Here is a 72089-nt window from a genome sequence, read left to right as displayed (position 1 = left end):
TCACTATCCTTCACTGGTGAAGGATGTCACTCATTCTGTTATCTTCTGCTACCTTGATAGCTGAGGGGAAGGTTTTGATTAAATTTAGATTAGTCACGGGGTTTGTTACTACCACTATACTCATTTCTACCTTACCAGGAAAAAATTCTGATGTATTTAGATATCTAGGGGCAAGGACTGAACAGATTATATGCTGACTTTAATGGATGAGCATCAGTTTCAATCTAATATATGATAGACAGCTCTGTTACTATAAATACAAAGTGTCCCCCTTTGCTACCAGTTAGTCAGCTGGCTATTTTAAGCTTGAACATTGCAAGCCATTCCTTCTGTGGTAGATGCTGTTTAACTGAGCCTGTCTCAATATTGTAGATGTATGAAACTGTTATTCAGCTATTTTTATACAGAAGATTTTGAGGGAGGAGGAGGAGATGAGGAAGGACTCAGAGTTTTCAGGAAAAACAGGTGAGTGTTCTGTAAAACAAGTTACTACTGAAATACTCCCTAAATGAAAAATTCACTCTTCCCCTCCTGAGCAATTTTCACAGGAGAAAAGCAAAGCACTTGAAATGGCACATTTAAATTCTGTAATCAAATGGGTAGAAATCCAATCAGATGCTTCATTGGAAGTGTGTTGTAACCTACTGTTTACATAAAAGCTGGGGATGGAGCAGCCCTGCCTGTTAAGTCATGTCACATTGTTCTGCAAAGACTTCATGAAACCATAGCTCTCAAAACAAAATTCTTTTGAAGAAATTGATCAGATTTTGCATCCTACTTGAGGATTGTTGTCTTGTTTTTTAAAATCTTATACTGTGCTAATGTTCCCTCTATTTTTTCTCTACAAAGTCTTTGTCTCAGCCCTCAGTGCATTTTTAATTGTTAACAGGATGATAAGTTACTTGTGTTCTTGGACATATAATCAGGAACCACAGAGTTATACATCAATCAAATATGCCAATTACACATGTATTTGCCTGGAGACATTTCATCCTTGCTGATAGTTGGGAAAGAAAGGAAGAGGATAAGAATAGTTCATTTGGCCCTTAGTTCTTCTCCAACAGAAATTGGATAGTAATAGATCTGAAAAGCTTTTGTTGACAACTATTGCCAGCTGCTCAGTGAGGAAAATAATAAGAATTTTGAAATATTTTCTTTAATTATCAAAGCCCTTTGTTGATTAGATTCTACACCTGGTTTATAGAGATTTACCAAGGCGACATCTCTGAGCTCTTTGGCTCTGGCTTTCTTGCTTCAAACTTGAACACTTTAGCCTCCAGAGTCTGGTGTCTCCCTCCTTCTGTTTCTGGGTGGTGTATTTAACTTGCCTCCTTATAATTCCTGTTCAGTTCCTATTGTAGGTCTCAATTCCTCTGCATGTCTTTGCTATCTCCTTTATTCCAGTGATCACAGTCAACAGACACCTTCACTTTATTACAGTGATTCAGAAGTTTCATACTTGTATGACTTTGCTAGATTAGATGGCCTGTGGGACAAAGTTCCTGATCTGAGGAGTTTAGATATGAAGATGATGGGTGTGTTATGAATACCTGGGCTAGAGAGGAGGAAAGATCTAAACTGGATAGATGCAGTACAAACAAAAGATAAAAGGAGGCAAGTTGTAGTGGAAGAATGTACTACCAGGGCACGCTCTCATCTGCCAAGCCATTTCTTTTCTAGCTGTAAATTGGCAACATATCTCTCGGCTTCTTGATTCAAATCAAACTTAAACCCACACCTGCATCTTTTGTATTTAGGCATTACATTGAAGAAATAAGATATTACGCACTACAATTCAGTAATTTATTTATAGCTCATCTGATTAGAGGATTATTAGGTCTTTGTTATATCAAAGTTATAAGAAATAATTAAGGAAAAAAGTCTAAAATAAGATTTTAAGCCAATTTAGGTAAAAAAAGTTATTGCTGGTTTTTGTTTTTAGATTAAAATGTTTGAGTGTTTTTGGTAGGAATGGTTTTTGTGTGAAAGTATCAAACTTTTATTCAGAAATGGATTTTTTTTCCCCTCTAAGGAGTTAAAACCATTAAAATCTATTATTCATATGCACTGACATTCAGTATTAATTTTATGTCCCACTGTATTGCTTTCTTCAGGGAAAAACTAGCATTCATTTGTTGATCAGTGATATACAGTCAGCACAAGGTGCATGGCTGCTGATTAAATAACAAGCACATTAGGATTTTTTAATGGGTGCTGACAGTAGCTGCTGCTGCCTGACAGTCACTTAAGGGCAGTTTGCTTGCTGCACTGGTAGACCATCATTGCTCAGTGTGTACTTTCAGCCAACAGCCCAGAAGTATTTGAGAATTAGGAAGAATCACCTCCTTCCTCCATGACTGAAAGTAAAGCATATGGAGGCTTTCTCCCCAGATTTGATATTAAAATCTAAGTTGCATATTTATCCCATCTTGGCTAGACATCTTTGTTAGATAGTCTGAGGAGGAGGAAGGGAGGAAGTGAACCAGAGACAGAGCTTCAGACGGCATTCAGCTCTTATGTGTGAGGGAGTTGTTTCCTGGAGATGCTTTGTGTCCTCCGTGGGTCAAAGATGTTGTGTCCAAGTTAGCTAGAATGGTTACAGCTCTTACTTGATATGCTTCATGAAATGAAGTGGGCTAAAGGGTGTTTCTGAGCTTCTGAACCAAAAGGCTCAGGACACAGGTGTGTGACAGCGTGTCTGCACTGTGGCATTGCGTATGACACTTGCATGGGCCAAGGCAGCTCTGAGTGCAGGTTAAGACAACTCACCTTCTGTCTGGGCTGCTAGTTCAGCCACAGCCCTGCACTGCTCTGCTTTTCCATCTTCCAGTTCATGGACAGCTTTACTAGGAGCCTGGTGCTCCTGTTGGCATATAGTCCATGCTGCCATATGACCTTATAGAGGATTTTCTCTCCCCACCAGAAAGTCAGCTGTGAAAGGTGACATGGACTCCTTTTTCTCCTTGACCAAACTCATCTATACTTTAACACTGTATGGCAGTTTGCATTGCTGCCTCAATGGCAGCTTGACCTCTCCAAGACAACATCCATTTGTCTTAATGCTCTCTTGTGATACTAAACCTTCATAAAAAATTTCAAAACGCTCATTATGTGCTTAGCCAAAACTCACACGCAAGGATTTTTTTCACTGTTTTTGGTTGGTTGCATTTTATTCCTTAAATCTTGATGAAGTGGTCAAAAGCAGAGAACAGAATAGTTAGTACAGTTTCAAAAATCTACGCAAATTCTGGGTAATTGGTTTGCACAAATCCTTGTTTTATGCTTGTAGTGCTCAAATGCAGCTATAAGCCTTTGGAGATAAGGCTGATGCAGTGCAAATTATTCTTCTGAGGCTTAGGAAGGGAATAGCTCTAGGATACTTCCATTAGTGTCACTCTGAATGGCTGTTTTATACCAGAGATTGATGTTTAGTCCAACTTCATACAAGTTAAGTGAAATACCATATATACAGGCCTCCTTGGCAGATCTAGACTCTCTTTTGGTAGCCCAAAAGACCTGTTTAGATGAGGCTTCCTCTCCCAATGTAAAAGACACAATTTTCTTTAAATGGAGTCACTACAGTGAATGGATTTACTTCTGATCCTTCATTTTTTAAATGGGGACTTCTTTTTTCAGGAGGCATATTTATGCTCTCAAAGAGTACTATTTCAATGTTTACACCTATCTGTTGTGTATTTCACTGCTTCTGTTGGTCAACAGGAATGATAAACTATGCATCTCTCATAATATGTATTGATCTTCCTGGAGATGATTTAAACACCTATCGATACTCTTCTGGACTCCATATAAACTAAAATGCTGTATCTTCTCTCCATTTGCAATTCTTATTGTGGCATGAAATCCTACCACAATTATTTTCATTCTATTTAGCAACATTTCAAAAATATCTATTTATTTTAACAGTTAATCAATTAATAGAAAATTACTGCACTGGATTTAGGTTGTTTTTGTGGTGTTAACTTCATTATTAATGTCCAAGTTCTCTTTTGTTTTGAGTAGTTTTCCTACAGCTTATGGGCTTTCCAACAGTAGAACTCAGTGTGTCTCTCTGCTACTGTTAGTCCAATGAAGAGACCACAATAAATTGTTGATAAAATTTACTTTTCTGTGACCAGAGTGTCAGTTATGATGTATTGACTGTGATCTAGATTTTCAATGTAATGATGATCCCTTTTACTGTTTTAAACACCTAACCTTTAATTAGCCCCCAGTTTTCTCTGCTATTTATTTGAAAATCATGTCTGGATCACTGCATTCATAACTGCATTATGTAAATAGTGTAAACAGCCACAGAAGCAAAGGAGTCCTGACCTTCATCTCTGCCCCAGCAGCTCCATGGATACTTAGTTTCCTTCATTGTTCTCTTCAGGATATTGTTCACTTGGATAGGTTTTCACTGTTTTGGAATTTTTTTTAACATAATTGATTAAAGTGCCTCTATAAATTGAATTTACCATGTGGACTTTTTAAAGCCTCTGGAACTTGATAAGCTATTGTAACAAAAGAAGAAATGTTTAATGTGGCTTGAAATCCTCCTTGCATAAAGGAGCATTTCATCAGCCACAGTCTGCTCTGCTAAGCTCTGCTGGCACAGTGACACCTGAAACCCATAGTATAACTAGCTTTTTTTTGCCCTTGCCTCAGGGTAAGAGATTCAAGAAAGTTGTTTTGTTGTGTTCAGCAAGGAAGATACTGCTGAGCCAATGAACTAAAATAACATAAAAGTCCCTCTCTTCTTGGAGAGAACTTTGCATAAACTCTAAAGGGTTTGCCACTCTCTGTGGGGCTCTTTGGAAATAGTTGTTTAAGAAAATTTAGAATAACTAGGAAACCTTCAAGAGTCTAAGTTTATATAAAAAAGTCCGGGGAGACAAAGGAGTGTTAAATACATCTGAAGTTTAATTGAAAGCAAAACTTAGAACAGAAAATAAGCTTCAGCTTCAATCTTCAGGGCAAAAAAAGCTGCAGTCTTCTGGGGTTTAGTGTTTCCAGCAACAGTGACAAGCAACAGTTAAAGATGAAGGCAAAATGTATGGAGTGAGAGCATTTTCCATTACTCTCACTCTGAAATGTGCCCATTTCTGTGTCTGATCTGCAGCCATGAAGTGGAAGGTGCACATATTTTAAGGCAGCAGGAAGGAATTGTAATTATGTCCTTGCAAGGTCCGTGAACATTATGTTTTTATCTCCCTGGGAGTTAGATTTTCTTAAATGCTCTCAACTGCTATAGCAAAACTCAATCAAAGAAAAGTCTCCCCTCTCCTTTCTTTAAGACCTGAGACAACAGTGGAAAAGGAATTGAAAAGTCATAGCTGCAGGTTTATCTCATGTTTCTTTTATTTCAGGACTGTAAGACACACCTGGTGATTCTCTAAAATCAGGCTTGTCGTTCAAAGACTAAGAAGCAATGACAGAGCTGTGTGATGTACAAGTGTCACTGACAGATTAACTGGGATCTGAACATATTGTGACCAGTATCAGAAGAGAAACTGTAGCTTAGTACATAATGGTAACAGTTTAAGACTTCTGAAAATTTTCTTAATGTTCTTCCACATCTCATACACTAGACTTGAATCAGTTCAATACACGATGGGCAGTCACATGGCTACATGTAGGTTATCATTGCTTGCTAAGAAACACAGCTCTGTCAGTATTAGCTAGTGTTCAGTGCTTGGAGTGTCATGAATAGAGTCACCCATCCGTGGAGGACCTGGGGGTGCTGATCAACAGCCAGGTGAACGTAATCCAGTGTGTGTCCAAGAAGGCCAATGGCATCCTGGCCTGTGTCAGCAATACTGTGGCCAGCAGGAGCAGGACAGCAATATTCTCATCCCTCTGTACTGTGAAGCATTCCCCCACCCTGTGTGGCACTGCTGAGCCTACACCTCAAGTTCTCTGTTCAGTTTTTGGCCCCTCACTACCAGAAATGCATTGAGATGCTGGAGTGTGTTCAGAGAAGGGCAACAAAGCTGGTGAAGGGTCTGGAGCACAAATCCCATGAGGAGCTGCTAAGGGAGCTGGGGTTTTCTAGCCCAGAGAAAGGAGGCTCAGGAGAGCCTCTATACAAAGTACTAGGTCTCTTTTTCCAACAAGTGACAGGATGAGTCTTCACTGTGAGGATTATGAGACACTGAAACAGGTTACCTGAGAAGTTGTGGATCCCTAGAAGTGTCCAAGGCCAGCTGGAGGGGGGCTTTGAACCAAGGGGAAGGTGTCCCTACCATGGCAGCGGGGTTAGAAATAGATGATCTTTAATGTGCTTTCCAGCCCAAGTCATTCTATGTGTCTATGATTGTATGACAAGAAGAAATGTGGTCAGGCTGTGCCAGAGGAGATTTAGATCAGATATTAGAAAAAATTTCTTCACCAAAAATGTTATTAAACATTTGGACAGGCTGCCCAGTAGAGTGGTTGAGTCACCATCTCTGGTGGTATTAAAAAGTTTTGTAGACATGGCACTAAGAGGTATGGTTTAGTGATGAACTTGACAGTAGTAGGTTTACATTTGAACCAAATGATTTTAAGGGTCTTTTCTATATAAATGATTCTATGTTTCTTTATGAATCATGAATTTATTCAGATTTATTGCATACCTGAGATGTCAGGAAAAGTTGGAGTGAGTTTTTATTGTTAATATTTTTCCACCTGCAATCATGAATAGAGCTTGGGTTTATTGTCAAGAAGAAAGGAAGCAATATTCCAGTGGTGGATTGTGGAAAAGGACAACAATACATGTGCAGGTACTCTTCTGTTCAATTAATTGAAAGAATGCCAAAGGCTTGGGAAAGGCACTTATTTAAGCTGTCAGCAGAGAGTTTTAAAAGGTTTGTCTGCTTTAGAAGGATGCCTGCCTCCCCACAAACAAGGGAGAGGGAAAGATCCAGACCAAATATTCAGACGAGTATCTGTCTCACCCATTTTAAGATAGAGCTCTTCAAGCTGGTGGCTAAGTTGATTCAAATTCTTCATCATGTCAGCTTGAGTCTTCATCCGGCTGCATAGTCTTTGCTGTAATGTTTCCTTGTGATGCTGAGAAGCAGGCAAGCATGTTTCCTTTGGGCAACTGGCTTCAATTTGTTGTTTCATTTGTATATTTTACAAAAAGGGGGAAAAAAAACCACAACAAGAACAAACCCAAAAAATTTCAGGGCATAAGTTCAACTTGTTTAGGTAACCCATCCTTCCCTGACCCTGAAAAACCGCACAAAACACAATCCAAAACAAAAGCAAGTAGGGTAAAGGTTCAGGGTAGGGAAGGCCTTTTTCAGGGCAGATGGTGTTCAGAGGCATTATGTGTGTTAAAAAGAGGAGAGGATTCAGAGGATGATTTCCCACCATGCAGCAGGCACCCTCAAAACACAGCAGCACTCACCTTTTCCTGTTTTACCACAAAGGAAAAAAGCAATTCTTCAATTTATAGGCCTCACCCTATTGATAATAATTTTAACTGAAACAGACAAAAATGTCTATTCTGAAAATCCGAGTGGATGCTTCAGGATACTCTTTAGTTTCTGTTGCTATGATTTAAATGCATTCTTCATGCCATGAGTCCTTGCTATTGCTTTTAACCACTCAGTACAAATTCTTGTGCAGCAAGAGTAGTCAATGATATCCTTGTCATGAAGCTTCAAAAAGTAAAATCTATTTTTTCTCGAGCTGTTTGTATAGGGAGATGAGGAAAAAAAAAAACAACAAACCATGCACAATATTTTTGTACCCATAACAAATATAAACTAAGAGAAAAATGCACATAAGCCAAAAGAAAAACAACATCAACTATGTCCATGGGGTGTCTAAATACAGTGCAGGATGATAAGAATATTCTCTGCCTGGTCATGCAAGCAGTATGACATTATATGATGTTCATTCTCCTGGTCTTGTCACTGTTCAGCAGCAGTGTATTGCTCCATTGATTCCTTGGGTTACTCATCTTGTGGGGTAAGTAGTCTTTCATGCAAGAAATTGATTTCATATTTTGTGCATGTTTTATATATTGCCTTATATAGCCTTCAGTTTGTTTTTGTAAAACTGAATTGTTGCGCATTTAAATTCACATGCCTATTCTATTCTGATGGCAGTGAGTTGCTACTTTACCAGACTTTGTCTCACAGCATGACTTAACTTGCACCAAAACCATAATTCCCCTGGTGAGAGGCATCCCGAGGTGTGAATCAGGACAGTGCTTGCACATTTCCAGCCAACTGATCAACTGAATACCTTCTGGTACCTATTAATTTCACTCCATTGAAAGCACCACTTTTGAAACTATTATCTCTTGTCTTTTTTTTTTTTTCCCCAGAGAGGGAAAGAATAATCCTGTGTATGCCTGGCAGCTTGAAGCCTGAGGGGAATTGTTGATTTTTTCCTGACCTCCAGTGAGTTGGAAGCCTGTAAGGGCTTTTAAGTTCTGCTAGGAGGACAGGCCAGAATGGTCCTATGGGCACACTGAAAAAGGTTGATTTATGGGTCTTGAAACATCTGCCGGTGTTTTTCTTAAAGCCAATTAGTTTAAAAGTTGGAGAAAATGTGAGATTTATAATTATGCTGGAGAAATACAAGCCAATTGCTACCCATGTGTAATGATAGAAAACCGATAACTTGATGGCACAGTTTTTTGGTCCATATATCAGAAATTTTAGGCAAGGAAAGCTTGGTGTTTTTTTTTTTTTTTTCTGAAAGGAGAGGACAGTTTGCTTGTGGCCTCCCTTCACTCCTGTCCTGCCGTTAAAATATAAAAATTATGAAGGTGGGCAACTAATTTGGTTCATTAGGCATACTCACAGCTGGTGGGTCATGAGGAGGAGGAGCAGAGAAAGCAATTTGTGTCAGGGCTGGCAACAAGCCTGGACAGTGAGGGGTTTCCCTGCTAATCACACATACAGGTGATGTATGACACCCTGGCCAGTGGGCAATGACAGGCAGCACAACACATGATTGAATTGAGCAGACCTGAGCAGGACCCCTTAACCTGACAGCATGAGCCCAGGGAAATATTATTTTTCATGTCATTGACACAGTGTCAGTTCCTGCTCTCAGGAGAGCAGGAGATTCATCAGTGGTTCATGGTTCATTACTAGGGCAGTTACGCACAGCTAAAGGAGAAGGGCTCATTTGGGAGTATTCCCCCTGTGTTCTGGAAAGTAATTTGCTTTTCAGATAATATTCATATTGTCCTGAAGGTAACATCATCATGCTTTCTCTTTTCCCCCTCCAAAAAAATCTATTTATTTAAATCTTTTGTTTGTTAGTTTTAGATTATTTTTTGTAAAGATACTGTTTAATGGGTGGTCAGACAGTGTAGTTGCTGTCTTTAGCTTCTTGTGCAGGGATTAGGGCACTAGTTCTAGAAAACCTGGAAAACTATTGTCTGTAAGTGCCTGGCAGAAAAGTTGTACTTCTAAGATATATTTACTTTGTGAAAGAATAAAGAAAAACAAAAGAATAGGCATAGTAATATGGGGTTCATCTCATCTAGTGGACAGTAATAATTTCTTGAGTGTCATGTATCTTTTAAAATTAAAATAACTGATAGATTCTTGCCAGTAGGTGAAAAATTCAGTTGCTGCAGATAAGAAGTTGACAATATGCACATTTCAATTCAATTCAGTTCAATTTTAGTATATTGATGGCCAAGTTGCACTTCATTATGAGGAGGTAAAATATGCTGCATTACAAGATGATTTTCTTTCAGATCTCTTAGAGAAGTGTTCATGTATCCTGAGGAGTTTTCAGTGATATTTTCAAAATTGCTGATACAAAATATAATCAACATTTCTAGGAGAAGAAGAATGAAATAAAAGTTGTACTACCCTCTTTTTCAAATAGAAAAAATCTGTCATGCATATATTTTCTTTTTGTTTAGCTGATGGTTTTTAAGATCTGTTTTCTACAATTTTATTGTAAGTTCCTGCTTTATTATTAAATAGGAATGATATTTCAATATTATTCTCTTCAAAGAATAATTATGTAAACACTTTGCTAAAACTGTTCACATACTGTGAAAGTAAGTGCAAACATGAATAAATAAGCATTCTTTGTCTGTGCTGATTAACTTAATAGTTCTTTAATCATTCTTGTTTTAGGAATGTGTGGCTTTCTTCCCCTTTCCCCAGTGAATCTTCACATATCCTTTAAATTGCAAGTCATCATGAAAATCAATTCACATTTCTCTACCATTGTCCCCTCTGTATTGTGTACCACCAATCTAATCACCAGGAATATGTTGCATGAGAACTTACAGTATTTTCACTGGAAGGTGCTATTTTGGGTTTCCATTTTTTTTATTACTAAACTTTCTAAGAAATAAAGCTCACTCTTGAGGTAGGCATGCATGTTAATTATGGGATTCTGCTGACTGATTCATTGGTTCATCTTAAAAAAAGTATATATATATATTTTTTTTTTAATTTCAATCCTGAAATATTTGATGCTCTCAATATCTTCTATGGTCATAAGTAGTAACCGGGGTTCATTATTTTAGTTCTCACAGAATTACTTGTTTTAAAACTACTCTAAATTTAAACTTTATTACCAAGGTTGGTCCTCCAGAAACTATGTTAACAGCTTTCAACTAGCTAAAATTTTGAACTATCCTTTAAGACTGTTCCACTTTTTAAAAGTTGTCACATAGCATGGCATAGCATTTCAGGGCAATGAGTAACCCTTTCCCTTCTGTTCCACTTCATTGTATTTCTGTGAAGCCTGCATTTAAGGTGCAAATGCCTGGCCTCAGGGGTACTCTAAGTTGAGCAGGATGCGTGCTTTAGGATTTAAATAATTTGATGATGTGATGGTGAGAATAATGGAAGTAAATAACTTCAGTAGTCACCAATCTTTCTCTAGAATTTTGGGCTGAAGACTAGTGTACGTAGATAAGGTTGTTAAGTATTTTCTTTAAAATCCCACAGAAGATACTGCAGCAGGCACAATTAGCAAGAGCTGAACTATAGATAGTAACCTCTGTGGAAGAAATAGTTCCATTATCTTAAATAATGGAGTTCAGAGAAAGAAAGATAAAGGCATTTCCCCTTGTTATTTTAAATCCTCTAAGCATTGGGATCAAAAATGGGAGATACATGTCTCTGTACATGAATGCAAAAAAAAAACCTAGAAAGCACAACAACTTTGAGATTTTTTTTTTAATGCACATAAGATTCTTGACATTTATCTGTCATTGCAAAAATTTTTCAGCTACAGTACTTGTCTTCTGTAACTGGAAGCCTTGACTGACTAGTTCATGAATGTGATGGGTTTGGGGAAAAAAATGCCTAAGTGGAAACAAAGGTGAAGTTTTTTTTTTGTTTTTTTTTTTGTTTTTTTTTTTTTTTTTTTTGTTTTTTTTTTTTTTTTTGTTTTTTTTTTTTAAAGTAAAAAAGGATGTGACAGATACAGGTAGAAAGTGATTTATAGCAGCTGACATGTGGAGCTCTTAGTCCTGCTTTGATTCTGTATGTCTTTTTGCCTCTGGTGTTAACCCTATGTCTGTCAGTAGTTTTAATCAGTTGTCCCAACATAAAAGCATGAATCCAAAGTAACATCATCCCACCAAAAATTGATGTGATTTATCATAGCACAAAGATCTCTAGAGGGATGACTGGTGAAAGGCTCTCATTCTGTGACACTCTCAGATTCTTTTAAAAGTCAGAGGAATTGCAAAGGTCAGTTCGGCAAAATCAGTATTACTCACTGAAAGCTGTAGAAGCTTCTCTTGCTTGCATGCATTTTGTGACTTGCATGGTCACAAAACTCCTGGTGGAAACTGGCAGTGACAGATACAAGCCATTAAGATGCACTGAAGTGCATGTTTATATAAAGATCCAGACAGACATGATTGCAAATTTGGCCTTAAAGAGGTAACACTGAAAAGAGTCCACCATTATTTAAAGGCAATTTAAAAAAAAATGCTTCAAAGTGAGTCCTAAACCGGTCTGTCTCCTTTATATAATGAGACGTTGTTGTAGGCAGATGTACTTGTACCTATGATTCCTATTCAACTATATTCAGTGGAAAAGATGCTTAGTTCTCTCTCCCATATGAAATCTAAAGTAGTTCCTTTTAAAATCAGATAGCAACCATCAGTAAATTTTGGTATGAGTGGCTCATTTTTCATATATTTTTAATTATAAATTAATTTAATTAGATGAAAGGTTTAAGAAGATTGTTACCAAGAAAATATTCTCTCTACACTTTTGCAGCAGTGGAATATTGGGGTTTTGGAGGGCTTGTTATTTGTTTGTTTTTTGCCCTCAGAAGTGGTTCTTTTGCAGGAATGTAAAACAGAGGTACTTGGTGAGTAGCTATGCTCTGTAGAAATAGGTGACAATGGTAAAACCATGATATGATCACTGAGGTTTAAAGTTTTCTGTAAATCATGAATTTATCTAGATAAGGCTTTTTCTCTAGCATATGGGTGGAGGTTATGTCTGTTCTGCTTGTCTGTGAGATGAATCATAATATGAATATACCTTTCTTTTCCCTATTGCTTAAACGATCTCTTATAACAGATTATACTGTTTAGATAGCAAAGGTTAGATTAGATAAATCTTTCTGCAAACAATTGAAGAGAATAGTCAGCAGATAATGAATTCTTCTGTAGTGTAGCATTTGTAAAATTAAAGAAATAAAGTCTGTGGTTTCTAAGAAAAAGAAAAAATATGATAAAAAAACAATGACTCTGGTTTTGATTTTTTTTTTTGTTGGCAACCTAGTACAACCCTTGTACTCATATCAAGGGAAATTAGTGAGGAAAGTTAATGATGTTCCTGTGTTGCTTAAGGCCAGCTTTTGTTGCCATAGGGTGCTGTCCCCAGAAACACATGGATAAAAGGACTGTTTTTGATGCACCCTTCCTTTTATAGGGATATTTTCTCTGTGTCTAGGCAGTCCAAACATTGTTGTCCATTTATTATATGCTCTGCCTCAACTTGAACATCACTAGGATAGAGAAGTCTTTAAGTGGCTTTTAGGTGATCACAAAGCATTATGACTGCTGATTTTCATACAGAAGCTCCATGGCTGAGGTAAGTTGCAGGAGCATGGTAAGAGTTAACAGTAAGTGGTGTTGCTCTTGCTAGGAAAGGAAGTAGGTGACATTTTGGCATGTATCTTTGCCTCATGAATTATTTCACTGAAGAAAGGCCTTAGATTCTACATTCGTGTCATAGCTATTTCAAAATGGCCTTGCTGTTTCTCACAGCTAGGGATTCTCTGCCCATGGGAGGTGCCAGACTGCGGGCATTCAAGATCACCTCCGAAGCTTCCACTCAAGCATAGAGGTATTGATTCAGTAGCAGCAATAGGCAGCAAATTGCACCCTAAATCATATTGCCACAGAAACATTTAAATTGGAAAGAAACTTTAAGATCATTATGTCCAACTGTAATCTTAGTCTTCCACTAAACTCTATCCCTTAAGTGTTACATGAACACATCTTCCCAATGTCTCCATGGATGGTGACTACCCTGGTCAGTCTGTTACAATGCTTGACAACCATTTTAGTGGAGAAATTTTCCCCACTATCCAATCAAATCCCTTTGGTGCAACTGGAGGCCATTTCCTTACCTCTTATTGCTTGTTTCTTGGGGGAAGAGATTAACCCTTAGATTGCTACAGCCTCATTTCAAGTAACTGTAGAGAGTGATAATGTCACCCTTGAACCTCCTTTTCTTCAGGCTAAAGAACCCCAGCTCCCTCAGCCACTCCTCACAGGACTCTCTAGATACTTTACTGCTTTGTTTCCCTTGTTGGAGTTCCTCTAGAACCTCAATATCCTGCTTGTATTGAGGATCCCAGAACTGGACACAGGACTCAAGGTGTGATCTTACCAGTGCCCAGTACAGAGGGAAAATCACTGCCTTTGTCCTGCTGGCTACACTGTTTCTGATACAGGTCAGGACACCTGTTGCATCCCGGGTTTGGGTTCAGATTAGGGGTTCTGATCTATGTTAGTTAGCCGAGTTCTGTGTGCCCCGTGCATGCCCCCCATGTTTCCTCCTCCCCGTGGTGGTTCGCTCCAGGCTGCCTGCTATTGAAGCTTCCCCCTGTTCACTCCTGTAACCACTCCCTGTCCCGTCCGGAAAATTTGGTGTCTTGTCACCCCAATCCCGCGAACCCGTTCCGCCCCTGCCGCGTCCCCATTGGGTGCTGTGGTCCACGTTATCGCCACGGTGCCTGTACCCATTGGGCGGCAGGGCTCCTGCTCCCCTTGCCCTGCCCCTGATAAAACTCCGCGCCTCCCCAGTCCCGTCGCCATTTCCCCCACGCAGGTGCTGGGAGCACGGGTGGCAGTCTCTGTGCCGCAGCTCACTGCGGCCATTAAAGCCTTTCAGCCTCTCTCATGGGTGAATTGGACATTCCTTCACCTCTTTACCAATGTCCCTCGCGCGTGGCAGTACAAAGTGTGGCCAGCCCACCTTCCTGGAGCGCGTAGCGCCCGGGAACAAGCAGCAAACCCAGTGCTGCTTCAGGCACCAGAGCTGCCCGGAGCCGGGAGAAACAACGGAGAGCCACAGACACCTCCTTTTTTTGTTAATGTATTTAGAGAAACCATTTTTATTGTCAGTAGTCAGATTAAGTTTTAATTGGATTTTGTCCTGTTTAGCTTTCTCCCTGCATAACTTCACAGCATCTCTCTGGTCGTCCATAGTTGCCTGCCCCTCCTTACAAAGGTTCCAGCCAAAGCTCTCTGGTCAGCCAGGCTAGTCTTCCCCTCTGTCTCATTATTCAATACAGGAAGACAGCCTGCTCTCATCTTTAAGATTTCACTCTTGAAAAATATTTAGCCTTCTTGAGCCCCTTTGCTATTCAGGACTGCCTCCTAGGGGACTCTCAGTCAGGCTCCGAAACAGGCCAAGGCCTACTCTGCAAGTTCAAGATGGTAGTTTTGATAAGCTCCCTCCTTACTTCTCCAAGAATTGAAAACTCCATCTATTTCATGATCATTTTGACCAAAATGGCCTCCAACAGTTGCACCACCCACCTGCGGCTTTGCGTTCTTCTTCCTGGTCCGGGGCAGCTTGGGAGCCTGGCTAAAGGTGCTGCTTTTTGGCCGGACTGGGGTCGCCGCATGGTCCGGGTGCTCTGGTGCTCAGCGCACCAGCGTGGGCTGGCCGTGCTCTGTAACTGCGCTGGGAGGAGACGAGAGGTGAAGGAATGACCACCCTGTTTTTGTGGTTGGCTGGAGAAGGTTTATTGTCACGTGGTGCTGCAATGGAGAGCAGTGACTGCTCCCTAGCACCACGTGGACAAGATGGTGACGGGACCAAGGGCACATGGGATTTTATAGGGGGCAGGCAGACACGGGCGGAAGCCCTCCCGCCCAATGGGGACAGGTAACGTGGGGGGTGACGTGAACCACGGCAACCAATGGGAACATGACAGGGGTGTGTACAGGGTTCCGGGACAAATAGGGATACGGGGATGGGGTGACTGGCATGGAAGTTTCAGGAATGAACGGGGGTGATTACAAGACTGACGTGGGGAAGCTCCAATGGTGAGTGACCTGGAGCAAACCACGGCGGGGGGAACATGGGGGTACACAGAACCAACTAACTAACATTATTAAAATTCCTAACTAAACCAAATCCAGGATGCAACACCCACCTGCCCTTCTCTGGTCACAAAAAACATGAAGCAGGTCTCAAATCCTCTCAATGCTCATCAAGTAGTCATCTCACTGATGCCACAAAGATTCTCTGACTATGACTTAATTGAAACCTTGTAATTTTGACCGTAATTTCAAGAGTTTTAAACACTGTTAATTAGGTGTTTTAGTAACAGGGTTTTCTTTACCATAGTATTGAAACTTCCTAGGCAACTCATTTGGTTACATTCTGAAAAAACTTCTTTGATAGAATTAGACAAACTTCTTTGATAGAATTAGGAAGACAAATTGGAAAGCCCTTAGTAGTGAATAAGTAAGATAAAAGAATTGTCCAAGCCAGTGTACCAAAGAATCAAACTTCTGACATAAACTGTGGCAAAGAAGCAAACAAAACCAGGCAGAATGTTATATAAGCATTCAAAATTCAAATGCTCTGATCTGTGGTGTTTTTTTTTTTTGTCTCTTAAAAAAAAAAAAAAAAGTTTAAAAAATAGTAGTTTTTCAGGGCAATTGAGTTACCAGCCTGTAATGATTTTGTTTTCAAAGCATTAAGGCCAAGCTATTTGCATTTATCTATGATGAAGTGGAAATAGGATTTGTCAACAAGTCATAAAACCAACAATAAATTAGTCTGTCATCACATAATGCACAAAGTTAAACTCTACAGTAACAACTTATTCTGGAACAATACAGAGAAAACAGTGCATGAGGAGAACTAAATTCTATGGAATACTAGAAATAAGGATTTCAATATTAGAATGAAAGTAAACTATTAAAAGACACAGAAAAGAGAATTTTGAATGTACTAAGTGACAAGATGTCAAAAGAAAGATCTGTAAAAAGAAACTGAATAAATGAGCCGAGATGTTTACTAAGTATCAATAAAAATGAAAAGCATCCTAAAGACAGAAACAATGCAATTTGAAAAGGCAACTGTGGTTAAATTAAAGTAAACAAGCTGGAACAAGGAGGAATATCTTTCTATAAATTGCTTTACTTTTGGAATATGTCCTGATCAAATGAGATGGTTACATAAGACTGTCAAAAGGCACCATTAAAGCTATTACCCACAGACTGCTCAGCTACCATATAATCAAAGTGTGTTAAAGGATTCTTTTTGATAACATTGGCATTAAAATATATCATCAGACTCAGCTATTACTGTCTTTAATAGAACCACAAGTAATATGAAGTGAAATGTGCTCAGTAAGATCAACATGTTGCTCATCAAGGCTGAGGTTTGTTCTGCCAAATTACTTTTAAACAGACTGTTTATTTCATTTGATAGTTATAAAGAAATACCGTCCAATAAGAATGTTCTGATTTATCCTTTAAGTAGTTGGTAGAAAAGATGGCATTAAGTCAGACTTTCATCTTACAGTTCTATTTTCATCTTTTTTTTGCTAACATGTCAGTGAACAAACTAATAAAAAAATCCAAATTCAAATTCAGCTCAAATCCATCATAACATGCCTTAGCAAGCTGTCACTTCCACTAAGCATATAAAGCGCTACATCAGATTAGTCTGTGCTTACAATCTCTAGAAGAAAGTGAAAGTTAAAAAAAAAAAACCTCATTGCAAGGTTTCATTTTTCTTTTGAGTCAATTGTAAGAAATGAATCCATGGCAATTAGCAATGAAGCATTAAAAATTGCAAGAATTTCACTGAAATTACCTTTGCAAATAGATTCAAAGTTGAAGATCTTGAAACTGAGACACAAAAGTCTTTTGAGTGAATTGGTGCTAATAATGTGTTAATGGGAGATCTTGGGAGATAAATGATTGTCAAAAATAGTGGTTGATAAGTAATTGATTTTCAGTTTTGTAATCAAAGTCTTAGTCTGATTGGAAGCAAACAAAGTTTCTTCTTTTCTTTTGCTAAAATGTAAAGGTTAACATACTTCAGGTAGAATTTTTTTTTAATTCTTATTATGTTTGGGATGTATTTTAAAACAATGTAAAATAAGTGTTTGTCTACTTTAATTAGCTCATTACCAAACTACAGATTCCTTTTCTGTCTTGCTTATGATTTCCTTTGACATAAATGGGAACCCAATTCCTAGCTTATTTGTTGATATATGTGTTTAGACAATTAAATGTAGGTGAACTGTATCCTGTCTTTCCATCATACACAGTTAAGTCTATTAGGATGAACTCTTTCCTGCTAAGTGGGTGGAATTAATTACTCTCTGGAGGTTTCTCTATTTACTTCTATGGCAAGATATTAAGTGAGATCTCTTAAAAAGTGCCTCTCAGACTAGAAATTCCCCGGTCAGGTTGATATTGGCTCCTGGCTATATGTAATTACTACTGACACAGTTTCATGTCATACATGGGAGAAAGTAAACACAACCCTTTGCAGAATATTCCAAAAAGCCAGAATAAAAGCATCTATCTGAACAGTGGGCGCAGACATCAAGAATCAAGGGAAGATATTGAACTTTGAGCTTGCATATACTGGATAAATACTTTAGTTCTTGAGTAACTGTATAAAAGACTGGGATCATCATACCAGTAACTTTTAGTATATAAATTGGGAAAAAAAAAAAGAACAGTTGACATTTTTCAGTGAAGCCAACTCCCCTTCTCCAAAATTTCTGTATGATCAAGCAGAATGTTTTTAATTAAAGCAAATTTATTTATTAAAAAATATATATTTGTCAAAAATATTGCAATACTATATGGGAATAGACTACCTACTGGCTTAGTTTTGCTTTATGCGATCAAAATTTTGCTGAAGGTAACCTGCCACACAAATCTTCTGTATTCTATTAATTTTGAAAAGGATTCCACTATGCATCAGCAAAATATTTAATTAATTCAGCTCACTAAAAAGCATTACCATTAATTTTTTGCATGATTTTTATTAATTTGATCCAATGGCACATGAAAAGCTTGATCAGAACTGATATGAAATGATATCTGCTTGAAAAGTTGTTAATATTTGCATAGGCAGAAAATAATTAGCAAAGCTGGTGCTAAGCTAAACCTCTTACTTTGAATAAGTTCTCAGAAACCAATTTTTGCCTCATATATGGATGACAATTTGCAAGCTGTCACCCCTTTTATTACACTCAGTTGCTTGCTCAAAGAAAAATGCCATGCTATGAATTGCTAATATCACTTCCCACAGTAGCTGTGGTCTCCTTGGGGTTCTTTTGGCCAAATACCAAACTAGTCTGCTTGTGGCATTTTGTTTGATAACATCATAAAGTGGTAAGGCCATGGAACATATACAATAGCAGTATGCACTAATAAAGTGTTTATCCTTTAATGTCTCCCAGATGCTTGCCTATAGCTTTTTCCAGAAGTAAAGAGAATGTGTTGGCTGGATGTGATCTTGTGTTTATATTGTCTGCTGGGTCTATGTGATAAGTCACATTCTTTCCTCCTTTGCTTTTGTAGAATCAGTAAAGCAAGTGCTGCCTTAAAGGTCTGTTCCTCCATGTGTAACAAATGCCAGGCCCATTCAATAGCTAGGATCAAATGGTAATAAAACCAGAGGAGAGAAGAACCTCACTGAGGGAAAAGCAGTCAATAATTTCTGTGTTACATGAAATTACAAAATATGTGAGACTCATAATGTTTAACTCCAGGGAGTTTTGGAGTTATTGAATGAACAGAAGAGTTCCCAAATTTAGGGGAACATTCAAGAAACAATATGTTTATTCTGCCATTCAGTAAGGAAGGGCATGGCACTTGGGATTCTTTATTACTTACCTTTTGACACTGTTATTTATGATAGTTGATACAGGTGAAAATGGCAAGTGTTGTGACTACCTTTGTACTGACAGTTTGCACAGCTACAAATCACCAGCAGGATCAGCGAGTGCTGCAGGGCAGTAGAAAAATGAAACCCTGACTTTTTACCCAGGTAGTAGTATCTGTTCCGATAAGGCTGAAAATCAATCAAAAAAAAAAAATCAATTGAAATATTCTTACAAGTCAGTAAAATTAAAATATAATGCTAGAAGTTTTTCATTGTTTACTCTGTGTGCTGGTTTTGGCTGGCATAGAGTTAAGTGCCTTCAGAGTAGCTGGTATGAAGCTGTGTTATGGATTTGTGACCAAAACCATGCTGATATCACAGTGATGTTTTAGTTACTGCTGGGCAGCCTCAAGGCCTTTTCTCTTTTTCAACCCACCTCAGCAGTGAGGAAACTGGGAGAGGACACAGCCAGGACAGCTGACCCCAAGTGACCAAATGTAAATTCCAGACCATATGGCATCATGTTCAGCATATAGAGCTGGGGGTAGAAGAAGGAAGGGCAAGACTTTTGGAGTGATGGCATTTGTCTTCCCAAATCATTGTTGCACATGATGGAACTCTGCTTTCCTGGGGATGGCTGAACACCTGTCCCTGCCCATGGGAAGTGGTGAATGAATTCCTTGTTTTGTTTGTGCAAAAAACAAAAGATTTGCTTTACCTACTGAACTACCTTTATCTTAACCTGTAAGTTTTCTCACTTTTGCTTTTCTCTCTTTGATGCATGAGGAGTAAGTGAACAGTTGTGTGGTGCTTAGTTGGCAGTTGGAGTTAAACCAAAATACTTTGTCATGAGATACCAGGTAATATTTTTGAAAATGTTTAAATGCTTTTCAAGCCCAAGTACTCTCTCAATTGCAATACAGACATTTAGGCCCAGACTATTTACGCTTGTCAAAGCACTTCACAGTGTATGCAATTTATTCTGTCTGTTATAGCAGCATCTGCCAGCATAGTGATCATCATCAAGGATGTGATCTTTGGTTGACAGCAGAAACTTCCATTATAAAAACAGTTTCACTGTCAAAACAGAACTTTTGCTGAATTAGCTAATTTTACTTGAAAGGACTGGAAGAGAAAATGTTAGTGTAGGCACTGACTTGTCAGGATGACACCAAATACATTCAGGTCTGAATTCTTCCTAGTCCAAAAATAGTTTTAAATGTGTGTGTCCTATTTCACAAAAGTGCAGAACTGCAAAGACTCAATGTGCAAGATCCAGGACAGGGTTGTGGGTCTTCAAGTTTACCTGTGGAATGTCTACTTTGGAAAAAAATCCACACAGTCAGCACCTTGAAGAAATTGTAGCTTAAAGTCAGCTTTCTAATGGGAAAGCTTTCTCGAGAGAGCCACTAAACACCAAGCACAGGGACAATCCCTAAATGCCACCTGCTGCATATCCCAATAGCAATGCAAGAACATAACTTTGTCTACTGAAGAGCCACAGGTACACAAGGATAATGCAAAGCTGATAATCTTCATTTAAAACTCCACCTTTTCGGAGTGGCAGAAACAGTAGCATTCTGATTCACTAATAAACATATATAACGATAACAAATATAAAGAGAACAGAAGACTCATTTGTTGGTAGTACCTGAGGGGATCAAATCAGCTGTTTCTACCTGTCACATGGGAGGCTATAGATACTTTCCACATGTTGCACTTTAGCTGTGCAAAGGATGATAACCCTATGTTGAAGAACATAGCAATAATCTGATGGTCAGGATTGCTAGCTACAGGGGGCAGAGAAACATCATGAACTATATTTTCATTGCCTCAGATTAAGACTTTTCAAGAAGATATGCCATAGTCATATGCAAACTTTTTGTTCAGTTTTGAAAAGAAGCAGATGAAATATAATCACCATTCATATGCAGTCAGTTTAACTGACTGAACAGGTCCCTTTTGGCCTTTATTTCTGTGGCTCCATATGCCGAAGCATTAATATTTACTGGAAATTATCAGGTAGAGTGAATAAATTCTGTAAGATTTACTTTACATTGACCTAGATAAGAATTAAATAGAGGCAAAACATTTAAATATATGAGGAGCTAAAAATAAAGTAAACAATATAATATTTGCATTATTACTGTGTTCTCCTCAAAACACTTGGTGTCAACTTATTTTAAAATACATTTAATGTTTTAGGAAATGACTACCTTAAGAGTAAAACAAAAGAGGATATTTTCTGTACTGAGGATAAAGTAACAATTATGATTAGCCGTGTTTTTCTAGAATACCACAGAATCTTAGAATGGTTTGGGTTAGAAGGGACCTAAGAGGTCATCTAGTTCCAGCCCCCTTGCCATGGTCAGGGTACATCTTCCACTAGACCAGGTTGCTCAAAGCCTCATCCAGCCTAGCCTTGAACACTTCCAGGGATGGGGCATCCATGAGTTCTCTGTGCAACCTGTTCCAGTGCCTCACCACCCTCACAGTAAAAAAATTCCTCCTAATGTCGAATCTAAATTTACTTTCTTTCAGTTTCTCCTTATCCTGTCACTATATTCCCTTGTCCACGTTCCCTCTCAAGCTCTCTTGTAAGCCCTTTTTAGGTACTGGAAGTCTGCTCTAACCTCTCACCAGAGCCTTCTCTTCTCCACACTGGTCAACCCAAATTTCTCATCCTGTCATCCATAGGAGACCTGCTCCATCCCTCTGATCATCTTGGTGCCCCTCCTCTGGACTCATTCCAAAAGGTTGATATCCTTCCTTTTCTGAGGCTCCAGAGATGAGTGCAGCATTGAAAACAGGGTCTCCTGAGAATAATGTCTTTTTTGCCTAATCTGGAGAGGGGAGACAACTGAATAAAGTGATTAATTTTTTGATGTGTATGCTAAGTCTAATAGAAGTGCTTTTTAATGATTGTTTATGGGATATGGCCAGTCCTTTGCACTGTTAGTATATTGGTTTAAAAAAAATAACATACATGCAGTGTTTTTTGGTCATTATTACTCAAGACTGTGCTTAAACCAATGACCTTGTGTTCATAAATCAGTACTATTAAGATCTCTCAAATGATCCCTAGCAATCTGATGGTTGACTTCCTTTACTAAAATCAGTAAGACCTCCTTAGTGTGGGTAGGAATGGGATTTCAGTAGGTGCATATAACACTGTCAAGTTGGTTTACTTCTCGTTTTCCTTCAGAGACACAGCTCTGCCAATAATCTCCACAGCACACACGTTAATTCAGTCATGGATTCCAAGCAGCAAACTGAGCAGTAGAAATCTGGGTATGGAAGAAAGAGTAGTTTGTTGTGGGGGATTGCATTATACAAAGAGCCTTGATATGAGCCAGTTCCCAAACTTGCCCTAGTAACCAGGGTTCAATCTGTGCCATCAGTAACAGGGTCAATAGAGATGGACTTCAGGCAGTTAAAAATTCACTCAAAAGGGAATATATTAACTATATTTAGGGATTGTAGCTGTAATCAGATCTATGTTGAAACTGAGTGTGAGACAAAAGAATCACATCAATTTAATTTATAAAAATAAAAAATGGCCGTGAACTTCAAATATTTTAAGGTCAGAAGTCACTGTTTGATGTCCTGGTTAATATAGGTCATAGGACTTCCATGAATTAATTAGCATTGACTTCTATGAGATGAAGACCTTTACAGTTTGTGTTTTCCCTGTTACATGTAACTACTGAAATCACCAGATCAGAAAGAAATTTAAGATATTTTTCAGTTCATTCACTCCGAACTTTTCAATGTTATTTGCAGTCCACTACATCAATGTCATATGCATCTATACAGGGAACTCATATGCCCTTTGTCATCTGTCATTTTGCAAAAACATGATTCTTATTAGCTCCAGAAACTATGTAATTATGTGAAAATAAAAATGATAGCACGCTGATATTTCACAGAGAAAGGGAGGGAGACAAAGAAGAATGAGATAGACATGGAATGGCATAAATGTGTTTTCTCTTGTCTCTGGATCAGTTTGCAGATTAATGGGATAAGCAGGTGAGAAAGAAAACATCCTTATCTGTTTTAAAAGGTCATTGAAATGGACATCTCTGGATTGCTTTTTACAAATTATTCTTCTTTCACATTTTAAAGGAAACTGAAATCTTCAGTATGCAAAAGTGGACGGAGTCTTTTATCCAAATAATTCAAAAATGGATATCTTTGTGACAATATATGAATATGTAGATTATGTGGGAGTTCTTCCCATGTATGTTCCCTTTGCCTATGCAGACTTGTAAGCATAGGGAAATCTGTACCTGAACAAGTTGCAGTTGCATTTACTGACTACTACTGTACTACTGGACTTGTATTTCCTTTTTTTAATTATTTTTAAATTGCTTTGTAAACAGATGTAAAGTTTGGAACCCACAGCAACTTGTGCCCACAAATTCAATATGTTAAATACATAAGCATTTCTCTTTTATTTATTTTGAATCATCTTGATCATTAAACTTGATGATCTAGTTTATTTGATAATTTCTTATACTGGACCTTTTCTTTTTTTTATTGGATATGACTGAGCTAGTGATGATTTTTCCTCACAGCAGCATGTATGGTGCTGCAAGTTTGTGATCTAAACAGGGCTGATAACACAGGGATTATTTAGCTACTGCTGAGCAGTGCTTGCACAGTCAAAGCCTTTTCTGCCTCTCACCCCATCTGGCAGTGAGGAGGCTGGATATGCACAAGAAACTGTGAAGGGACACAGCCAGGACAGCTAATCCCAGCTGACCAAGGGATGTTCCATACATATGGCATCATGATCAGTGATAAAAGCTTGGGAAAGAATAAGTTCATGGCCATGGCGTTTATTTTCTCAAGTAACCATTAAGTGTGCAGAGACTCTGCTTTCCTGAAAATGGCTGAACACCCATTTGTAGGTGAATTTCTTATTTTGTGTGTGCAGCTTTGCTTCATGCATTAAACTGGCTTTATCTTGGTCCCTTCTATCTCAGCTTTTGATGCTCAGATTTTCTCCCTGATCCCACTGGAGGTGGTAGTGAGTGAGTGACCTAGCAGGTGCTCAGTTGCTGACCAGGGCAACCCACCACAACTGTCTGACAAAATTTTCAGCTCTCTTCATGAATCTTCTAGAGTTACTATATTCCTTTCTGAGATGTGAGAACTAGAACTACATATGACTTGTAAGATACAAGTGCATCACAGAACTGATTGGTGAAATAACATTTGTCTCATGTGTTATCTCTTCTTTTCCTAATAATTTTTATCATTTTACTTTCCTGTGTGATAGCTATGGGTAATTTTCTTAGATTATCCATTGTAGTGCAGAGATTTTTTCCTCAGTGGTAATTAACTAGTTCAGAACTCATCACACTTCATGAAGTTTAAGACTGATTTTCCCCCATGGGCATAATTTTGCATTTATTAAGACAGAATTTCATTTTCTAATTGCAGTATGCTTTTAAACCCCCTGTAGGAGTCACTGGGCCAAATAGTACATACAGGGTACTCTTGAGAGATACTACTCTATACCAATCAAGGTGATAAACACTACAAAGAAAAAAGGCTTCAGGAATTTGAACTAGATTTTTCAGAGAGCTATGGCAAGGATCTTTTTGTGCATAATTTTTCTCTTGGAAAAAATGAATATGTCACAGTGATTTATACTGACAAAAGAGAGTGATCCACTTTATCTTCAAATTATGTGACTATTATTTCAAGTTATTAAAAAAGAAGGTTGGTGTTAGGCAATCCTTTTTTCTACTTTAATAATCTAAAAATGAGCAGATAGTCCTCTCATGTTAATGAGCAAAATTACATGTCTTTCACTTGAGAGGTATGGTCACTTTGAGTTAAACTTTTCTGACACTAATACCTGAGTTCAAAGACATAACTAAATACTGATTTGAGTGGAAATATACAAGGGATCATATGACTTATTAGTTTGCTCAGGTAAAATAAAAAGGATATTAATTTCTCCTTGAAAACATTAGGAAATCCCTTATTAATCTAACATATCAGACCTAAGAAATGTGCTTGTACTAATACAAGTAACAGTTTTGTAAAAATATTTCAAATTCAAATTTAAACATATTTAAAAGGAAATTGTCTCAACCACTTGTGATTGCTTTGCTGTCTTGCAAAAGCAGTTATTTATTCTTTTTCCAGATGGAGTAAATAATGAAGTTATGGTTAAAGACTGGGTCATTCCTGAACAAAAGTCAAGCCTGTAGCATAGTAAATATAATGGTATTTGCTGAGGAGACTGTATTTGTAAGACAATGCCCTAGGAATCTTTCAGATCTAATTTCTTGCTTTTATTCAAAAGCAAAAGGTCAAAGCAGGTGCATTGGAAGAGGATAAAATACCCGTGGAGTAAGTTTTTAGAGTAGAATATCAGGGGTAGTTATTTTTCTTTTTCTTTATCAAATGTTATATTTTTTACTAATCTATGCTCATTGACACCATTTCAGGTCCCGGAAGTGTTGCTGCTTTGTTAAACAATAAGCAACTCAACAGCTGAAGGGGAGGCGTAAGATGTGGGTTGAAAAATAACGCTTATTCACAGATCTTCACATTCTCTTCCCAAATAAATATCTTTAGCCCAAATTTTTTCCTGCCTCTCACATGCACTAAGTGTTTAAAAACATTATGTTGGACAGGCTCACCCTGTAACAAGAATCAAAGACATAAAAGACAGAGACATCAAAGACACAAACATGGCAAACTGCAATTTGATCACATGTGTAGTGGGAATCCACTTATCTTCCTGCACTTTTTAAGTAAAAAACATTAAATGTGCTTTTGGTGCCATGACTGTTGACTATGCATGATGAATTGTGGTGACTTTTCTGTCATGCTTCCTCTGTTTCACTTCCCTACCAAAACCCTGAAGTACTCAGCATAAGGTGCACATCAAAGATGGAGAAAGAGCAGCAGGCATGCTGTACAGGCTGGCAATATTCAGCTGGCGGCAGCCTGTTGGGATAATTTTCAACTTGTTGCCAAAATTGCCTCCAGGCTTTGCTGTGATCCACATTTGGGACTTGGCCCAGGAACAGAGTCAGGATGCTGTGAAGTGTGTCTTTGATGCCCGTTATCAGCTGTGCCCACTGCAATGCGGGCACAGCTGAAAGTAGGGTCCGGCAGCTTTCGCACTTCTAGGCAAATCCCTGATCAGCTTTCCAGATAATATCTTTCTGGCCTCTCCCTGATGGGCAGGCAACTATACCTGCCTGACACTTGAATTTCTCTCTACACTGTAGCTTTCAAGGAGACCTTTTCCTCTGTGATTTTCTGAAATAAAGCAGCTGTGAGACTTGGAAGCAACAATGTTTTCAGTTGGCGCATTTCCCCCCACCAGGAGTAGCACATGCAGTAACACAATGCTTAGAGCTGACAACAGAAAAGGTGACAGCTCTTACAAAGGACACTTTGGAAAAAGCTTCTGTCAGCCTCCTCAGCAACTCCAAGGTGCCAACTTGCCTGCATTAAGATCTGTTGACTGTGAGTTTGCTTTCTAGCTTTTTTTTCTCATGAGGGAGAGTATTGCCCTTTCCTAGTTAGATTTATGCTCCAATACTTGAAAATTAAGGGGTTTAGCTTCAAATTGCTTGTCTACTGAACTAAAGGACTGTGTGTGAAAACTCTTATCAAGAACAAAAAATTTGTCTAACCATATCTTATTCAATATTTCACAGTACTGCTCCTCTTGGCTTATGCTTAAGCACTAGTAGGAAAATCCAGACTTGGTCCCACTTAAATCCTCAGGAAACTGCAGGTTAGCTATGTTCAGCTATGAAACAGATAATGACACAACAATTAGCTCTTTTGTGGGCTGTAAATTGAAGACATAGGTTCATTTCGTGACCTTGCTCTCCAAGCTTCACATCTTCTCAGAGAGCAGAGGAAATGCTTATGGTGTGCCTGTGCCATTTGATATTTGTGATTGGCAGACTATAGGTGGCCAGGTTTGGGCTATTTATCCTATTCCCATCCTAAAACAGATCAAGGGAATGGTGCTATAAGAGTACTAAGAGAATCTACAGTGAATCTCTCATCTAGTGACATTTAAGTAGCATAAACTTAAAATTTAGGTGAATCCAGCTGTAATCCATTGCTTAAATGTCAACTGGATTCCATATGGTAACATTTTTATGTAGGAGAGTGCCATCAAATTGGAGCTTGGTTCTTTGAAAAAATTAATGAGAGAAGAAAAAACTTAGGGTTCAGTTCCAGGTTCAGACTCCTGACTATAAGGACTCTGCAGTGCAGATATTTATATGTGAGCTACATATTTTACAGTTAAGGGGGATTTAATTAATACAGGTAGCATAGCTGAAGCAGCTCTTCATCTGGGCAGATGAACAGGTCTTCTTTAGACTTAGGTCTGAGAGCTCTCTTTTCACTGACTGTAATAAAAGCTAAGGCACCATAGAAATAAATAACAGTGATATTTCATCCAGTGATTTAATCTTAGTAGGTGGATGAATGACTGTGCCTTCCACATTTTTACTCATGGTCAGCCTTGGAACTGAGAACATGGGCATGTGCTTTTATCTGTTGTTAGCTTTTGCTGGGCCAAAAGGTGTTATATCCAGTTTAGCATTTGGATGCTTGGGAGGTATAAGGACTACACTATACTTTTGCCCTTTTTCTGATATATATATCACTCTAGAAACTATTATTCTCTGACAAAGAAATTCATATGCTTTTCTATGACTCTTTGGAATGGTCAGCTATGATACTGTCACAGATTAGGCAAAATTGTTGTGTTAGAGTTAAAAATGTTGAATAGTGTAGATATACTATAGGGAAATGATGGGCATAAGGGGAACAATATTAGTACCCAGCTGGAGACCTTCAAAAGTTTTTGCAATAAATGCACATCAATGAGAAAGGAAAAAACTTGTGCTGGGAGAACATTTATTGTTATTTCCACTGTACTGTTGGTTCAGGAGTTGCAATAGCTCATGCTAACTCCTCATAGAAGAACTGCATGGCTCATAAGTGCACAACCTTTGTGAATTTATAACTCAGTCAAGATCTATTGATCTTTATAGTTTAGGGCTGGGTGGCCTTAGAAATATATAAAAGGTTACAGCTTATGGAGTTCAGAATATCTTCTGAAATGACTATTTGGCTTCTAAAATTTCTAAGCTTGAATTTGTATTTTTTAACATATTCTCCTGCATATAGAACCTGGGACCTTATTGAGACCTGGAAAAGCTTGAGAAGTCTTGCACCTGGGTCAGTCTAACACTGGCATCAGTACAGGTTAAGGGATGAATAGACTGAAAGAAGCCCTACTGAGGACTTGGTGATACTGGTAGATGAAAAACTGGGCATGAGCTGGAAATGTGTTTTTGCAACCCAAAAAGCCAATCAAATCCTGGGCTACATAGAAAGAAGCATGGCCAGCAAATCAAGGGAGGTGATTCTGGCTCTCTACTGCACTCTGTTGAGACCCATCCTGGAGTGCTGCATCCAACTCTGGGGTCCCCAGCACAGGAAGGACATCAACCTGTTGGAGTAAATCCAAAGAAGGGCTACAAAAATGGTCGAAAGGATGAAGCACCTCTACTATGAGACCAGGCTAAGACAGTTGGGGTTGTTCAGAAGAGAAGACTTTGAAAAGACCTTTTTGTGGCCTTTCAGTACTTGGAGGGTGCTTATGAGAAAGAGGGGGACAATCCTTTTATCAGGGTCTGTAGTAATATGACAAATGGTAATGGTTTTACAGGAAAAGAGAGTAGATTTGGACCAGATATAAGGAATCAATTTTTTTAGGGTGAGGGTGGTGAGACACTGGACCAAGTTGTGCAGAGATGTGATAGATGTCCCATCCCTGAAACATTCAAGGTCAGGTTGGATGGAGCTCCAAGCAACCTGATCTGGTTGAAGTTGTCTCTGCATATTGCAGGGGTGTTAGTCTAGGTGATCTTTAAATGTGCCTTCCAACCAAAATATTCTATGCTTCTATAGCTGTGTATTGCACCTCAAGTATTTTCCATGTCTCTCTATGCTTCTTAAAACCAAGTATCTCCTTACATGAAGTTTGGCTGCCTAACTTCTCTTCCAAAGCCCATGTCTAGGTCATGCTAATGAGTGCATAGCACAAAGTCATCAATATCCATGGATATGTCCATACCTGTGGATAAAATCATGCCTTCATTGGTGCCATGGAGGTCTACTGATTCAAACTCATACTTTCTGGTCCATATTTCTACAACCAGACTGGAAAGTTAGTGTTACGGTGTTATTTAGATGCCACTTCCAGTTTGAGAATTTGCAAGAAATTACCCCTGAGTCTTGAGCTTTGTGAGTAGAGCAAATGAGAGATGACTCAGAGAGCTCTGAGAGTTTTGGTCATGTTCAAGGTGAGGTAATATACTTGTTTTTTTCTCCTCTAACAGTTTTTTTTTTTCCTCTCAAGATTTTGTTTTGGAGGCACCTAAATTTTTCACTTTTTTGAGTTTTATTTATATAGATATGAAAGTCTGGCAATGATAGCAGTGTACAGTAAACTAATGTTCTCATTTATCAATTTTGATGTTTGATTTCTAAGTATGCTACTAAAATTAAGCTGAAATATTCCCTATAACTTGCCTAAAACTCAATTTTTTTAAAAAAATAGCATTAAAATTGTACTTTAGAAAGATCTCTTTTCTGCTTATGAACTCTGCTCATGACAGTGTAGTTTTCAATTCAAAGCTCTATGAAGTACTGCCTGGAAATACCCAGTTCTGTGGTGAGTTTGGGTGATTATGTGTTTTCTAAGGCAATGCAGTTCTCCACCTGAGAAGGTGGGGAATAGAATTGATTTGTAGAAGAAGACCTGAGCGTCCCAGTGAGGAGGAAGTTCAAGAGAAATCAGCGCTGTGCCCTTGCAGCAAGGAGAAACAACCTTGTACTGGGCAACAAGAGTGTAGGCAGCAGGTCAGGGCAAGTGATCTGTATTCAACACTCACAAAACTACATTTCATTCCAGTTTTGAGCTTTCCAGTGCAAAAAATGGAACAGTATTGACATACTGGGGTCACCAAGCCAATGAGGGGACTTGAGCACTAGGAGTACAAGAAGCGACTGTGAGGGCTGAATCTATTCAACCTTAAGCAGAACAAGTCATGAGGAGACCTTGCTGCAGAGAGTATGGGGCAAGCTCTTCTCAGAGATGTACAGTAGGGGCACTGGACACAAGTTGGAATATTGAAAAATATTGTTAGAGAGAAGGAAAATTTCTTATTGTGAGAATGGTCAAATACTGGGGCAGGCTGTGCAGAGGGGTTGTGGATTCTCCATCCATGGAGATACTCAGATCCTCACTGAATATGGCCCTTAGCCACCTGCTTAATTTGCCTTGCTTTGAGCAGGAATGGGATGGCCTCAAGAAATCCCTTCCAATATAGCATACTTTATGGTTTTGTAATTCTATAGGGTGGCAATATAAAATTGCAGAGGAAGTATATTCTAAAACTTGTGCCAAACTGAGGAAAACAAATATTTTATTTGAACAAATGCTATGTTTGTTCCTTGGTTATATAAGGCATTTAACCTGTCCACAGTGGAGAAATTGGTAGGTGTTATCTTAGCCACATGTTAACTTACTGAATTGATTACCCAGTGGGTATGGCCACACAGTTCGTGCTGTGTCATGCAGGGTTATAAGCAGCATGAACGGTTGTCCGAAGCAGCTATCTGAAAGGTCAGACATACATGCAAGATACAGGACAGCTAATCAGCAATTACAAGTCGCTGCAGGTCCACATCTTGTATGTCTGTGTGTTCAACCTATACCAGGGAACGAATGAATGAGCTAAAACTACCCACCATTTGCAGGGGCTAAGTGTTTACTCTTCTGACTAGCTGACATGGCAAATTATCACCTTCATATCCCTACCTAGTCTCTTTTTCTCCTTTTCTTCCTCTTTTGTTTTTGTTGCTCCTACTGTTCTCTATTCTCTTTCCTCTATAGTTCTTATTGTTTTTTAATTTTTTTATTTGTGAGCTTTTTTGTTTTCTTCCAGTTCTCTATTAAATCTCAAAATTCTTTCAGGAGTTCTTCCTAATTTCCCATTCTCCCCAGTATTTCCTCAGATAATCTCTTACCTAAATCATCACTTTGTATTTGGATTTTCTCTTGCTGACTCTGATCGTGAGTTCTTTAGGGTAGAAATTGGACAGATTATGTTGAATATTATTGAATTTATTAAAGAAAAATACTTGTTCGAGGTATTTAAGCATGTGTTTGCCAAGTACCATGGAAATGCATAACAATAGCTGTGATTAATACTAATAATATTACTGTTGTCATGGTTAATAATAACTGTGATCAATACCAATATAAATATAATTTTTCACTAGCACAGTTGTTCAATGAAGATGATTTTGATAATAATAAACACTGTCACCAAATACTCTTCTTGATTATAGAGGAGACATCCTAGTAATTTACCTTGTTCATAATTTACCTGATGTAGGTAAAATATTAGATGGTTCAGTAATTATTAATGTACTTCAAGCTACTCCTTTATTGAGAGGAATAATTACTGCTTGCTTCCATTTGTCACTTATTTTGTACTGCTGCATGGGCATGAACATACCAGAATGTACAAATTCAAGAGTGGCTCACTGAACCTTTGGGATTTTATTTTCTAGTGATTTAATGGCTCAGCTCTGTAAGGTATATTTTTAAAAATTATGTAATTTTTTCTTTAATAAATCTATAATCACAAAAGTGACTATGATCTAAAAGGTGGTAAATGTCTACATTAATTGTATTATGTTGAAAATAGTTGGAGCAGGGAAAGTATTAAAGAAAAGCCTTACACACCTTTTCTGCTACTTTTCTCATAATATCAGTTCATGGCTAGCATGGCAAGCAGACTTCTGTGCTCGACAGACTTTTGATCTGACTCTGCAGCAACTTGTGTGAGCATGAGAGCTCTTTGGGTAGACACCCCAGAAATCAAGCCAACAGCTGTACCTGAGTGGGACATAATGAGAGGGGTATGGGAAATATCCCAATTTAGAAGAGCTCATGGGCTTATGTATTGGGCTTTCCTTCTAATGGAATGGAGCAATGGATATGAACATTGTCAAGGAGAAGTGGGTTAATCCCCTATCTCCTTCAACTGAAGTGTGCATTCTTGGCCCTGTTTTAAAATGAGGTGGTGACCCACCATGTCCTCATTTTGGTGCTAACTGCAAATCTGTGTAGGGCGTTTCTTATCTGCTTGACTAGGTTGGAGGAAAATGCAGGTTTTGAATCCTCCTACAGTACAGGCCTCAGAGCGCTGCTCAGCAGCTCAGCTCTATCCAGATATTTATAACAGATAAATCTTTGCACACCTGGGAAGCATTAATATTAACCAGCCAAGATCTTGCTAGGAATAGAACCTTGAATTCTACTTTTGTCTCATGAGTTTCTTTTCCACCACTTGTCTCAAGAGTTGTGGCTCAGCCACTGATGTTATTAACTATAGTGTGTTAATTAATTAAATAAAACCAGCCTAGATTTATTTTATAACACATTAAACCAAAATTGCTTTCACATTCTGCCTTGTAAAATATTTGATAATAATTAAAATAAAACCCAGCAATTAAAAAAAAAATGAAATTATATATATATATATATATATATATATATATATATATATTTAAAAACGATTCTACCAAGTTATTTAAGTTACTGTTTCACAATGTTTGGTTTGTTGTGAAGCACTAGCTTCATATTTCATGTATATTACAGTGCAAAGTTGTTCTAATTAGAGTAAACAAGTACAACACATTTTAAAAATAAATAGAAAAGGTTAAAATTTATTTTTAAATTCTTAGCGAAGAAACAAAATAATCCTGTGGGAGAGGAATTTAAGAATTTGAAAGCACAGCTCTACTCCAAAGACAAGTTGAAGCCTAGTATCTGGGACATCCCTAAATTGTGGATTAGCAGAACAAAGAAGGTTTTTCATTTTCTCTGAGCTTGCCTTTCTTTGTGTTCTTAAAAAAACAAACCAAAAAAACTCCTCCAAAAATCCCAAGCCCTTTTGTAAGTTTTTGGAACTTTTGTGTTTGGACAAGAAAAAAGGAGGCATATGCACCCAGAGACTTGATAATGATGGACAGTAACTGGTAGTTACAATTAAACATTAATTAGATAATCACTCTGCTTTATTTTGAATGTTTGTGCCATCCCAGAAATCTCAATGCACTATGGTAATTAGATAGACTTTCTGCATAAATTAGGCTATATTAAGAAGGTTTATGTGGATAACAATATCTTCATAGACTTGATTCATGATCACTTCTATTTTAATTAATTTATTTTTATGTGAGTGATAGGAAAGTCATTCAACTGCACCTCCGCATTGTGGACCTGGGGTCCTTACACTGAATTGTTTTTCAGTAACAGAGGTAAGTTAATGCCTCGGCAGACTGAATTTACATAATAAGTGCCATTTTTATGTACATGTGCAAAAAGAACTCATTTTTTATTGTAATATGACTCACAAACATTCCCAAAGGGAAGAAATCTGTTATTGCCTTGTATACTCGTTCTTATACATGGTAATCATTGCATGAGCAAACATATGCACCAAAAAAAATCCTGTCTCTTGGATTATAAGCAGTAATTATCTCTGCTTAATATATCTGTCACACTGTTGGTAACCATCTGATGGGGAATGCTTGTGCTACTTTGCATTCATTCAGGCTTTCAGTAATTTTTTGAATACTTGAAAAAATTCAGTAAAGCTCAGCTGTGCCTGAAATATTAGAGAGTGCTACAAAATCTGCTTGATTATATCAGTCAATACCACATCAGAGATTTGCAATTTATGCGCTGCAAATGGATAGTTCAAGTGTGCTCTCAAACCAAAACAGGGCATGACTTGTACTCTGCTCTACTGGAAATTGTTTGGCATTTACACATTTGTTTTCCCACTGTAATAAATATCATGCAATAAGGATAATTGTTTTTAATTCTGGGATGACTGGTCATGAACTTGATACTGCGAACTTGAAGAGAGGCACAAGATAGAGCTTCTCTCTGGTGGTTTGCCAGGCTGTCTAGGGACAAGTTCCACTGACATCCAGAGAATCTCCAAAAAGATGTGTCATGAAACAGGCAGCAGCAGACATTAAGGTTAAGATTCCCATAAGAATTTGTGGTAGCAAAACCTAGCTTTTAGGTACATTGCATGCTTGCCTGAGGAGTTCTCGGAAATTAGATACTCAAGCATGGGAGACTTACTTTTTACCAATGAGACGCTTATGAATTAACTACAGGAAAGCAGAGAGAAAGTTCTGGTGATAGAAATAATTTTTCTTATTTCCAAGAAACTAAAAACCTTTTCTGAGACTGCCAGAGGTGCCTATCTTCAATTGGGACCTCAATCTCTCTCAAAGTGGGGCTAGAGACTTGTACCAACGTACAATCATGAAATTTCCCTGGGACAAGTATATCTCCTTTTTTTTTCATGAGTTCTGTGGTTACAGTGCACACTTGACACGGGAAGAATTTGTTGAATACCTGTCACTATATAAGTAGTTCTCAGAGTGCTTCAAATGAAGACTTTGATCATCTGATGAATTGCAATGTCAAAAGCCTTCAGCACAGCTTGTTAAGTGTGCACCTTGAAGATCTACCAACTCTTTGAGAATGCAAACACCCCTGATTACTGATTTTCACTGTCTTTAAAGAAATTAGAAATTCTCCATATTTAGGTGCAAAACTGAGACTCTTTCTTTTAAGTCATTCTTTTTCTTGCAAACTTGGAAAGGTTGAAACTGATGGGTTTCTGTGCTATGTATATGAAATAGACATCTTGGCAAATATGAGTTCATTGCTTTTCAGAGTGTGAAAAATGCATGCTAAAGCAAAGTTCTCCCAGCCTCAGAATTTTATTCTTTATGATGTTACAGACTACCATCAATAGAAAGAGGGAAGATTATCCCTTATGAAATAGCAGTCATAATCAGTCTAGGACCCAGTTTTCCTGCTCTATTCCATGGGAATTTGTTAGACTAAGTCAATTCAGTTGGTTCCTATCTTCTGAAAGTAATCACTAGTTCTTACTATAATTGTGCCAGTGAAAGAATGTTCCTATATGTTGCATCCTGGACTTTGGGTTTAGGTTGGGGTTCTAGTGTGTGTTAGCAAATTCTGTGTAACCCCATGTATCCCCCTGCGGTGTGGGTTTTCGCTCTCCCCAGCTGCACGCAGCTCTTGGGAGCCCAGCTGAGGCGTAGCTTCCACGTGCTGCCGGGGTTTTCTGCCACGGGTTCCCGGACATGGCTCCGTGTCTCGGGAGCGTGGGCTGGCCAGCCTCTGTGCTAGGGATCTGGTAAAGAGGTAAGGAATTTGTCAGTTTACTCCGTGCTTGGCAGGAACGGTTTATTGGTCACGTGGCGCGGTTCGATGGAAAGACGCAACCGCTCCCGACACTCGCATGGGAGAAAATGGCGCCTGGATGCCGGCAGGGTAGGATTTTATGGAGGGGCGGGGTGAGAGGATCCACGGCCTGCCGCCCAATAGGGGCGGCTGCCGTGGCAGTGACGCCAGCAACAGCAACCAACCAGAGAACCCCGCAGGGGCGGGCACCGAGCCTCGGGCTGAGCGGGATCATGTGGATTGGGGTGGCAGGCATGGGGTTTCCTGGGGCCGGACGGGGGGGTGGTTACAGGAGCGGCACAGGGGGAAGATCCGGCAGCAGGCAGCGTGGGGCCAGAAACCGCGGGGGGGAAAACAACATCGGGGAAGCGCGGGATTACAGAACTTGACTTATTTTAACATAAATTAAAAACCCTAATCTAAACCCAAACTCCAGGATGCAACATCCCCCAGGTTTCCCCCCCCTGCAGTACCTGATTCCTGAGTTGCCTTACCACGTGGCCCAGCTCCCATCCCCCCTGTCCCTGCCTGTGGGTCCTTCCCTGCTGTTACCCCTCCCCCGTGGCTGGGGCTGCCCCGGCACCGCCCCTGCCGTGCTCCTATTGGTTCCCCCGGGCCACGCCACGCCCTGGGACCACCCCGGGTCTCGGTGCCATCCCCTACTGCATCCCTATTGGCTTCCCCAGACCACATGACACCCCCTGCTCCACCCCCTATCACCCCTATAACACCTCCCCCCCCCCCCCCCCCCCCATGCAACCGAGGCCGGGCGGCCATATTGTCCAACACAGGGATTGGGAGCACATCAATAAAATGCTCTCAGCTCCTGCCACGGGGAATTTGGTCATTCCTTCACCCCCTTTATCGAGGTCCCTCGCGCACGGCGGTAGAAGTGGCCAACCCACCTTCCCGGAGCGCGTGGAGCCTGGGAGCAGTGGCAGGGCCGGGACCAGAGGAGCCGCGGTACCCCGCTGGGTGCAGTGGCTGCTCCAGACCCGGGAGAGACACCAGAATGCCGCACCTATACATTTAAATTTCTACTGCTTATACTGTACAATGCCCCAGAAAGACTAGGGGCATTTGAAATAGTTGTTTACTGAGGTCATCTTATTTTTAAAGGTTTAGACATTCAATATATGATGTGGGCAGTTCTGTATGTCAGAGAACATTTACTTCTGTAGGCAATAGCCTCAGTGGACAATGTTGCTTAACATTCAGGGCTTAACGAGAAATGTGGGAGGAGAGACACTGGGCTGGATCTCTTTCCATTTGGCCAGCTCTTAGGGAGGCTCCCTGTTCAGTAAGTGGTCCACAGGTTGTCATGTCAGTTAACTCTGTTCTCTTACAGCTTAATTATTCTTGCTATGTTGTATGTAAAACAGTTGAATTAGAGAAAATTTCCATGGTGAAGAGCTGAGTTGAAGTTGCTGGTTGGTAAAAGCCTTTTCTTCTTGCATGATGTTTTAATCTGTTGTATAAATGTCACAAGCAGGATCTCCTTTAATTAACAGGAAGAAGGTGATGTGATACACAGTTCTTCAGTTAGAAGCAGGAGAAGCAGATATGGATTGATTAGAGTATGATTCTCATCATGGAGACCCAGCATGAGAGCTATATCAGAAGTATGGGGTTGGGGCAAAGACATTGGGTCCCTTTGATGAGATGTGACAAAAATGTGAAAGAAGCTAAAACTGGTATCTTTGCCTATTGCTGCGACTGGCTGGGCTCATGTAATATTTCACTAAACAAAATAATTAATTATGAGTTTCAATGGGGTTTTTTTTTGACAGAAGTGATAGCAAGTACTCTGAAAATTGCTTGGCTTTATCCAGGGTGAAACTGGCAGAGTCAGAAATTATTTCTGCATGAGTGTGGATTTTACTCTCAGAAGACTCTTCAGCAACACTCCAACACCGTACAAGTAGGTTAGTCTCTCTGTCTCAAATATCCTACCTGTAGGTTCTACTGCAGCTGCTTTTCCTTTCATGATAATATAAACAGCAATTTTACTGTCCTGCTATATTTAAAACCAGATTGTTCGCCCACTTACCCCCCAGGCAAACCTTGCAATTTATCCTTTTCCAGATTTTAGTATTTGGTTGCTGACTGAAGCACCAGGGTTTAGAATCATTGCACCATATTTCCTGTACAAGCCCTTTCATGTCTTGTACACTTATATCATAGAAGCATATCCATTTTGCTGCTAACTAGGAAATATGAATTGTAGTCTAAAATACATGCATGAAACGTTAAAAAATAAAAAGCTCTTCGGCAGAAAAATAATTCCCTGTTTGCAAGTGTAATTTGGTATTATGAATAGAAGCAAAGACTGACAAAATAATGACATTACCTTTTGAATCAGAAATTACCAATTATGATCAATTCTGTTGTGTTTAGTAGTAGAACAATTCCAAACTGTTTGCTTACAAGATTTCTAAGTATTTGCAGCTCATTTTTCATCCTCATTGACCTCGTCTCTTATTTTTTCTGCCAAGGCAGTTATAACATTCAGTACAACACAGAAATTATATATGATGCTCACTTTGAGGCTAATGGTAGCTCACAACAAAATACCTGCTGGCCAGAACTTTTCATAGAGATGTTTTCATAGCTAAGGTCTGTTATGAGATTCCCATCTTTCATTGCACTCTTTTGATATCTTTTGTGCTACAAAATCCATCTGGTTGCTATGTAAATATCAAAAAGCAATTAGGTGGACTTCAACTTCTATTCCATAGGACATAATAGTTTTAATTAAAATTGTCTCTCATTCTGAGGCTTTGGAAATATTTCTTTTATTTTTCCTGATGTGTGAGTTCTCAGTTCTTTCTGTTGCATTTACAAATTTTCATTTTCTTCTGTGTTTACTTTTTCATTGAGGATCCTATGAGCTCTTTCAGTGTCATCCACCCTTCTAGCCAAAGGCAACAATCAGCAATTCAGAGCTGCTTCATAGTAATGGACAGTTGTTTTCCAAACCAGGGGACTATTACTGCTAATAGCAAAACCCAAACCCCGTAAAATATGAAGTGGAAACCTGTTTCAAGTCCAGTAAAAAAAGCCAAGAAACTTCCAAAAAGACAAAAACCCTCAATCAAACAAAAAAATCTTCCCACAAAAAAATACCAAGTAGCTGTGGCTACTGCACATGCAACCTAAACCTAATAAAATATGCTCCAGTTATTGCTGTAACCTGATAATTACTATGATTGCTCCTAGCTGAGACTAAGGGTAGCAAACTTAATAAAAACTCTTTGTCAGCTAGTCACATTGTATTAGAGCTGGAACAGTCCATGTGACTGGACTGACCTACAAAAAACTAAAACATAACCCTTCAAAAAGATTTAATCACTGTATAGAAGTGAAGAAGTGTTAAGTACAGTCCCTGACAAAATGAGCTCTCTTAGTGAATACATGCCCAGTCACTGACTACACTCCATGTACACTTTGAAAATGCTCAAAACATTGTTATAGGAAAAGAAAAACACCTTATATGTAAACTCATTACCATCATTACCATTAGCATCTGAACAGTTTCATCAGTGAATTGTTATTAGTCCAGATGTAACTATTAAAAAATAAAAAAAGGAGTCATACAGAAAGATAAGTGTTAAAAACTGTACTCACACTTCCCCTTTTCATAGAATCATAGATTCACAGATGATTGCAGAATCACAAGATGGCTGAGTTAGTCAAGCACCCCTGAAGAGCACCTAGTCCAACTGGCCTGCTCAATGCAGACTGAGATAGGTTGCTCAGGGTCATGTCCAGCCGGGTTTTGGGTATCTCCAAGGATGGAGACCACAACCTCCCTGTGCAACCTGTGTCTCCCTGTCCAAGACTGAGCACCAAGATGTTTCCTATTACCATCCGAGTAGCAGTTGCATCTGGACAGTTTTCCTTATCTCCTGTTAATAGGCCCATCAATGTCTTGCCACATGACTCAGACATAACACTTTCCAGGAGCCAGTTCTGTTTTACAGGTGATTAAGGACACACCTCATGACTCAGAATAACATCAGCCCATTTTGAGATGCTCCGCCCAGGGGAAGAAGCTAGGCATTCCCACCTGGATAAATCCAGGCATTTCTAGACAGAGAGGCAGCCTTTCCACAGGTTTCCGAGAAGACACAGCAACCACATCTGCCACTCCAGGAGGACTGCAGCCACTCCAATTTGGACTGCTACCAGCACGCTGTCCAAAGGGGTGTCAGGTTGTATTCTGACTTTGTCAGTGGTTTTCCTTTTGTATCAATGCATGTATTTTTGTCTTTTTTTTCCCCCTTTTCCCAATAAATTGTATTTCTGACTTAGAGTCTCTCACTGGTTTTGCATTCAAACCAGAACACTCCCTTATGATGAAGAATTTTTTTATGTTTAATTGCAATTTTCTGTATTTCAGGTCATGCCTGTTGTGTCTTGTCCTGTCCATGAGCACCACTGAGAAGGTTTTGTCTCTGTCTTCTTTACTCCCCATAAGAGGTATTTATAAACCTCTTAAGAGTAGGATCCTCCTAAGTCTTTGCCAGGCTGAGCAATCCCAGCTCTCTCTGCCCTTCCAGGCAGAACAGATGTGTTTCTTCTACTGAGGAGCCCAGAATTGGACCCAGCAGTTCAAATATGGTGCCAGTATGTAATTTTATGTTGTTCTTTGCTTATTTGATTTTATGCTGGTGGAGTGGTTACTCTTCCAATATTCTTCTGGATTCTAAGCTGAATTATTTAATTCCATATGTGTGTGGAGTGTACAGTCTGCTGTCAAAATTCTGAACCCATTGTTGGCAGAAGTATTATCATAATGATAGGTTTTTTTTTCTGTACTGTAGGAACCATTTGGGATCTTGTTTATTTACTTGATAACAGGTGTACACCTTGCTTTTTTGTCTCTGGTCTCCAAGGTCTCATTATATCTGAACTTATTTTAGATGGTGTTTTTTTCTTATTTTTTACCACTAAAACTTCTTTTACCAAGCTTCATGTCTGCAAGTTGGTTTTAGCCTTCCAGTTTCTAGATTTCCAGTGAAATGGAAATCTGTGTCCATTTTCTTGTCATCCTGGTCTCATAATCCCTTTACAGAGGTGTTACTAGCTCAAGGTCCTTTCTGCATACTAGGCCCATGTTCTGCTGCACTCCACCATTATCTCAGTGACATGAATGTTTCACTTTGCAGGAACAACTACCTGTTAATTACTGACTTTATAAAATTATTCTTACACCATACAGAAATTAGTAAAAGGAAAATTAATTTGGTTTGTCCATTTGTTAATTAGGAAAAAAAAAAAACAAAAACAAAAACATGCTACATTTAAACAAACTAGAGCAAAGCAATGACTGGTGAAAATTATTTCAAGCAAGGCAAGCCTGACAAACTTCAGTCCTAAGGAACAGCAAACCCACTTTGAGGCCTGTGTTTTTACTACTGCTAGCAGTACCAATATGATATGAATTCCACTTCAGAGGATCCAGAGGATATTTCTGGATCTTGGGAAAGTTATAAAGGGTGAAAAAAGAATCTGAAAAGCTGGGAAAGGAATATAAGTACATGATTTTTCTCTAGTCCCAAACCAAAGTTTCCAGTGTGTTCTGAAGTGCTGGCTTGCTGAGAGTGTGAAGAAGTTGTTGCTGTGACATTCAGTGAGCAAGCATACATAACTGAAAGCTCAAACTTGATTTATTTTCTTTTAAGGCAGAACTTGAAGGACTGAAAAATCAACATAACTCAATTAATCAAGTTGACAATGTCAATTGAGAAGATTTAGGCATTGCATTTGATATACGTATGAATCATGAGCAGCAAAATGCACATACAGTTGCAGAAAATGTATAAAAGCTGTTGTTTTGAAAGCCTGAAGCAGATATCTCAACAGGGCCTTTGTCAAATAATAGTTTTCTGCAGTGAATTAACTACTCAGCTAAGTATGCCAACATACTTATAGGAGTGGTCCTTTGTGCATCTGTTCCAGCACACTCAGTGGAAAACTTAATAGAAACATCTCCAGAAGCAATCCAAGATTCATATACCTATAAGATTTACATGTTTCAACAGTGCTAGAGCAAGATAAAAGCACCTTGCCCATACAGGTAAAGAAAATTAAACTATCTACTCTTGGCTTCACTCTCTTGCAGTCCACAAAATTCTTGCCACTAAGTTCATACTTGGAAACCAGAATTAAGAATGAATTAAAGGTGTGGGCTTCTACAAGGCCATCAGAGTTTTGGCCATCCAAAAATGCCAGCATTTTTGACTTGCTGGCATTTCTTCATGGTTAGGCTATGATTTCTTCTTTTGTGAGCAACTTTTCTTTGCAATCAGCTGATGGGCCTGTCAGCAGAGGAGGCCTAACGAGCTTCTTTGAACCAGGCTGGAGGCTTCTCTAATGACTACCATTTGTTCTTAGCTAGTGATCCTTTCAAAAATTCATTTTGTGTGCTGCACCTAATCTACCTTCTTGACAGCTCCAAGCACTTAAATGAGCAGAACTTTTCTCTCCTGAGGCTGAAACGGAACCTTTGTTTACATGTAACCTGAAAAAAGCATTCTTCAGAAAACTTAAAGGGAGTTATTTCCTAGACATATAGAAAAAAAATAATTATCTTGTATAAGATCTCATTGACAAAATCCAAAAACAGGGTCTGAGAATGTTATGGATCAGTAGCAGATTTTTTTTTCCTGATGAAATGGGAAAGAATTTATTATCTGTTGATTTACCTGAGCTGCTGTTGGCTGCAATATTTTCATGGGTCATTTCAAAGTGAATTGTAAATTTCTCCTAAGACTGTGGTTCCTGGATGACTTATTATTTCCCAGAAGCTCAGAAATCTTCCCTCTCTCTGAATAAGAACCCAAATTTATTTATAAAAGCATTGTCAATTCTTATATTTCCTTTTTCTGAATCAGGCCTCTTTTACATCACAGAACCAAAGAAACTAACTTGTTAATATTTTTGGTTGAAAGTGAGTATAGATTGAGCAATCCTGTGTAGAATATATTCTATTGTTTGGAAAGATTTACCCATCACCATATTCTTACCATATTTTGAAGTGTTCTTCCATTAAAAAATTTTTCTACTCCCAAAAGTATATATTACATTTTATTGTTATTTCCAGTATTGTAAGAATACCAAAATAATTCCAATAAAACATTCTCTCTTCTGCAAATAGAAACTTCTATAAAAAAAACAACAACAAAAAAAAACAACCAAAACCTTGAGAACTCTTGTTCTGCTATGGTTACAGTCAGCTTTGTCTTCTACTGGACTTAATTTAGCATTTAGAGGGCAATCTCTCAGTCTGTACAAGTACACAGAAAGAAAATCTGACAAGGAATGAAACTCCAGACTCTGGCACAGCTGTACTGAATGCCTCTTCTGTCCTGCCAGACCAGTTTAGCTATCTTGCTTTTTCTTCTGTGCACTCTGAGAAGCCTAAATCTAATTAAACAACAGACAAAAACTGGACATGCAATTCATCTGTGAGAGGAGAAAGGGGAATACATTTGCATTGAAAAGTTTAAATTGAAAGTAATTTCAGTGTATTAATCAGATTGGCCTTTGAGGAAATCCATTTGTTTTGGAAGCCATTTTTACATTTAGCCAAGAGAAAATCCACAATTTTCCCCTCACCATGCTTTTTCCTTTCAAAAGCAGAAATCAAATGCTCTTGATATGCCTTCAGCATTTATCCCACAAAAATACAACAAAAATAAAAGCCTTCCTAACATCCCATTCTTGTTCTAGTCTTGTAGCTAACATTCTTCCACAAGAAACATATCCCTGTCAAGACCTTTTTTATACAGCTACATTTTATGCAGTTTCTCTTCATGAAGTACCACCTGGCCTCTTAAATTTGGCTTTGGCAGAGCATTTTAAATATTCTGATAAAGTATATCTAACCCATTAAAAGGCCAAGTTTGAGTTTCATGATTCTTACAGAGAGAGAGAGAATGAGATTAGAAGGAGCTTGAACTACCTTTCATATTATCACATTGTCATATTCAAAATATATTTAATATCAATCTTATTATGAGTGTAGTCTGCAACATTATCTTTACAGATTGCATAAACAGACATAGAGTGGATTTCATGGTCTATTTTTAAAGGGGCTTTTATTCCATATCTGCTTACTGAGTATCTGCTCTTACTCAAAGCACATTAACATGCAAATAAGGACATAAATCTTGAGGAGAAGGAAACACCACAGAAACTTGGCTGTAAATGAACAAAGTTCAACAATCAGTCAGATATATAATATTACTCAATATTTGGTGCATCACATCTGCTTCTAGTCTCTCTAATCTCAGCATGTTCAATGTCTCCAGAGCTTTTATTTGACTCGCTGATGACATGATCAGGGATGTCATGGGATGCAGCTAGGCAGTACAAATGAGCACTGGGTAGGGATGCTGTTAGGGCTGTGGTAAATCACACTTTTCAAAATGTTTGATAATATGCCCTTGTAGTGTCATAATCTCAGTGTCAAATATTAGCAATTTTTCAAAGCTATGGGGTATGACAGATTACCTCTGTCTTCCCTCGTATCTTTTAGAATAGGATCTCTTGTAGACCTTGCAGACTTTTTTCAGATGCTTATGCACAGCAGGATCTTTTAGTACGTCCAGTAAGTTACATTGTCACTGTTATTACATAACTTTTAAAAATTCACACTTAGTTATTTTTCAGGACTTCCAGAGATTCATAATTCATTTAGAGGTGGATGCAGAGCACAAATTATCATTCATATGGAGGAAACATAAAAGAATATATTATTCTTCTGCCCTTGAAAGAAAAATAGGTTCTGCTTTTAGTGATATTCTGAGGTAGGTTATGATTGGAAATTGGCTGGAAAAATTGGCCGGAAAATGATGTAAAAGCTGTTATTCTCTCCCTCTAAGGAAAGGAAGATGCAAGGCATCTGCTGCAACTGTAAAACAAGATATTAACAAGACTGAATTACATATACAATTGGTGAATCATGTTGGAAAGTGGTGCAGTCTGTTATTGATCATGGGGGTACTGGAATTTGGAACCAAAGGGGAAGAAAAGACCTGATGATACTGAGCTATACTGCACAGAAAACTTTGATTTGGGGATTTTTCCTTAACCCCACTATTCACTTAAACTCCTGAAGAATGTGAGAAATTTTTCCTGAGAAATTTTATAATGTCTCACTCTAGGCCATATTTTAGTGTACATTATTTTACTTTGAGTGTATCTCTCTCAATTTTTTTTCTTTTGATAAGGTTGCAAAACCAGAAACTAGAATTGATACAGAGACAGAATGGTAAGTGTTAGCAGATTGAGACTATAAATGTCTCCATTCACAAGAAGGAAAATGTTATTTTTTCTGGTGATAATCCATACTTTAGCATACTACAGGAAGATGAAAAGGCTCTAATTAGATACCCTTGTGAGTACAGAAGGAGGGTGAGTTCTTACTAAGGAGGCTGTCAAGATGCTGAATACTTGTAGTGATGTCCATGGTAGAATGAAATGTCAAAATATATTGATAGGTGCATAGAGAAGAGTAGAAGACCCTTGTGGTCCTATAGTTAAGCTTTCCACTGTAAGCGATGAATTATTTCTGCAAATTTTCTCTACTGATAATCAGAGAACAAAAGTATATACCCTAAAATAATCCAACATGATCTACACATTTTGATTAGGCTCATGAAAGTATAATAAATTTTGAAGAAAATAGGATAGCATTCTTCAGACTGTATGTCATAGTTCAGAAACACCTTTGATGGCTGAATATTTGCTATTCATTTTTGGTATGAATAAGTTCTCAACCTACTCACTAGGCTGAATTCTCTGTATTGTGATCCACTACGCTTTCCATGGTTTCCAGCCTAACCGGCTTTTGTCTTATGCAAGGTATTTCTGTGGTGTAGTCTCTCTGGCTATTTCTTCATAGGAATAGGAACTCAAGATCTACCTGTCTTAGACCTACAGATCAACACTGTACAGATTTTCTATCAAAGAACAGACTTGTCTTGTGAGTTTAAAGGCACTGACACTATTGGGGGTTATATAGGTTTGTGGAAGAGTAGAGATTTGCCTTAGTAGTTTAGATAATAAAGTAATGGCATGAAACTGTGTCAGGGGAGCTTTAGGTTGGATATCAGGAAAAAGTTCTTCATCCAGAGGGTGGCTGGGCACTAGAACAGGCTCCCCAGTGAAGTGGTCACAGCACCAAGCCTGACAGAGCTCAAGAAGGGTCTGGAAAATGCTCTTGGGCATGTGGTATGACTCTTGGGGCTGTTCTGTAAAGGGTCTGGAGTTGGACTTCGATGGGCCTTGTAGGTCTCTTCCAACTCAGAACAATAAATCTTCTACAGAAAATTTAAAAACAGCAAAATATCTCTAATCGCTAAAATTAAGTGGATGATTTATCTTGAAGTAATTGTTTTATTTATATCTTCACAGAATCACGGAATCACACAATTTTTAGGCTTGAAAGTGACCTCTGGAGATGATTGAGTCCAACCCCCCCCTGCCAAGGCAGGGTCACCTGGCTCAGGTTACACAGGAGCATGTACAAGTGGTTTTTGAATATCTTCAGAGAGGGAGACTCCACGATCTCCTTGAGCAGCCTGCTCCAGTGCTCTGCCACCCTCAGCATAAAGAAGTTCTTCTTCATGTTGAGGTGGGACTTCTTCTGGTTTAGTTTATGGTCCTTGCTCCTCATTATGTTGCTGGGCACTGCTGAAAAGAATCTGTCGCCCTCCTTTTGGCAACAGCCTTTGAGATATTCATGTATTGATGAGATCCTTTCTCAGTCTTCTCTAGATTAAATAGGCCCAACTCTCACAGTCTCTTCTCATAAAAGATCCTCCAGGCCCTTCATCATCATTTTGGTCTCTGCTGGACCCTCTGCAGTGGCTCCTTGTCTTTCATGTACTAAGCAGCCCAGAACTAGACACAGCACTCCAGATGTGGCCTCATTAGGGCCAAGAAGAGGGGTGCTATCACCTCCCTCAACCTGATGGCCACACTTTTCCTGATGCATTCCAGGATACCACAGGCCCTCCTGGCCACAGTGGCACTGCCAGCTCATGGTCAGCTTTTCATCCACCAATATTCCCAGGTCCTTCCCAGCAGAGTTGCTCTCCAGTTGGTCAGCTCCCAGCCTGTGCTGGCTATTCCTCTCCAGGTGCGGGACCCAACATTTGCCCTTGCTGAACCTCATTAGATTTCTCTCTGCCCAACTCTCCAGCCTATCAAAGTCCCACTGAACAGCAGCACAGCCTTCAGGTGTGTCAGCCACACCCCCCAGTTTCTCATCATCAGCAAACTTGCTGAGGACACATTCTATCCCTTCATCCAGGTCACTGACAAACAAGTGAATAAGATTGGACTCAGTATTTATCTCTGGGGAATGCCACTGACTACAGGCCTCCAACTGGATTCTACTCTGCTGATCACAACTCTCTGAGCTCTGCCATTCAGCCAGTTCTGGATCCAACTCGATGTCCATTCACTTAATCCACGTTTCACTTGCCTAAGAGGATATTATGGGAAACATTTTCAAAAGCCTTGCCGAAGCTGAGGTAGACAAGGTCCACTGCTCTCCCCTCATTGTCCCGTCCTGCCATGTCATCGTAGAAGGTTATCAGATAGGTCAAGCAGGATTTTCCCTTTGTGAATCCATGCTGACTACTTCTTATGACCTTTTCTTCTATCTTAGCTAGTGTCAGTGTGGGAATTCAAGATAAGCCTCTACAATAAAGCACCAGAAACTCAGACAGAAATGACTACAAGGACATAATTTTTAAGAGTGTTTAAGTTTAGCTGCAATTTTTTGAGATTATGATGATGGAAAGGTAAATTTGCAGTACAGCTAAATCCAGTTTGAAAATAAAGTAATATGAAAACCAATGCAAAAAATGAATAATTTTGGTATTGGTTTTCCCCCTTCTATGCCATATTTCATTTTTTTTTTCCTTAATTAAAACATCCTCTTGTTACTGTTGCTAGTACTATTTATTGGGGATTTATTTCATCAGGAAAAAGAATTGGAATTAATAAGAGAGGAATTTAGCTGCTTTTATTTCCTGTTTGCCTGTAGGAGAGGCTCACATTTCCTCAGGACAGTATGCTAAAATGGATCAGGACTTTTGTGAACAGCTAATAGACCAAATAGTTTTCTGGAAAGCAGGAAGTCAAATGGGAAGCTCAATCTAACAGATCAGGTTCTGAACAGTAATTATTTTAAGAATGTGGATTTAATGAGAAGTACAACAATAACATCCCTTAATTAAATGGACTCTTTCTGAAAATTAGAGGTCAGACATTAAAAGTAAATGGCATTCAGTTATGCATGTGTAATTTGCATACCTATTTCTTTCACCCAGTATAATTTTATGTCCTCCCTAATGGAGGAATCATTAAGCACCTTTTTCTTGTTTGTTTGTTTTTGTTTTTGTTTTTCTTTAATTTGAAAATATTTTTCTCTATGTATATTGATATATTTAGGGTTTATTTTTCATTAATTTTAGAAAATCTGAAATAAATCAGAATGTAATTTTCATATGCATTAGAAAATAATAATGCAGTCATAGAATAGTATTTTCACAGATATATTAGAGGAAAAGAATTAGAAAGAAGATTCTTTCATTAAGGCAATTGTACATTTCTAACACAAATCCACTTATGTTCCCTGCCCTTGCCACCGTTAACATTACCTCTGTGTTGAATGGAGGCCTAAGTGGTTGCAGGACTATGGTGCTGGTTGAAAAGGAAGCTGGTTGAAAAATAAGTATAAACAGAGAAAAATAATAAATGCAGGCAACACTTCTATAAGTATATAATACCATCTTCTGAGATGTTATCAGTTTTTGATCTATGCTTCATTTTGTCTTGGCAAAGGTAATAAGCTTTAATAAATTAGCTGATGTGGCTCGCATGGCTGACAGGCTTTCAAGCATGCAAATTATCAGGATTTGAAGAAGAGCTTATGAGTCTGTTTTCTCTAACTGTGTCAACTGGTCTAATTAAAGAGGTTCTTCCTTCCTATAAACCTGGCTGTACCTTTATCCTAAAAGACAGTTACCATAACATTACTAGATTGTTTATCTAGCATGATAACAAATTCCTTCAAATATTCCAGGTTTTTCTAGGTATTGTGCTGATCTTCCAAGTCAGAGACACTGTGTCTTCAAACTGCAAATTCAGTTTGGTAAGCCTGAAGTGTCATCCCATTGCCTACAACATAAGAATACAGAGTATAATCCATTTTTAATTTCTCTTCTATAAAGATCAGATATCTTGTACTTAAGTGGTTGAATATCCAACTTTTTAGGGCAGTAATATTTCACAATAACATTGTGAAATTGTTTCTCTGACTGGTACCAAGTCCTTATTCACATACAAATATATATATTGCAAGAAGTAATTTTAATAAATCTTATAATTTCCTTTGGTATTTGAAAGGAGGCATATTGTACAAAAAGAGAGTGTTTGTCCTTGGCAAATAATACCTACCTGGGTAGGTTTTGAAGAAATGGTTTTGAAGAAATCAAACAGAAAAGGGATCATTAGGAAACCAGCAAGCTGTTAAAAGAACAGTCAGCCAGACACTGTCATAAAGATTTGAAATGCTGCAGCATGTTTTATTGCAGGTCTCATTCAGAAAGGTCATGATGGTATGGAGAATGAAGGGTTATCTTTTATGATCTCTAGCTATTCAAAATAGTGTAAACAAATAAATCCAAGGAATTGGAAAATATTTATTAGACTTCAGGGACTTTGCAAGACTTTAGTTGAAATACTGAAGTGTTATGCTTATAGGGGGTGATGAGAAGATCAGTAACTATTAACCATATCCTGTAGATTTTAATGCCTCAGAGAAATGTTAGCACAAATTCCACACAATAACTTCCCAAGCAATATCCTAAGGTCCTGAGTTCTCTAAATGTAGCCAATGATTGATCATGCATTTAACATTACTGATTTGTCTAAGCATCTTATCTGTTGAACATTCTGCCATTTGCCTGTAAAGACGTGGTGACCAAAACTTTTGCCAAACTACTTGCAGAGAAAGGGAGAAAAATTTTAAGACTCTCTTCCTTCTGCCTCATTTACCTCTGCTGCCAACCATCCTTAATCTGGGCAAATTTTAAAATTATTCAGAATGTGGAATTACTATATTCTTTTTAATTTATAAGGATGAAGCTATCCTCCACAATTTTGTTCTTGAAACATTTTGAACTAGGGAATATCTAAACTTCTATGAAACTCAAGCTACTATGTTAAGCTTAACAAGTATATTTTGCTACATTGAGTATAACAAGCAAGAAAATAATCCAAGCTATGTATTTCATAACTAGGTTCAAGGATTTATTACAAGTCAGGTTTGAAAAGCTAGCAAAATGTAGAGGTGTTTGTCTACATTTTTGTTGTAGGAGTTGGTTATTACCAACAAGGTACTGATGATAAAAAATATTAGCAAAAATATTATCTTGAAGAAGTAGGAACTATAGCCTGTAAGTCTGTATTCAAAATACACACTACATTGTTCAGGTTTAATGTATTTTTTTAAAAGAAGAAAAATACCTAAAGGATTTTTAGTAGTGAGGTTTGTAATTTTTGATTTTACAATCTCTACTGATACCAAAATAGCTGTGGTGAGCTGACCATGACTGGTCACCAACTGCCCACCAAGCCACTCTAACATGCCCCCTCCATCAACAAAATGGTGGAGAAAATACAACAAAATATTGTGGATTGAAATAAGGGAGTTTGTTCAGTAATTAATCTCACAAGCAAGACTGATTCATCTAGGGAAAATTATACTTCTCCAGTATTGATCCTTCCCATGGGCTACAGTTCTTCACAAACTGCCCTACTGCAGATCCCTTCTATGCGGTGCATTTCTTCAGGAACAGGTTGCTCCATCATGGTCCCCCTACAGGGTCTCAGGTCCTGCCAACAAATCTTCTCCAGCATAGGCTCCTCTCTCCACAGATCCATAGGTCCTGCCAGGAGCCCTCTCCAGTGTGGGCACTCCATAGTGTGCACCTGCTCTGGTGGGGTCTCCTCCACAGGCTGCAGGTGGATCTCTGCTCCCCTGTTGACCTCCATGGGCTGTAGGGGCACAGCTGCCTCACCATGGTCTGTCCCTCGGATTGCAGGGGAATCTCTAGTCTGGTGCCTGGAGCACATCCTCCCCCGCCTTCTCCACTGAATGGGGTGTCTGCAGGGCTGTTTCCATCACACATTCTCATCCTTTTTCTAACTGATATTTGCTCTTGCTTAGGATTCCCCCTCTTTATTAACTCTGTTATCCCAGTGGTGCTACTGCTGTGGCTGATGGGCTTGGTCTATTTTATATATGTGCATAGCCGGCTGGCATTGACTCTGTTGGACATCTGGAATTCTTCTGACAGCTTCTCAGAGAAGCCACACCTGCACCCCACTCCCTGCCTTGTCTGCCACTTTTCAGAGTTTATCTATGCTTAAAGTTTATTTTTTCATAAAATAGAGCAACCTAATGTGTGTGATATAACTTCTTGTTTCAGTAGACAGGATTATGCTGTTATACATAGAAGATGATGGTTTAAAATGAGAACACATAAACTCACAGAAATAAAGCTCCTTTTTTTTTTTCTTCATGAAAATGCCTCTAATAACAAGAGAAGTCAGAAAAAGAAAATTACAGAGAGCCTGTGACATACACCTATATTTTTTCAGAAGAAAATCTTTTTTGAAGTATCATCTGGCCTCTAGGACAAATAGTTAAAGCTTTCAAAAAGCATTTTATATTAGCAAAGTATTAATATCATGCAAGCATGATTTTATTTTGTGAAGTTTGCAATATCCAAAGAAGAAGAACCCAGTTAAATATAGATTTTGGTGTTTTCATTACCTGGGAATTTGAGAGGGCTTATTAACAAAATAAAGCAAGTAAAAGGGAAGTGTAAGAAATAGCTTGTCACTGGATAGAATTAAGGGAGAGTAGTGTGTTTAAGGAACCTGGTCTATATTTAGTTCAGCCCTGACAGTGTCTCTTTGAGATGATGTCACATCACTTCCACCAAATGTCTTAGCAGACTCTTCAGTTATACTCATCTGTACTATCCCGAATATAAAAACACTATAATTTTTTTTTCAAAGAGTACTGTTTTTATTTTCAGCTTAGTGTCATCATACTCCATCATGACAGTGGAACCACATTCTGAAGAATTTAGAAATTGAGTGTTTGAATTTATACTGAATTTTATCAAGCAGAGGGTTTTTTTTTTATATAGCCAAGGTATGTGATAATAATCTGTTCTGACTAGTGATTTGTGCTTCCTTAAGGAAGACTGTTATTTAGCCACCATTTACCTCCTGCTTCTTTTCCTGTAGAGTATAATGCTGCTGAATGTAAGATTTATCTAGTTCAATGGAAATCGGTGGAGACATGGGCCGGTATTTTTCTTTCTCATGTGCTCTTGGAGATGACTGAACAGAAATCCACTAAGAATCACTGCCTATGCACTTGCATGGTTTTAACTTGGTCAAAATTCAGCACAATGTTTTTGCTTATTCCACAACACTTCCTTCTTGTTTTCTTACTAAAATTTAGTTCTGTGACTTGCATTCATGTATCAGAAATCCACTCTATTTCATTGAAATCAATAGCAACTCTCCTAAAAATATAAAACTGATATAGCAATGAGTCTACTAAAAAAAAAAAAAAAAGGTCATTTCTCATGGCTGTGCAGCTGTGTTCAGCCACTCTTCCAGGCCAGCCCAGTAAGGGTGAGTAGACTCACCTGCTTCCTTCATGCCTACCCTGTAGTACTGGGTTTGTGTGGACAGGTTTTGGTAGAGAGGGCCAGGATGCTACAAAGGTAGATTCTGTGAGAAGCTGCCAGAAACTTCTCCCATGTCTGTCAGAGCCAATGCCAGCCAGGTCCAATGCGGCATTAGCATTCGTTCTCCCTGGCTGCACGCAGCTCTTGGGAGCCCGGCTGTGGCATAGCTTCCACGTGCTGCTGGGGTTTCCTGCCGCAGGTTCCCGGACACAGCTCTATGTCTCGGGAGCGTGGGCTGGCCAGCCGCTGTTACCGTGCACTAGGGATCCAGTAAAGAAGTAAGGAATTTGTCCATTTACTCCGTGCTTGACAGGAACAGTTTATTGGTCATGTGGCGCGGTTCAATGGAAAGACGCAACCACTCTCAGCACTCGCATGGGAGAAAATGGCGCCTGGATGCCAGCGGGGTAGGATTTTATGGAGGGGCGGGGCGAGAGGATCCATGGCCTGCTGGCCAATAGGGGCGGCTGCCGTGGCGGTGACGCCAGCAACAGCGACCAACCGGAGAACCCTGCAGGGGTGGGCACCGAGCCTTGAGCTGAGTGGGATCGTGTGGATTGGGGTGGCAGGCACGGGGTTTTTCCGGGGCCAGACGGGGGAGTGGTTACAGGAGTGGCAGAGGGGGAAGCCCAACGGCAGGCAGCATGGGGCCAGAAACCGTGGGGGGGAAGGGGTGGGAAACAACACAGGGGAAGTGTGGGGGTACATAGGACTCAGCTAGCTAACACAAATAAGAACCCCTAAAACCCAATCCCAGGATGCAACAATTCCCTCTTTTTCAAAATATAAAAAAGAAGAACGGCTGCTTGATCTTCTTCGCTGCTCGTCTGACTGCTTCTTCGCTCAGCTTTTGCTCTTGGTGTTTCAGCTGCTGCAACATCTGCCCTTTGCAGATGGGGAGGGCCTGCTGTGATGATGCTGGGGTGGTTCTTCCCTGGATGCTTGGGGATAGGGGAACTGGGACAACTTTATTACAAGCATGGGGATTTGGGACACACACAGACTGGGGTGGCTGGAAAGTTTTTCTGGGGCTTTGGGGAAAAGCATTTTTTAAGGAGATTGTAGGGTCCTTTTTATTTTTGCATTGCCTGCAGTTTGATGCAACCCCCAATTGGTGGGGTCATCTGCCGCACTCACAGGCACCCTGATGTTTTGAACTACCACCTGCACAATTACTTGATAAATCACAGCTCCCTTAAGGTGCTGTGGCCTGCCTTACTTTTATCTTCATGCGAGGCATATGCACGTTGTTTTTTCAGTTTTTCTGGGGGAATGGGTCTCCCTCCCCGCCTCTCCCCCCTCCCACTGTCCCTGGGGGTGCCCTGCCCAAAAATGGACATTGAACAACAAAATGTCCTCTCTGATCACAGTGGAAGCACTGGCGTCTTGCTGGAGGCTGCTTTGAACCAGCGTTCTTTGGAGGCACAGCAATCCAAGGCAACCATGTGGCTTCTGGGCCTTTTAGGGATCTCATGCTGTGTGTCAGTGTGCATGGATGCCACTTCCAGGACAGACTTGTCCTGAACCTCTGATCCCTCCACATGCCTTTCAGCTGCCAGCTCGACCCATTCCACGGAATCTGGAAAATGCTCAGAGACCCACCTCGGCTTCCCCCTCCCCCTGCTTCCTTCCCTCCTGGGTCTCCGGGAGCCATGGGACTGCAGAGTCAGGGGCTCTTGCTCCCCCCTCCCTCCTCTTCCCTCCCGCCCAGCTCTCCGGGGCCCATGGGAAGATGGGGATAGGGGTCCCTGCTCCTCACTCCTCCCTCTTCCCTCCCGCCCAGATCTCTGGGACCCATGGGAAGATGGGGACAGGGTGCGGGGAACAGGATGGGGGCTGCCTCCCTCAGGCAGCAGGGTGGAGATGGCAGAGCTCTCCCCAGTGGGGAAGGGTGGGGTCGATGACTCAGCAGGGAGGACATGCAAGGGACTGGAGAGAACGCCCACAGGAGGGGGAACAATGGGTGAGGGAGTAACCTGACCTCCCGAGGGGGCGGCACCCACGCCCACATGGAAGCAGGTGGGAGTTGGGTTAAAGGTGGGGACACCGGGAACGAAGGACAGAAAGGGGTTGTGGGAAGAAGAGACCCTGCCATGTGGCTGCCCTCCATCTTGGGAAGACAAAGGGATCGACCACATGGCCTTGACCTCCTCAGAAGAACAAAGAAAGGGGTCTAAAGAAACAGAGCAGCGTGGGGCAGCTCTAGAACTGGGATTTTCAGCAGGGAAAAAGGGGTTGGAAAAGGGGTTTAGGGTCGTTGCCTCAGCGAATTGGCTGATCTCACTAAGGCAGAGGTGCCGGGGGAGCTTGGGGGAGCCAGGAGCACGGCCCACACTTGTGGGGCTGCTCTGCGCCTTAAAACAGTGGAGTACCCCCCCGCCCGCCCGGGTTAGGGGAAGAAAGGGTAGGAAGGGAAGGTGGGGAGACAAGTTCAGGGGAAACAGATTTTCTGGATGGTTCTTTCCTTTCCCCAACCGAGTTTTGCGTGGGGTCTGATTTCACCACATCCAAGATCAACAAATGGAATTTAGGGAAGCAGTCGTTTATGGAGGGATCCCTACTGATCCCCTCTGCTAGCCTTTTTCCCACTTGCTCCCAAAATTCTGTTTTGCATGCATCCTCGGCAGATGGGGGAAAGCAAAGAACAGCCACTGAACAAATTTCTTCACTAAATTTTTTGTGTAGGGGTCCTTCACCACAAGGATTTCCTTAACTTGGGTATAAAACTCCTTTTGTTGGGCAGATAGCATGGTCCCTATGCTTCTTCCACCCAACCCACCTCACCCCTGGGGCAGTAAAAAAGAAAAAAAAAGCAAAAAAACCACAGGCGACTCCAGCAGCTGCCGTTCGTGCTGTGCGCTGCACGTCCCAACCTCGGGAACACGGCCGGCCCTCCCCGTATTAGCTGGACACGTTTCCACGACTAATACTTACCAGACTGAAGTCTCTGCAAAGAAAAGCTGCCACCAGGGTCAGGGAATCCTGAGAAGTGTCCTTTCTGCTGCCCTCTTGGCCGCGAAAGTTTGCACTTCTTGTCCCACGCAGGGCACACTGTCTGGTCCCCCGTGGGCAACGGAGACTTCACTGACGTACTTTGGAGAGCCCCTGCTCTCGGTTTCCGTCTGGCACGAAGCGGTGATCCGGCGCGGACCGCTGCCCGCTCTGGCTTGGTGGCGGCACTCCCCCCTTGGCGGTGGCGCACAGTCCCAGGCCGGCGGCGGCGGCTCCTCGCGCTGTTTCCGGAGCTCCGCGGTGAACTTCCGTCCACACGATCAGCTGAGCGCTGGCCTCGGCCCCGCGTTCAGGTGCCAATTGCGGCGTTAGCTTTCGTTCTCCCCGGCTGCATGCAGCTCTTGGGAGCCCAGCTGAGGCGTAGCTTCCACGTGCTGCTGGGCGTTCCTGCCGCGGGTTCCTGGACATGGCTCCGTGTCTTGGGCGCGTGGGCTGGCCAGCCGCTGTTACCATGTGCTAGGAATCCGGTAAAGAAGTAAGGAATTTGTCCATTTACTCCATGCTTGGCAGGAATGGTTTATTGGTCACATGGCGTGGTTAGATGGAAAGACGCGACCGCTCCAGGCACTCACATGGGAGAAAATGGCGCCTGGATGCCAGCGGGGTAGGATTTTATGGAGGGGCGGGGCGAGAGGATCCACGGCCTGCTGTCCAATAGGGGCGGCTGCCGTGGCGGTGATGCCAGCAACAGCGACCAACCAGAGAACCCTGCAGGAGTGGGCACCGAGCCTCGAGCTGAGTGGGATCGTGTGGATTGGGGTGGCAGGCACGGGGTTTTTCCGGGGCCAGACGGGGGAGTGGTTACAGGAGTGGCAGAGGGGGAAGCCCAACGGCAGGCAGCTTGGGGCCAGAAACCGTGGGGGGGTGGTGGGAAACGACATGGGGGAAGCGCGAGGGTACACAGGACTCGGCTAGCTAACACTAATAAGAACCCCTAAAACCCAATCCCAGTATGCAACAGTCCAAGATGAACCCACCACTTGCCAAGGCCGAGACAATCAGAGATGATAGTGATGCCTCTGTGATAACATATTTAAGAAAGAAAAAATTATTGCACAGAGGTAATTGCACTCAGAGAAGAGTGGAGTGAGCATATGTGAAAGGAACAACTCTGTAGACACCCAGGTCAGTGGAGAAGCAGAGCAGGAGGTGCTCCAGGCACTGGAGTTGTAGCCTGCAGTGAAGGCCCTGCCCCTGGAACTCTTGGAGGTCAATGAGGGTGTAGGGACCTGCAGATCCATGGAGAGAGGAGTCCATGCTAGAACTGGTTTCCTGGTAGGATTTGTCACCTCGTGGGGGACCTATGCTGGAGCAGTTGTTCTTGATGGACTGCATCCCATGGAAAGGCACCCATGGTGTAGTAGTTTGGAAAGGATTGGAACCTGTGGGAAGGACTCACACTGGAGAAGCTCATGGAGAATTGACTCCCGTGGGAGGGACTCAGTGTTGAATCAGGGAAAGGACTTCTCTCCTTGAGCTGTGGTAAAACCAAGGTGTAGTGAACTGACCATAAATCTCATTGCCTGAGAGGAGGGAGGAGGTAGAGACCAGGAATGAGTGAGGGGTGGGGGAAGGTGTTTTTAATATCTGTTTTACTTCTCATTTTCCTGCTATGATTTTGATTGGTAATAAGTTCCATTAATATCCCCAAGCTGCATCTGTTTTGATGGTTATTGGTTTGTGATCTCTTCCTGTCCTTGGCTCATGACCCTTTGGTTATGTTTTCTCTCCCCTGACCACTTGTGGAGGGGAGTGGTAGAGCAGTGATAGAGGGGCTTTGGTGGGCACCTGGCATCCAGCCAGGTTCCAGCCACCACATCTGCAATACTGCCTGTCCCAGTATTGCCCATAGGCATGGAACAATCTTGGACATAAGATATGGACCATGAAACATGTAACATCGTGCAGCAAAAAGCCTTTTAGGAGCAGTTCCACTGTATCTATTTTCCTCAGGGCTGTTGCAGGACTTATATTCTTAGCCATCCCTATTAAAAGAGGTCTGTGATTTACTTTTATTTATTGTATTATGTTTCAAAACCTCACTGATGACTATGGTTGATTTATGCAGTAATTGTGAACACTAGTGATGATGGCTAAATGTTTTGGAACTTCAGCCTCTGTCTCCAGGGCAAAATTATACTGTGTTCACGGCAAACAGTGCTAACATTCATTGTCTGGATGATCAGAATATTGATCAACTATTCTTTCTTACAAGTTTTAAATGTTTTTTTCTGATAATTCAAGAGCTGTTAGTGCTGCCTATAAGAGCAAGATGATCATAAAGTCTTCATAACATGGAGCACACTTTTAAAACCTGTTCAGAGATACACTGCTGTTTCCAGCCCTGTGATGACTGGATTTAGTTCAAACATAAGGAAAGCCATCGACACATACATCTACCAGGTAATCCAGTGCTGTCTGCCAGAGTTTCTCTTAAGATTTGTACCTCTTCCAGAATTTGTGAGAACTGTCCAGGGATTTTTCTTCTGCATGTAGGTACAAAGCTGCCACAACAGAGTGAAAATGCAGCCTATGTGCGTATGAAATTAGTGCCTGTTATAGAAAAGAAAGCACAGTAAGAGTCTCACTATATTTGTTACCAAGTTTGGAGATGAAAAGAATTATCAATGCTAAAATGTATATGTTTGTATTTAAGAATTCTGGTTGTTTGTTTTTTTCCGCACGCCTTGTATACAAAAATAAGATGGATGGCTAAGATTAACACTTGCAAGTAATGAAATCTGAAGAATTCTGAACATGATTCATCAAGAATTATATTTATGGTTTGTAGGCATTTTAAAAACTCATTCTCTGCAACTCATATATTTATTCTACAGGCAGCTGTTAAAAAGACTTAATGCTGATTTCCGCTTTAAAGTATTTCTCCTTGTAGACACAAATTAGTCTAAGTTTGTAAATAAATAATCCAGTAAGCTTTGAGGATCTTCCAAGTGCTAACACCAGTTGAGATATTCTTTTAAAAAATAAGAGTTCATAATTAATATAAAATCCTGGCTTTATTATTATTATTATTATTATTATTATTATTATTATTATTATTATTATTATTATTATTATTTTTATTATTATTATTATTATTTTGGGGATGAAGAAACTGATGTGGAAAAAAGAAAAAAGTTTTCTGTTCCCATTTGAAGTCTTCTGCTAGGCTCAAAACACATTTGGAAATTTTGAAATGTCCAGATATGGTTCTTCAGCCTCTATTCTTTCTGGTAGAGATGAAAGAAACCTAACTCTTCCATTTCTTCTGGTGAGAGCTTGCCTGAAACAACTTTGAAGTAGAAACAACTTCAGAATCAGATGCTGGGATGGGAAACAGAGATGAGAAAGAGGGAGAATTTGGATAAAGTGCTAGGAGTAAATGGGCAGGCAGAGGGGAGAATGGAAACAATCAAGCTCTATCAGCCAAATCTCCCAGAAGGCAGACAACCCCTGATGGGCCAATTACTTCATCTCAGCAGCAGGAGACAGACATTTTCTGTGGATCCTAGGCTACTAATACTTTAATATTGCTGAAACTTGTTGTCAGGTGGCTGCACATAGCACAGATGTGTTCAGAGATACAATTTCTGCCTAACAGTGATTGAAAACCACCCATCCATGGAAGATGTGGTACAGAAACAGACCAGGCAAGACTTCTTTGACAAGCAAAGTAGTCTGCAACAGATGAGCAAATTCTGATTCCTGTATTTGCTGAGAGGCTGAGGGGAGAGAGGAATGCTATGCCTGTACTAGTAAATAAATAGGTTCAGGGCCTCTGCATCTAGTTCTGAGGCCAAATGAGTTTAAATGGCCTGGCACATTGTTGTGACCAGACAGAAAAGGTCACACCAAAGCAAGGTGGCTACAGCTAAACTAAAATGGACGACTCCTTGTCTTCAGCTGTCCTTGAGCTGTGTCTGACACTGTCTGGGAAAGAGGTAGGTGCTGTGGTCCAGGACCCATCCTCTTGAGAGCAGAAGAGTAGAAGCTAAGTAGTCCAGATGGCTTCAGTGTATGCCCAGCCTGTCTGTGCCCTAGCCATTTCTTCATACACTCACACAGAGATTATCAGCAAGTTTCATGACTGTTTGGATCCTTTCTCCTCAGTGATGGTTTCATATGTGTGTTGTCTGTGCCTTGATTACATGCCCTAAACTATAGAATTGCCATGAAAAGTGTATTTAAATGAAATGCAAGGAGTATTCTCCCTGTCTGCTTGGGCAGACATGCACAACAAGAAACCTATCATGCTATACAACCTGTTATAGCTAAGTTGCTTGCAACCTTTATTATAAGTGAAAAAAATGCTTATATACAGAATGCATGTGAATAGAAGCACATTTATTTATAGCTATTTTGTTTTAGTGAAGGGAGCATTTTGCCTAACTGAAACGACACTCTCATGTAATCTTAGATAAAGACATGCAGAGCTTTAAGGAGAATATATCCTCCTGGCCCACAAATCTACACTATCGACTTATGGGACCAATTGTAGAGTCTAGAATGCAGTTTGGAAACCTCTGGTTAATTTAGTTGAAGACGTTTATGTGATTTATTTTACAAAGTAGTACAACTGAATATTTGAAAATATTTGGTGTGCAATACTTGATGAGAACTTTTCAGTTGGAGTTATGGTAAAGCATTTGTTAATTGCTGCCTTTCAGACTATTTAGTGAGAAAGCAAATTTTCATGAGCAATGGAGGATCGATGGCCAGGCAATGATATTATTATTGCAACAGGATCTCAGAAATGAGTAACATATATGACAGAATTTTCTAAAATACAGAACACTATGAAGAGAAACTTCCTTCTTCTTGTCTCTTTTTGTGTGCCCTTCTTTGTTCACAAAGAAAGCTTCTCTTTGGACCTGATGTGGAAAGTTCCAGGAACATTCTTTTGAAAAAGTAGCTTTTGCAGATCATTTAGAGTGGTTTTGGAGAATCTGTGGAAATAAGTTTTGCTGGGAAATAGTTTGTTAAAAATATTTTGGTTGTTTCATAAATACTTAGCAACAGAAGAGCTTCTAGGGTGCATTTATTTATAATATTTGTAGTCTAACAGGCCTCTTCTGTAAATAGTTGGATGGTTAATTTATAAATAAAGTCATCTGATAGTAATTTTGGTTTCTAAAATAAGAAATCTTGGTTGAGACTGTTTATTTAAATTGTGGTATAACTGTTTATTTAAATTGTGGTATTGTACAACAACATGAAACAATTTAGCTGAAAAAAAGAAATGTTACTTCTTCAAAAATGTTTAAGAAGAGGAATTTGTCCTTTGTATGTTAAATGTAAACTTATTCAGCAGTCTAACAGTAAAAAGGGAGCATGTTCACAACTATGAAATTGAACTATAATTTCATACCCAAGGCTTTTCTGAGGAATGAACAGAACATAACAAATTGCAGTTCTGAACTGTAAATACCATGTGACAAGTCACAGCTTGTATATAAATTGTAGATTAAGAACCAGAAGGTGGTATTAGCTCTAATCCATCAAGGTCAGACCCACCTGCGCCTCCCTCTTGACGCCTTCCTTGCTTCATTAACTACACAGCAGCCCAATTTTGAAGGCACAGCACCATCTCTCCCCTTGAGTCTGTGGTTATGGCTATCCTCTTCCACAAGGAAGCTGGTCTTACAGTACTTGTGCCAGTAACCTGAGCTAATGAGTAAAATGTAGAGGATGCTGATTTTACCATCTTTTCAAACAATGTCTATATTCAGAATAACATACTCATATGACTGCACAGACAGATGTGCCCATCTTTTTTGTTCTTTATATACTATATTTTATTCTTATTGATACCCAACATGTTTTACTCACAGAAGAACAGAGGTAGTCACCTAGAGAGGTTTACCTTTAGAAGGACACAGCTTCGTGCACAAGATAACCTACTTATTTGGTCTGAGTTGTCTTTCCCAGGTTTCAAAGGCTGTATCTAAATGATGTGACTAAAGAGTTCTTCCCAATTGTCATGTCAAGATGTATAATACAGTCACACCCTGATTATGTTGTGGGATAAGACTTGGTGATATTTCCAAGTGTTGTGATCAGAGTCTGTTGGCAGTGTTGCTGATCAAAACCAGGGTTGGCATTCAATCCTATGTTCACCATTTCCACAGCAGCCAAAGGTTTTTTTTTCTGCTTTCATGGCACTGAACCAAACTCACGATAGGATCAATGTAGCATGATTTAACTATAAGCCCCCTAATCTTTTATCCCTCCCTTTTAGTGGTCTTGAGATAAAATAGTGCCATTAACTGGAAACAGTAAAGGAGAGAAAGCTTTTTAGGGCATAAATGAAAAGTGATGCGGTGCAATAATAAACCCATCTTTTCACGTCTGTATCCAGAAACACAATATTTTGCTCAGATTTAATTTTTGTTTTATTGCTTAAATATGCATTGTCAGTGCTTACACAATGTTTTTATCTTTTTATTTTCACAACGGGTATTTCATGCCTTCTGTATAATGGAAATGTGTAAAATTACTGTGAAATCTTACTGAAGCATATGCTGAATTTAATATGCATAGTATTTTAATTTTCCTACTGAGAAAGAAAAACAGTAGTGTTAGTATGAGACTTAGCTTTCATACAATCCCCCATAATTTATGCTATCTGTCCCTGTTTTGTGGAATATTCTCAATATTCTTACTTATTATGTGAACTATAATAAACTTTGCAGTAAATCTTGCCATTCATATTAGGTGTTATCGTGGTTTGCCTTACTTGCACGCATGAAGTACCAGTTTTGACTTTCAGACCCAGCATCTCTGATTTGTTAGTGAACATGCTCTTGTTTTTTCATGTCCAATGCTATAACCCAGATCATGTATTTCCTGGGTAGAAATCTCAACGTCTCTTCAAATATGTGTGTAATTCACTCCATAACTTGGTTATGACTACACTCAGATGCTGTCAGCTCCTATTTTTTGTGCATGGCTGCTGTGTCTGCAGTCCTTTCAGGATGCTGCATCTCCTGTTCATTGTGTTCCAGGAAGGGCAGCAGATTTCAGAGGGGAGATGAGGACAGTGATAGATAGCATCAGGAGGATTAGCTGCAAGGTATGGCACGTCTAAACAGTTTGAAATACAAGCAGAAAGAAACTGCTGTGAAGAAAATGATGGAGATGACAATGAATGGGAGAAAACATCAATTGTATTATTTGTGGAAGAGGTTGATGTCATGATTTAGGAAGAGTCTTCCTCAGTTTAGTAATTCCATTAAAAAGAAAACCACAAACTGCTGCCCTCCCCACTCTGGTGGGAGACACAAAAGGCAGAAATTATGATTTAATGAAAAAAGCAATGAGATAAGAAGCTGAACAGTAGCAGCAACAACACTGATAATAGAAAAAAGAGGATGATTTACGTGCACAACCAAGCTAAGACAATGGACAGTGACAGCAACTGTTACTACAAAGGCTTACGCTCTTCCCCCCGACTGCAAGCTCACCTCTTCCTCAGAATGAGAGATCTCTTACTTCCCCACCCTAGTGATGATGTGAGGTGGTATAGAATAACAACCTAGTCATGCCCACATGACTGCAAAGTCCACGCCCTCTTGGCTACTGCAAAAAAATTGTCTCCGTCCTGCCTAAAACAAGGATAGTTGGGAAGCATAAGAAGGTAACATGGAAAGCTAGTTGAAAGAAAAGATTGAGAAAAATAAATTATGTGTGAAAATGGGAAACTGTATACCTTATGTATCAGTGAGGATCTGCTGCAAGACATTTTGAAGTTAATGAATGGGATTTAACTGGGTCTATAATGATAAAATACACAATACAAATAAGTATTTCATTGGACTCTACACTTGGTTCTAGAAAATAAGAAGTCATGTATACTAAAGTTTGATAGAATTGCTGGTAAGGCTTGAGATATGAGAAGAAAATATGAAGGTTTTTGGAAGTGCATTTGTTTTGTGATGAATTTCAACCAAAGAAAATAAATGAGAAAATAACTTTTACTTAGGAAAGGAATCAGAAAAACATGAAGTAATTTTGGATGCAAAAAGACTGGAGGGTGAAGTTTTATCTAATTTCTTTTGACTTAAGGGCAAGAAAATTTACTCAAATAAACAAAAATTATTTTCTATATTCCTGATTCTGGATTTATATAATTTATGTTTCAGTTGTACACATTGTTTCCAAGTAAATTAGGTTGTTTAACTTGGAGATTACAGACATTTAGTCATGATTTATTTAGATTGTCCTATGCATACATCATAAATTTTACATCTTTATTTTGCTAAGATGAGAGCTAGGCTGTGCACTGTGAGCTTTATTTTAATGAAGTTCAATGGCAGAGTTTGGAAAGCATTCAGATCACTGGGGAAAAAGATAGAGGTCACAAGGTAAAAGCAAGGAAGTTCTCACAGAAGTTTCATTTATAAATAGATATGTATGACTGATTCCTCTTAAGTTTATCTAATATTGCTAACTTCATGTTATGGAGCCATTTAGGCTGAATGTATGAAGATTCTTTTTGGTAAGATTAATAAGAAAATAAGAAGTAATACTTTTATATATATATATATATTTTTTTATCAGAGGAATTGCATCTAATTCTGTGGTGACAACTGATGAGACTATATTTATGTCATTTTCAATGCACTTTTAGACCTGTCACTATATAATTGTCAGAAATATTACATTGTATCCCTAGATGACCAAGAACAACAAATATATGGGATCACCATTGCCCCTATAGCTTTAATGTTTTTATTGTAGCAAAGTCATGACAGACACATTGATTGCTCTGTCCCAATGTATGCATATCAAGTCTTACACATTTTTGTTAATTAAGAGTTTTAAATCAAATGTTTTATAACGAGTGATAGGATGGATTTGTTTGGAAGGAACCATTAAAAGTTACCTAGTTTAAACTCTCCCTCCCATGAGCAGGAACTTCTTCAACTAGGCCAGGTTGCTCAGAACCCCATCCAACCTGACCTTGAACACTTCCAGTGATGGGGCATCCACAGCTTCTCTGTGCAACTTGTTCTGTGTCTGATCACCATCAGTGTCCTACTCCTGCTGGACACACTATTTCTGATACAGGCTAGGATTCCACTGGCCTTCTTGGCCACCTGGGCACACTGCTGTCTCATGTTCAGCAGCTGTCCATCAACATCCCCAGGTCCCTCCCAAAGAAGTCTTGCAGGACAGATTGGATGACCGTAAGATATTCCTGCAGACAAAAGCAATTCTTCCACCTTTGAGCAGGTGCCAGGCAGTATAATTGTATAATGAAAAAATGATTGAAAATATTTAATGAAACACTCTTTTTACTGGAAACCGGACTTTAATTGGAACTGGATCTTTCATTTGGAACATGTCTATTTCAAGAGAGGAAGAGGTTGAACCATCAATTTTAACTTTTTGTTCTTATTTTGCTAACACTGGGTGTTTTGTTTTGGGATCTATATTTTTTATTTATTTCATTTTGGTTTGTATATCACATGATATATGTTTTTTCATACCTATTTTTTACACTAAAAATAGAAATTTTCAATGAGTTTTTCTAGAACTTTTTACTTAGATTTGTTTTTTAATTTCAGAAGTTCACAAATACTTTATTTTCTTTAATATATTAATTTTTTTTCTTCTGATAATTTAAAGAAATTTTCAGCTCACAGAAATCTTGTGCCTGAACTACCACACTGTATATAATTTTAATGAAGACAAATCTTTTTTATGACACTTGTACCTTGGAATCTTGGCTTGTTTGCTATTTATTGTCAGTGTACCTGAGTAATTGTCTTTTTTTGTTTTTTTACTTTTGAATGCTTTTGCTTGCAAAACTGTATTTTGCACTCTTTCTCTCATATTCCTCTCACATACAGGCAAAACATTAAATATTTGCTTCTTTTAGCCAGGACAAGCCTCCCATGTTTTCTTTGTAGAATCACAGAGTGGATCAGGTTGGAAGGGACCACATCTGGTCCAATTTCTCTGCCCAGGCAGAATTATCCTAGAGCACATAGCACAGGATTGTGTCCACATGGTTCTTGAATCTCTCCAGTGAGGAAGATTCCACAAACTCTCTGGACAATCTGTTTCAGTGCTCAGCCATTGCACAGTAAAGAAGTTCTTCCTCATATCTAGATGGAACTTCCTATGCACCAGTTTCTACCCATTGCCTCTTGTCCTACTTCTGGGCATCACTGAGAAGAGCCTGGTCCATCCTTTTGACATCTCCCTTCAGATTGTAGACATTGATAAAGTGCCCTCTGAGTTATCTCTTCTGGAGGCTGAACAGGCCCGGCTCTCTCAGCCTTTCCCCATAAGGGAGATGTTCCACTGAAGGGGTGCCATCCTTCAGGGATTGAGCGTGGTTGGCAGAGCATAGGTGGTGACAGAAGGGTGCTTTGACAGCCACTGGGATGACCAGTAGTGCACAAGTCTAGAATGCATCCAAGGGCTCCAGTCTGAAGTTAAAGGAGGGTGGTCAAGAGACAAAGCTGTGGCACAGATCAGAGCCAGAGACAGTGCTGCAGAGCTGAGCTGCTGTGGGGCTTCTGGAGCACAGATTAACAGCTCTGGGAGGAACCAAAATGCAGTCCTGGACCATGGGTGGGGTGGCCACAGCACCAGAGGTGGTGGGAGGGGATGATAAAGTATATGAATGACCCCAGGATCCTAACACTGTTATGGATAGATGCTGAGTTCTTGTTCCAAGGACAATGTGTTCCTCTGGAGCTATATCCAAAGTACAGTATGTAAGGCTCAGCTTCCATTACTGGAATGTGCAGGTAAAATAAAGGACTAGGTTTACTGGTAGAAAAATAAGATATGATCTGTTATCAGATAATGAAATCTAAAGCTATCTTAAAATTTGCATTTATAAGATTTCACACCAGGTGTTCCATAGTCTCCTTTGGGACAATAAACTATTGAATCCTGGCAAAGGGTGCTACCATTGATTTAATTGAGATTAATAGAAAACTAATAACGTCTTTGTCTCATAACATTCTTATAGAAAGTTAAAGCTATTATTATTATTATTTTTAATCCTTAACATCTATTTTCAGCTGTGTTTCTTCAGATAATTGTAGGTATCCAGGCAGCTATCTATCTAATAGACTTTTTTAGTTTTTTAAATATATATATTTAAACTTTTCTCCGTATGGATTTATACATCTGCTTTCCTCCGTATGGATTTATACATCTGACATTCTTGTATCCATTCCTAATGGATATATTTTTCTATATTGCACCCTTTCCAGTTATTTTTTGTTTACTTCTTTAGAAAAAAAAATTAATTCTATGCATTCTTGTCTGAGGCATGTGAGAAAAGAATAATACATATGCTACAAATATAACTGAGGCTTTAGCTGAATTCTCTTGAATCTTTTTAAATTCTTTTCCTAAATAAATTTTCCACCAGGATAACCTACAAAATTGCAGAAGAACACTCTCAAATCAAAACAGACAAGGCAAATGGAAAAATTATTTTCAGTAACAATAGCTGGACATATGTTATATTATGAAATATGAAATGGTGTGCATTTTTAAAGAAAGCTGCATTACATTCCTTTATATTCTTCCACTGCACTTTATGACCATCACTTTTAAAGTAGGAATCACCCTCTGGTGGTTCTGATCCAAGTATCATGATTTGTTTGTGTTTGCTATAAGCTAGCCTTCAGCTATCAAATTAATGAGCCTAAGGTATATTTAAGTACCTAAATCATCATGCCTAAATGGAGATTTACTTCTTTAAGCACACTATATGAGAATTGGTTTTCTTAAAATACATTTATAAAATCCAGACTCAGGGATTATAATATGTTTCAGTTTTACTAAAAATGGTATTTTTAAATTCTGTCTTTTCAGTGTAGATCTCTCACACTCTGTTGTGCATAAATATGATTTAAAAATTGTCCATAATAATGCTCTTGAGTGGCCAGAATGTTTATTATTCCTGGCTATTACAATCGGTTCATGTATAACGAAGTTTTGCACTTGATAGTAAAGAATTGTAGCTTTTGCATTTAATGACAGCTGAGAAAGGTGTTTTTTCAGTCTGTTGTTCTATACAAAAAAGTATTCACAAATCAATGCTAAACAGATGAGATATTTTCCTTTTCACTTTTCTTTTGTTCTGAACATCATGGTTCCAAGTACACACAATTGCAAATATATTTTTCCTGGGTTGCTAGTAGTTATACAACAAAGAGCAGTCTAGAGAGCTGGCTTCTCCTGCTTTTACAGTTTAATGATGCCACATCAGATCTGTAAAATGCTCTCTGTTTTTCAGAAGGCAGAGACAGATGCCCAAGTTAGGATCCCTTGCAGTCTGGACAGTGTTCTGTTGCATTCCAAGTCTCTGAATCTAACATAGAAAAGGAATGTGTGTGAAACCCTGTATTGCTACTAGATGGTAGAACATCTTGACTCACATTGTATCAAACCTAGGATGAACAAACTCCAGCGATCTGAGACAAGAATAGAAAGCAAATTACATATTATTACAGAACAGATTTTGAAGGGGTTCTCTTTAGGACTTTGGTTTGATATACTTGACTAAGTGGCACAAATGCTGCCCAAAGACATTCCCATGTTTTTTTCCAGTCTCTCTCAATGTTTCATTATTTTGCATCTGTGTAGCATCCCACCCTTAAGGGGAAGGGAGCACACAAGATTTATAGATGCTCATGATGGAAAGGAATGATAAAACTCATAGGGTCCTCAAAAGTTTACAAAATTTTATTAGTAAATTGCACATTTGACATTGAAATTGGTGTGTTTGTCCCTGATCTCTCCTTATGAGAAAGAGGCAGTGGATTTTGAACAGAAGAGTAGGGTGAAAAGGAAGAGAGAGAGGGAGATGGATTAAAGAGGGAGAGAGAGAAAGAAAGGAAAAGTGAAAAGGAGATCAACAATCCTGGCTCCAGTATCAATCTAGCTGAGATGTTAAGGGTCTTGTGGGTGCCACCTGGGCTCTGTGAGGGTACCATTTTATAGCTAAGTTTTCTGCGCCCTGGAGATATGTTTCTCACTTTCTATGCAAATTAGTTATCATGCATAGTTTGTTCTTTTAAACCTTTATAAAAATGGGTCAGAGGGCTTTGTGGATGTTTGGTGATCTTGATCATCCCCTGTAGTCAATGCTCACTTCTTGACCTCATTTCTGTGTTTGCACTGTATTTGTTATGCTTATCTCCAAGAACCAGAACAAGGTTGTCTGTCCCCAGAAAGTGCTGCCCTCTGTATGGCCCCCTTCTCCAGTTACATATTGCTCTTTTTCACAGCACATTTTTATCAACCATCCTTGGCTGGCTCTGCAACTATAGGTGTTTGAGGCATACAAAATAGCCCCCTTACCTTCTAGGCTGCTACAACCTCCTTCACCTCCAAAACCTTTCCTAGGTAGCAATCCTTCCCTTTCATAGAGTACTTAACTGCTTGACTGATTGCAAGGTATTTACAACACTTTGCTTGTTGACCAGCAAGGGAGTTCTGAGCCTCCCACCACCCTCTACATTTATCAGTGTGGCAGTTAATTATTTAGTACCTACTTTCAGCCACTTGCTGAAACAACAGTAGCCTTGTGACTTTCATAGGTGCTACAGTTATATTTTTACTAATAAGCAGTAGATAGGATAGAGTCAGGGAGAAAAATAATGCATGTACTTTACACTGTGCTGCTTTTTTTTTTTTTTTCTCCCAGGAAATCAGGATTTTGGTTTTGTTTTCAGTTTGTCCTTTGTCACTCATGCTAAAAAATGCATGTGTAAAGAAATAAAGGTAGGCATTGCATAGATTAAGGCATATTATTCACTTTAGCAGTTCTGCTTCTGTTTTGCAGCACAGGAGATTACTTTATCTTGGAAAATCAAAATAAAAGTTCAGCATAGACAGTGAGGAATACAATAGGAATACTGTAGACTTGACAGATGGTTTAGTTTGATTAACTTTGAGAAATATCCCAGTCTTTAATAAATGTGGATTAAATGTGGAAATCATTATTGTTGGTGAACAACAGTGAAGTTATGGCTTCAGTGCATCTCTAGACATGCATGGAAAAGAAGGCATGGAAAAGAAGGATCTATTGGTAGCTGCAGATTGTGGTTGAGTGAGTTATATATGTGGACCATATTACAACATCTTTGAAATCCTGTCTTTTCTGCCTATGATTACAAATAATTACACACAAAAAGACTTAGACTCATGTTGATTTTTTTGAAAATGAAGAGTAAGTATTGATGCTGTAACACATTATAAAGAGAAGAAGCTGAGAAAAGGATACTGGCAAAGATAGAAACACAGCAGTCAATATTTTTGTAATTTTGCTTTAGGAAATAATTTTATCTTTTTAAAACTAAATATGGTGCTCAGAAAATCCAAAATCTGCATAATTTTCACATCAATAAGATCTAATATTTAGTCCCTTTGTCCTTGTGTGAACACAATTGATGATTTTAGAATTCATTATGAAGTTTTTAAAAAGTCATTCAACTGTATTCTTCTATCTCTAAGTGATTATATTCTCTCCCACTATATCTACAGGAAAAAAATCATATTGTAGTTACAGGGATGTGTTGGCTTCTGTGTTAATAATCTAATTTGCTTATTCAGTCCTTTATCGGTTAAGATTAGAAACATTTTAATGGCAGAGTAATTTAAGTGGTTCCATTAGTCTATTTTGAAGGAACCATTGATTTTTAATGCTCTTACTTCCTAAGCTCATTTTGCCAAGGTTTTATTTACCATTAGCTTCAAATCCTTGCATGTTAATGTATTTATTAGCCTCTGGAATCCTGTAAGAGTCTGTTTTAACAAAAGCAATGAGCAAAACAAACTGTTTGGCTTGGAATTTACATGCTCCATGCAAAGACTAATTAATGAACATTCATATTTCTGAAATTAAAGAGCCTCTGTGTTTCAGGAACACTGATACAAGGAGACTGCAGAACACTACAGAGAAAGGTGAATTTTGCTATATATTTTCCAGTCCTTCCCATTTCTTTGGCCTAGTCGTCAACCAGAGCTGCTAAGAGATATTATTCTTTTTTTACCTCACTGCATTTTATAATAACAATTCATAGTCTGGCATGCATCCAGACAGAGGGTTCAAAGAGGATTGGTTAAGCAGTAAATTTAGCCCTCCTCCAATCATTGCATTATTTCCAAGACTATACAATTGTCATATAAGAGGGAAAGGTATGGAAAAAGTAACTGCTTTAGACAGCTGCTTTCCTTGCCCAAATCCTGCCACATAGCAGCCATGTTTCATTCTGCAGACCCACAGAGAAACTGCTTCATGTTCAACTGGCAATGGCTGGGGACAATTTGAGAACTGTGGAAGAAAACGCAGATTCCTTCCACAGGTCTCTCAGCCCTTGTGCTCTGGAAGTGGATTATATAAATCTGATGTAGAAAAGGAGTAATTTTTGCCAAGCTCTGAACACAAGGGAAGAGATGACATAGCTCTGACTGAACAACCGGGAATTGGCAGAATGTATGTGTCTGCAATCCATGTGTTCTTTGAAAATTAAGGTCTTTTCTGCAATGCCGATATAAATAACCCTCTGATAATTAAGGTTAACCTCATACCTATTGTTTTATAAGTATTTGTCATCCTTTTGATCATAATAAATTAGTTGACTCCCCTTCTTTGAAATTTTAATTTGAAAATACTCCAACAGTAAACAGTAATACATTTGTCTGGGAAGTAAGAGAATGGAAGATCTTCACTGCCTCAGCCTTTGCATGTTTTATGCTGTAGCTCTGGTTTAAAATGGACTGATGACCTTTAAAAGTGGAGATCAAAAGTTTGCTGTCATGGAGCATGACAAAAGTATGTAAACATGGCCTTTCTTGAGTCTGTATCTGCTATTACAAACTTTTTGCTGTTGGCTGGTCTCAATGGCTCCATTTCGGTGGAACACATTGACAGAACCAGGTCTTGATCTTTTTGGTGGCCTGGGTAAGTAATAGTATTGTAGCCTTTTTATATAAGGCTAACAAAATCTATTTCTCAGCTGCAATCACATGTGTCTCATAAAAGTTATGAACTGGCATTGCTTACTTCACACTTTAGAATGAAAATAGAACAAATGGACGTACTTTTTGCTAAATCCAGTGACTTGTCTTTTGGTAGATGTGAGTGCACACAGCAGATTAGTCTCTTCAGGAGGTCTCTGAACCTCAAATTTGCACATTTGTAAGACAATTCCTGTGGTGATCAGCTTATCCAAGATGGGAGCTCCTAGTTTATGCATAAAGCTTTCAATACGTTAAGTAATTATACAAGCAAAAATCCTAGGTAACACAGAATCTTATCCTAATTCAGATGCCTTAAGTTAGATGAACCATACCATAAGAGTGACTGTTTCTCTTCGTTTCCTGGAAGAGATGTAGATAGAGATGTCTTTTTGATAGGTAGGATACGTCCCACTCCAGGTATCCAGAAAGTGTGTTTCTGAATCTTGCTCTTGATCATGAAAATTAACAGTCCAGGTGCTGAAAGATATTTAAATTGTAATGAGTGCCAACTGGAGACAGAAATTTGGAAGGAAGCACTACAGTCATGGTGTCCAAATGACA

The sequence above is a fragment of the Vidua macroura genome, chromosome 2 (genome assembly GCF_024509145.1).
Source record: "Vidua macroura isolate BioBank_ID:100142 chromosome 2, ASM2450914v1, whole genome shotgun sequence".
NCBI classification, from domain to species: domain Eukaryota; kingdom Metazoa; phylum Chordata; class Aves; order Passeriformes; family Viduidae; genus Vidua; species Vidua macroura.
Note: the sequence above shows the minus strand (reverse complement) of the source record.